The 72,089-nt window shown below is 42.9% G+C and overlaps 4 protein-coding genes across 4 annotated transcripts; 2 read left to right on the top strand and 2 right to left on the bottom strand.

Moving 5' to 3' along the window:
• The first annotated feature begins 24,167 nt into the window (after positions 1-24,167).
• LOC125525531 (uncharacterized) lies at positions 24,168-27,710 on the top strand. The gene is made up of 2 exons (XM_048690536.2): positions 24,168-27,030; positions 27,132-27,710. The coding sequence occupies exons 1-2, from the start codon at positions 24,339-24,341 to the stop codon at positions 27,545-27,547; spliced, it is 3,108 nt and encodes a 1,035-aa protein (XP_048546493.1). The 5' UTR covers positions 24,168-24,338; the 3' UTR covers positions 27,548-27,710.
• A 10,397-nt stretch (positions 27,711-38,107) lies between these two features.
• On the bottom strand, positions 38,108-41,924 carry LOC125519919 (putative phospholipid hydroperoxide glutathione peroxidase). The gene is made up of 6 exons (XM_048684696.2): positions 41,578-41,924; positions 40,392-40,468; positions 40,240-40,301; positions 39,552-39,670; positions 39,295-39,462; positions 38,108-38,305 (listed from the first exon to the last, which is right to left on the bottom strand). The coding sequence occupies exons 1-6, from the start codon at positions 41,809-41,811 to the stop codon at positions 38,276-38,278; spliced, it is 690 nt and encodes a 229-aa protein (XP_048540653.1). The 5' UTR covers positions 41,812-41,924; the 3' UTR covers positions 38,108-38,275.
• A 4,065-nt stretch (positions 41,925-45,989) lies between these two features.
• Positions 45,990-49,006, top strand: MEF29 (Pentatricopeptide repeat (PPR) superfamily protein). Its single transcript, XM_048686218.2, has 2 exons — positions 45,990-48,446; positions 48,562-49,006. The coding sequence occupies exon 1, from the start codon at positions 46,021-46,023 to the stop codon at positions 48,391-48,393; it is 2,373 nt and encodes a 790-aa protein (XP_048542175.2). The 5' UTR covers positions 45,990-46,020; the 3' UTR covers positions 48,394-48,446; positions 48,562-49,006.
• A 173-nt stretch (positions 49,007-49,179) lies between these two features.
• On the bottom strand, positions 49,180-51,847 carry LOC125521172 (Pentatricopeptide repeat (PPR) superfamily protein). The gene has a single exon (XM_048686219.2). The coding sequence runs from the start codon at positions 51,812-51,814 to the stop codon at positions 49,787-49,789; it is 2,028 nt and encodes a 675-aa protein (XP_048542176.1). The 5' UTR covers positions 51,815-51,847; the 3' UTR covers positions 49,180-49,786.
• Between the last annotated feature and the right edge of the window lie 20,242 nt (positions 51,848-72,089).

The raw sequence follows: 72,089 nt of genomic DNA, 5'->3' as shown, positions 1-72,089 counted from the left end.
TTAGATTATCTTGGGGGTGCCATGGGCATCCCCAAGCTAAGGCTCTTGCCACTCCTTGTTCCATAATCCATCAAATATTTACCCAACGCTTGAAAATTTCACAACACAAAACTTAAAGTAGAAAATCTCGTGAGCTCCGTTAGAGAAAAAAAACAAAAGACCACTTCAAGGTACTGTAATGAACTCATTATTTATTTATATTGGTGTTAAACCTACTGTATTCCAACTTCTCTATGGTTTATAAACTATTTTACTAGCCATAGATTCATCAAAATAAGCAAACAACACATGAAAAACAGAATCTGTCAAAAACAGAACAGTCTGTAGTAATCTGTAACTAGCACAAGATCTGGAACCCCAAAAATTCTAAAATAAATTTCTGGACGTGAGGAATTTATCTATTAATCATATTCAAAAATAATTAACTAAATAAAACTTTCCAAATAAAAATGGCAGCAGTTCTCGTAAGCGCTAAAGTTTCTGTTTTTTACAGCAAGATATCAAGACTTTCCCCCAAGTCTTCCCAACGGTTCTACTTGGCACAAATACTAATTAAACACAAAAAAACACAACCAAAACAGAGGCTAGGTAAATTATTTATTACTAAACAGGAGCAAAAAGCAAGGAATAAAAATAAAATTGGGTTGCCTCCCAACAAGCGCTATCGTTTAACGCCCCTAGCTAGGCATAAAAAGCAAGGATAGATGTAGGTATTGCCATCTTTGGTAGGCAATCCATAAGTGGCTCTCATAATAGATTCATAAGGTAATTTAATTTTCTTTCTAGGAAAGTGTTCCATGCCTTTCCTTAACGGAAATTGGAATCTAATATTTCCTTCCTTCATATCAATAATTGCACCAATCGTTCTAAGGAAAGGTCTACCAAGAATAATTGGACATGAAGGACTGCAATCTATGTCAAGAACAATAAAATCTACGGGTACATAATTACTATTTGCAAAAATAAGAACAATTAATTCTTCCCGTAGGTTTCTTAATAGTGTAATCCGCAAGATGCAAGTTTAAAGAGCAATCATCAAAATCACGGAAACCTAACAAATCACACAAAGTCTTTGGAATCGTGGAAACACTAGCACCCAAATCACATAAAGCATAGAACTCAGGATCTTTAATCTTAATTTTAATAGTTGGTTCCCACACATCATAAAGTTTTCTAGGGATAGAAACTTCCAACTCAATTTTTTCTTCATAAGATTGCATCAAGGCATCAATGATATGTTTAGTAAACGCTTTATTTTGACTATAAGCATGAGGAGAACTTAGCACGGATTGCAACAAGGAAATACAATCAATCAAAGAGAAATTTTCATAATTAAATTCCTTGAAATCCAAAATAGTGGGTTTAGCAACATCTAGGGTTTTAATTTCCTCAATCCCACTTTCATCAAATTTAGGATCAAGATCTAAAAACTCTGAATTTTTGGAACGCCTTCTAGGTAAAGGTGGATCATATTCAGTCCCATCATTATCAACATTCATATTGCAAAACAAAGATTTAATAGGGGACACATCAATAACTTTTAGATCTTCATCTTTATTTTCATAGGAACTAGAAGAACACGCTCTTATAAAGGCATATTTCTTAGCACGCATCCTAGCGGTTCTTTCTTTGCACTCATCAATGGAAATTCTCATGGCTTTGAGAGACTCATTGATATCATGCTTAGGAGGAATAGATCTAAGCTTTAAAGAATCAACATCAAGAGAAATTCTATCAACGTTCCTAGCCAAATCATCAATCTTATGCAATTTTTCTTCAATCAAAGCATTGAAATTCTTTTGCGAAGTAATAAATTCTTTAATATTATATTCAAAATCAGAGGGAATCTTATTATAATTTCCATAAGCATTGTTGTAGGAATTACCATAATTATTAGAGGGATTACTAGGATAAGGCCTAGGATTAAAATTTCCTCTATACGTGTTGTTACCAAAATTGTTCCTACCAACAAAATTCACATCCATAGATTCATTATTATTCTCAATCAAAGTAGACAAGGGCATATCATTAGGATCAGAAGAAACACTCTTACAAGCAAATAATTTCATAAGTTCATCCATCTTCTCACTCAAAACATTAATTTCTTCTATCGCATGCACCTTTTTATTAGTAGATCTTTCAGTATGCCATTGAGAATAATTAACCATAATATTATCTAGGAGTTTAGTAGCTTCTCCTAATGTGGTTTCCATAAAAGTGCCTCTCGCGGCCTAATCTAAAAGATTTCTAGAAGCAAAATTAAATCCGGCATAAAAAAATTGTATAATCATCCACAAATTCAAACCATGAGTAGGGCAATTACATATCATTAATTTCATCCTCTCCCAAGCTTGTGCAACATGTTCATGATCAAGTTACTTAAAATTCATAATATCGTTTCTAAGGGAGATGATCTTAGCGGGAGGAAAATACTTAGAGATAAAAGCATCTTTGCACTTGTTCAAAGAATCAATACTATTTTTAGGCAAAGACGAAAACCAAGCTTTAGCACGATCTCTAAGCGAAAAATGAAATAGTTTCAACTTAACAATATCGTTGTCCACATCTTTCTTCTTTTGCATATCACACAAATCAACGAAGCTATTTAGATGGGTAGCGGCATCTTCACTAGGAAGGCCGGAAAATGGATATTTCATGACAAGATTCAGCAAAGCAGCATTAATTTCACAAGATTCAGCATCGGTAAGAGGAGCAATCGGAGTGCTAATAAAATCATTGTTGTTGGTATTGGTAAAGTCACACAATTTAGTGTTATCTTGAGCCATCGTGACAAGCAAGCAATCCAACACACAAGCAAACAAAAAGCAAGTGGGCAAAAAGAGGCAAATAGAGAAAGAGGTGGAGGATAGAGAGAGAGGGCGAATAAAGCGGCAAGGGTGAAGTGAGGGAGAGGAAAACGAGAGGCAAATGGCAAATAATGTAATGTGGGAGATAAGGGTTGTGATGGGTACTTGGTATGTTGACTTTTGCGTAGACTCCCCGGCAACGGCGCCAGAAATGGCTCGTTGTCGGGAGTCAAATCTTGACTTGCGCGAACCTCCCTAGCAACAGCGCCAGAAATTCTTCTTGCTACCTCTTGAGCACTGCGTTGGATTTCCTTGAAGAGGAAAGGATGATGCAGCAAAGTAGCATAAGTATTTCCCTCAGTTTTTGAGAAGCAAGGTATCAATCCAGTAGGAGGCTACGCGTGAGTCCATCGTACCTGCACAAAACAAATAACTCCTCGCAACCAACGCGTTAAGGGGTTGTCAATCCCTTCACGGTCACTTACGAGAGTGAGATCTGATAGATATGATAAGATAATATTTTTGGTATTTTTGTGATAAAGATGCAAAGTAAAATAAAAGCAAAGTAAAAAGCAAAGGAAATAACGAAGTATTGGGAGATTAATATGATGAATATAGACCTGGGGGCCATAGGTTCACTAGTGGCTTCTCTCAAGAGCATAAGTATTTTACGCCGGGTGAACGAATTACTGTTGAGGAATTGACAGAATTGAGCATAGTTATGAGAATATCTAGGTATGATCATGTATATAGGCATCACGTCCGAGACAACTAGACCGACTCCTGCCTGCATCTACTACTATTACTCCACTCATCGACCGCTATCCAGCATGCATCTTGAGTATTAAGTTCATGAAAATAGAGTAACGCCTTAAGCAAGATGACATGATGTAGAGGGATAAATTCATGCAATATGATAAAAAAAAACCATCTTGTTATCCTCTATGGCAACAATAAAATACGTGCCTTGCTGCCCCTACTGTCATTGGGAAAGGACACCGCAAGATTGAACCCAAAGCTAAGCACTTCTCCCATTGCAAGAAAATCAATCTAGTAGGTCAAACCAAACTGATAATTCGAAGAGACTTGCAAAGATAACCAATCATACATAAAAGAATTCAGAGAAGATTCAAATATTTTTCATTGATAATCTTGATCATAAACCCACAATTCATCGGTCTCAACAAACACACCGCAAAAATAACATTACATCGAATAGATCTCCACAAGATAGGGGGAGAACATTGTATTGAGATCCAAAAAGAGAGAAGAAGCCATCTAGCTAATAACTATGGACCCGAAGGTTTGAGGTAAACTACTCACACTTCATCGGAGAGGCTATGGTGTTGATGTAGAAGCCTTCCGTGATGGATGCCCCCTATGGCGGAGCTCCGGAACAGGCCCCGAGATGGGATCTCGTGGTTACAGAATGTTACGGCGGTGAAATTAGGGTTTTGGCTCCGTATCTGATCGTTTGGGGCTACGTAGGTATATATAGGAGGAAGGAGTACGTCGGTGGAGCAATAGGGGGCCCACGAGGGTGGAGGGCGCGCCTGGGGGTAGGCGCGCCCCCCTACCTCGTGGCCTCCTCCTTTATTTCTTGACATAGGTTCCAAGTCCCCTGGATCATGTTCGGTGAGAAAATCACATTCCCGAAGGTTTCATTCCGTCTGGACTCCGTTTGATATTCCTTTTCTTCGGAACTATGAAATAGGCAAAAAATAGCAATTCTGGGCTGGGCCTCCGGTTAATAGGTTAGTCCCAAAAATAATATAAAAGTGGATAATAAAGCCCAATAATGTCCAAAACAGTAGATAATATAGCATGGAGCAATCAAAAATTATAGATACGTTGGAGACATATCAAGGTTTCATTTCGTTTGGACTCCGTTTGATATTCTTTTTCTGCGGAACTCTGAAATAGGCAAAAAACAGCAATTCTGGGTTGGGCCTCCGGTTAATAGGTTAGTCCCAAAAATAATATAAAAGTGTATAATAAAGCCCAATAATGTCCAAAATAGAATATAATATAGCATATAACAATCAAAATTTATAGATACGTTGGAGACATATCAAGCATCCCCAAGCTTAATTCCTGCTCGTCCTCGAGTAGGTAAATGATAAAAACAGAATTTTTGATGTGGAATGCTACTTGGCATAATTTCAATGTAATTCTCTTAATTGTGGCATGAATATTCAGATCCAAAAGATTCAAGACAAAAGTTTAATATTGACATAAAAATAATAATACTTCAAGCATACTAACTAAGCAATTATGTCTTCTCAAAATAACATGGCCAAAGAAAGTTATCCCTACAAAATCATATAGTCTGGCTATGCTCTATCTTCACCACACAAAGTATTTAAATCATGCACAACCCCGATGACAAGCCAAGCAATTGTTTCATACTATTGGTGTTCTCAAACTTTTTCAATTTTCACGCAATACATGAGCATGAGCCATGGACATAGCACTATATGTGGAATAGAATGGTGGTTGTGGAGAAGACAAAAAGGAGAAGATAGTCTCATATCAACTAGGCGTATCAACAGGCTATGGAGATGCCCATTAATAGATATCAATGTGAGTGAGTAGGGATTGCCATGCGACGGATTCACTAGAGCTATAAGTGTATGAAAGCTCAACAAAAGCAACTAAGTGGGTGTGCATCCAACTCGCTTGCTCACGAAGACCTAGGGCATTTTGAGGAAGCCCAGCATTGGAATATACAAGCCAAGTTCTATAATGAGAAATTCCCACTAGTATATGAAAGTGATATCATAGGAGACTCTATCATGAGGATCATGGTGCTACTTTGAAGCACAAGTGTGGTAAAAGGATAGTAACATTGTCCCTTCTCTCTTTTTCTCTCCTCATTTTTTATTTAATCCGGGGTCTCATCCCGACTTGTGGGGGAATCATAATCTCCATCATCCTTTACTCACTTGGAACAATGCTCTAGAAATGATGATCATCACACTTTTATTTACTTACAACTCAACAATTACAACTCAATACTTAGAACAAAATATGACTCTATGTGAATGCCTCCCGTGGTGTATCGGGATATGCAATGAATCAAGAGTGACATGTATGAAAGAATTATGAACGGTGGCTTTGCCACAAATACAATGTCAACTACATTATCATGCAAGCAATATGACAATGATGGAGCGTGTCATAATAAACGGAACAGTGGTAAGTTGCATGGCAATATATCTCGGAATGGCTATGTAAATGCCATGATAGGTAGGTATGGTGGCTGTTTTGAGGAAGGTATATGGTGGGTGTATGATACCGGCGAAAAGTGTGCGGTATTAGAGAGGCTAGCAATGGTGGGAGGAAGAAAGTGTGTATGATCCATGGACTCAACATTAGTCATAAAGAACTCATATACTTATTGCAAAAATCTACAAGTTATCAAAGCAAAGTATTGCGCTCATGCTCCTAGGGGGATAGATTGGTAGGAAAATACCATCGCTCGTCCCCGACCGCCACTCATAAGGAAGATAATCAATAAATAAATCATGCTCCGACTTCATCACATAACGGTTCACCATACGTGCATGCTACGGGAATCACAAACTTTAACACAAGTATTTCTCAAATTCAAAACTACTCAACTATCATGACTCTAATATCACCATCTTCATATCTCAAAACAATTATCTAGTATCAAACTTCTCATAGTATTCAACACACTCATAAGAAAAAAATTACTAATCTTGAATGCCTAACATAATTAAAGCAAATTACCATGCTGTTTTGTAGGACTCTCAAAATAATCTAAGTGAAGCATGAGAGAACAATAGTTTCTATAAAACAAATCCACCACTGTGCTCTAAAAGATATAAGTGAAGCACTAGAGCAAAAACTATATAACTCAAAAGATATAAGTGAAGCACATAGAGTATTCTAACAATTTCTGAATCATGTGTGTTTCTCTCAAAAGGTGTGCACAGCAAGGATGATTGTGGAAAACTAACAAATAAAGACTCAAATAATACAAGACGCTCCAAGCAAAACACATATCATGTGGTGAATAAAAATATAGCTCCAAGTAAAGTTACCGATGGAAGTAGACGAAAAGAGGGGATGCCTTCCGGGGCATCCCCAAGCTTTGGCTTTTAGGTGTCCTTAGATTATCTTGGGGTGTCATGGGCATCCCCAAGCTTAGTCTCTTGCCACTCCTTGTTCCATAATCCATCATATCTTTTACCCAAAACTTGAAAACTTCACAACACAAAACTTAACAGAAAATCTCGTGAGCTCCGTTAGCGAAAGAAAACAAAACACCACTTCAAGGTAATGTAATGAACTCATTATTTATTTATATTTGTGTTAAAACTATTGTATTCCAACTTCTCTATGGTTTATAAACTCTTTTACTAGCCATAGATTCATCAAAATAAGCAAACAACACACGGAAAACAGAATCTGTCAAAACAGAACAGTCTGTAGTAATATGTAGCTAACGCAATTTATGGAACCCCAAAAATTCTAAAATAAACTGATGGACGTGAGGAATTTATCTATTAATCATCTGTAAAAATAATTAACTAAATAGCACCTTCCAAATAAAAATGGCAGCGATTCTCGTGAGCACTAAAGTTTTTGTTTTCTACAGCAAGATCAAAAAGACTTTCCCCAAGTCTTCCCAATGGTTCTACTTAGCACAAACACTAATTGAGGAAAAAAAACACAACCAAAGCAGAGGCTAGATAAATTATTTATTGAATAACATCAAGGAAAAATATTGGGTTGTCTCCCAACGAGCACTTTTCTTTAAAACCTTATAGCTAGGCATAAGATTTCAACGATGCTCACATGAAAGACAAGAATTGAAGCACAAAGAGAGCATCATAAAACATGTGACAAACACATCTAAGTCTAACATACTTCCGATGCATAGGCATCTTATAGGCAAACAAATTATCAAGGCAAGCAAAAACTAGCATATGCAAGGAAGCGGAAAGAAACAATAGCAATCTTAACATAACGAGAGGTAATTTAGTAACATGAAAATTTCTATCACCATATTTTCCTATCTCATAATAATTACATGTAGGATCATAATCAAATTCAACAATATAGCTATCACAAAACATATTCTTAACACGATCCACATGTATGCAAAGTTGACACACTTCCAAAATAGTGGGATTAATATTAACTAAAGTCATGACCTCACCAAACCCACTTTTATCAAAAACTTCAAAAGATTGAACATTCTCCAACTATGTGGGATCTAAAGTTGACACTCTTCCAAACCCACTTTCAATATTATTGCAAAAATTATAATCAATCTGATATTCATCATGGGGCTTAACTAAATTTTCAAGATCATAAGAAGAATCACCCCAATCATGATCATTGCAACAAGTAGTAGACATAGCAAAACTAGCATCCCCAAGCTTAGAGTTTTGCATATTATAAGCACAATTGACATTAATATAATTTATACTATCATCATTGCAATCATGCTTTATATTCAAAGATCCATCGTGAATCACTCCATAAAGTACTTCATCACAATTTTCAGATTCACGAATTTCAAGCAAAACTTCATAAAGATAATCTAGTGCACAAAACTCGCTAGCAATTGGTTCATCATAATTGGATCTCTTAAAAAGATTAGCAAGCGGATGAGGATACATAGATCTTAGGTTCTCTGTTTAGCAATAAATAAACAACTATTCCAACCAAACAAGCCAAGTAAGACATCAAAGCAAATGGAAAGACGAACAGAAGAAGGGCGAATAAAACGGCAAGGGTGAAGTGGGGGAGAGGAAAACGAGAGGCAAATGGAAAATAATGTAATGCGGGAGATAAGGGTTTGTGATGGGTACTTGGTATGTTGACTTTTGCATAGACTCCCCGGCAGCGGCGCCAGAAATCCTTCTTGCTACCTCTTGAGCACTGCGTTGGTTTTCCCTTGAAGAGGAAAGGGTGATGCAGTAAAGCAGCGTAAGTATTTCCCTCAGTTTTTAAGAACCAATGTATCAATCCAGTAGGAGGCCACACACGAGTGCCTCGCACCTACACAAACAAATAAAATCCTCGCAACCAACGCAATAAAGGGGTTGTCAATCCCTTCACGGTCACTTACGAAAGTGAGATCTGATAGATATGATAAGATAATATTTTTGGTATTTTTATGGTAAAGATGCAAAGTAAAGAAAGCAAAATAAACAGTGCCAGAAATAGCTTGTTGACGAGAGATTAATATGATGGAAAATAGACCCGGGGCCATAGGTTTCACTAGTGGCTTCTCTCGAGAGCATAAGTATTATGGTGGGTAAACAACTTACTATTGAGCAATTGACCGAATTGAGCATAGTTATGAGAATATCTAGGTATGATCATGTGTATAGGCATCACGTCCACCACAAGTAGACTGACTCATGCCTTCATCTACTACTATTACTCCACACATCAACCGCTATCCCGCATGCATCTAGAGTATTAAGTTCAAAAGAATAGAGTAACGCTTTAAGTAAGATGACATGATGTAGAGGGATAAACTCATGCAATATGATATAAACCCCATCTTGTTATCCTCGATGGCAACAATACAATACGTGCCTTGCTGCCCCTACTGTCACTGGGAAAGGACACCGCAAGATCGAACCCAAAGCTAAGCACTTCTCCCATTGCAAGAAAGATCAATCTAGTAGGCCAAACCAAACTGATAATTCGAAGAGACTTGCAAAGATAACCAATCATACATAAAAGAATTCAGAGAAGATTCAAATATTGTTCATCGATAGACTTGATCATAAACCCACAATTCATCGGTCTCAACAAACACACCGCAAAAGAAGATTACATCGAATAGATCTCCACGGTAATCATGGAGAACTTTGTATTGAGATCCAAAGAGAGAGAAGAAGCCATCTAGCTAATAACTATGGACCCGAAGGTTTGAGGTAAACTACTCACACATCACCGGAGAGGCTATGGTGTTGAGGTAGAAGCCCTTCGTGATGGATGCCCCCTCCGGCGGAGCTCCGGAAAAGGCCCCAAGATGGGATCTCATGGGTACAGAAGGTTGCGTGAGTGGAATTAGGTTTTTGGCTCTGTATCTGGTAGTTTGGGGGTACGTAGGTATATATAGGAGGAAGAAGTACATCGGTGGAGCAACATGGGCCCCACGAGGGTGGAGGGCGCGCCTGGGGGGTAGGCACACCCCCTACCTCGTGCCTTCCTGGTAGCTTTCTTGACGTAGGGTCCAAGTCCTCTGGATCACGTTCGTTCCAAAAATCACATTCCCGAAGGTTTCATTCCGTTTGGACTCCGTTTGATATTCCTTTTCTGCGAGACTCTGAAATAGGCAAAAAACAGCAATTCTAGGCTGGGCCTCCAGTTAATAGGTTTGTCCCAAAAATAATATAAAAGTGTATAATAAAGCCCAATAATGTCCAAAACAGAATATAATATAGCATGGAACAATCAAAAATTATAGATACGTTGGAGACGTATCACTCCCCCAAGCTTGTGGGAGACTCTCTTCTTCAATTTGCACAAAATTATATATTTCTCTTAAAGCAACTTGTTTCTTATGAGCGGGGAAATATTTAGCAGAGAAGTAATAAATCATATCATGGGGACTACGCACAAAACCAGGATCAAGAGAATTAAACCATATCTTAGCATCACCCTTTAATGAGAACGGAAATATTTTAAGGATATAATAATAGCGAGTTTTCTCATCATTAGTGAACAGGGTGGCTATATCATTTAATTTAGTAAGATGTGCCACAATAGTTTCAGATTCATAACCATAGAAAGGATCAGAATCTACTAAAGTAATTATCTCAGGATCAACAGAGAAATCATAATCCTTATCAGTAACAAGGATAGGTGAAATAGCATAAGCAGGATCATATTTCATTCTAGCATTCAGAGTTTTTTTGTTTCAGCTTAGCTAATAATTTCTTAAGATCACTCCTATCATTGCAAGCAAGAAAATCTCTAGCAGTTTCTTCATCCATAACATGGCCCTCGGGCACAACACGTAATTCATATCTAGGGGGAGAGTCTTCATCATCACTTTCATCAATATTATCAGTTTCAATAACTTCATTCTCTCTAGCCCTAGCAAGTTGTTCATCAAGAAATTCACCAAGTGGCACAGTAGTGTCAAGCATAGAAGTAGTTTCATCATAAGTATCATGCATAGCAGAAGTGGCATCATCAATAACATGTGACATATCAGAATGAATAGAAGGTGTAGGTGTCGCAAGCTTACTCAAAACAGAAGGTGAATCAAGTGCGGAGCTAGATGGCAGTTCCTTACCTCCCCTCGTGGTTGAAGGATTAATTGTTGTTTTAGCGTCTTTCAAGTTCTTCATAATGATAAGCAGATATAAATCCCAAGTGACTCAAAGAATAGAGTTATGCTCCCCGGCAACGGCGCCAGAAAATAGTCTTGATAACCCACAAGTATAGGGGATCGCAACAGTTTTCAGGGTAGAGTATTCAACCCGAATTTATTGATTCGACACAAGGGGAGCCAAAGAATATTCTCAAGTATTAGCAGCTGAGTTGTCAATTCAACCACACCTGGATAACTTAATATCTGCAGCAAAGTGTTTAGTAGCAAAGTAATATGGTAGTAGTACTAACGATAGTAAAAGTAACGGTAGCAAAAGTAATGTTTTTGGTATTTTGTAGTGATGATAACAATACCAACGGAAAAGTAAATAAGCGAAGAACAATATATGGAAAGCTCGTAAGCAATGGATCGGTGATGGAGAATTATGCTAGATGCGGTTCATCATGCAACAGTCATAACCTAGGGTGACATAGAACTAGCTCCAGTTCATCAATGTAATGTACGCATGTATTCCGAATATAGTCATACGTGCTTATGGAAAAGAACTTGCATGACATCTTTTGTCCTACCCTCCCGTGGCAGCGGGGTCCTATTGGACACTAAGGGATATTAAGGCCTCCTTTTAATAGAGTACCGGAACAAAGCATTAACACATAGTGAATACATGAACTCCTCAAACTACGGTCATCACCGGTAAGTATCCCAATTATTGTCACTTCGGGGTTAACGGATCATAACACATAATAGGTGACTATAGACTTGCAAGATAGGATCAAGAACTCTCATATATTGATGAAAATATAATAGGTTCAGATCTGAAATCATGACACTCGGGCCCTAGTGACAAGCATTAAGCATAGCAAAGTCATAGCAACATTAATCTCAGAACATAGTGGATACTAGGGATCAAACCCTAACAAAACTAACTCGATTACATGATAAATCTCATCCAACCCACCACCGTCCAGCAAGCCTACGATGGAATTACTCACGCACGGTGGTGACCATCATGAAATTGGTGATGGAGGATGGTTGATGATGACGATGGCGACGGATTCCCCTCTCCAGAGCCCCGAACGGACTCCAAATCAGCCCTCCCGAGAGAGTTTAGGGCTTGGCGGCAGCTCTGTATCATAAAACGCGATGATTCCTTCTCCTCTGGTTTTTTCTCCCCGAAAGTGAATATATGGAGTCCAGGTTGAGGTCGGTGGAGTGTCAGGGGGCCCACGAGGCAGGGGGTGCGCCCCCACCCTCGTGGACAGGTGGGGCACCCCCTAACATGGATCTTCCTTCCAATATTCATTATATATATTCCAAAATAATGCTCTGTTGATTTTCATGTCATTCCGAGAACTTTTATTTCTACACAAAAATAACACCATGGCAATTCTGCTGAAAACAGCATCAGTCCGGGTTAGTTACATTCAAATCATGCAAGTTAGAGTCCAAAACAAGGCCAAAAGTGTTTGGAAAAGTAGATACGACGGAGACATATCAACTCATATGGAATAACTTTTGGGGTTATGGAGTTGGATGCACAAGCAGTATTCTCGCTTAGTAAAAGTGAAGGCTAGAAAGAGACTGTGAAGCGACCAGCTAGAGAGCGACAACAGTCATGAACATGCATTAAAATTAACCAACACTGAATGCAAGCATGAGTAGGATATAATTCACCATGAACATAAATATCATGGACGCTATGTTGATTTTGTTTCAACTACATGCGTGAACATGTGCCAAGTCAAGCCACTCGAATCGTTCAAAGGAGGATACCACCCTATCATACCACATCACAACCATTTTAATAGCATGTTGGCACACAAGGTAAACCATTATAAACTCCTAGCAAATTAAGCATGGCATGAGCAACTATAATCTCTAATTGTCATTGCAAACATGTTTCCTTCATAATAGACTGAATCAGGAATGATGAACTAATCATATTTACAAAAAAAAGAGAGGTCGAGTTCATACCAGCTTTTCTCATCTCAACCAGTTCATCATATATCGTCATAATTGCCTTTCACTTGCACGACCGAACGGTGTGGATAATAATAATAGTGCACGTGCATTGGACTAAGTTGGAATCTGCAAGCATTCAATACAAGGGAGAAGACAAGGTAATATGGGCTCTTTGTTAGATCAACAATAATGCATATGAGAGCCACTCAACATTTTCATCATGGTCTTCTCCTCTCGACCCCCAAAGAACAAGAAAAGAAATAAAGCTACTTACACGGGAAAGCTCCCAACAAGAAAAAGAAGGACGAGAAATCTTTTTGGGTTTTCTTTTTAATTAGTACTACAAGCATGGAAAGTAAACTAGCTAAAAGTTACAACTATTTTTTTTGTTTTTTCTAAATATTTTTCAAACACACAAGAAGAAAGCTTAAAAAGAAAATAAACTAGCATGGATATTACAATGAAAAAGTATGAGCACCGAAAACTAGAATGAGTGTGTGAACATGCATGTAATGTCGGTGAGAAATACATACTCCCCCAAGCTTAGGCTTTTGGCCTAAGTTGGTCTATGCCCATGGATCAAAGTGGTACCCTCCAGTGTACTGAGGAGGATCCTCAGGATGCCACTGGTTGGCGATCTCCTCCGGATCCCACTGATAAACAAACTGACGGTGAGGATCAAGTGGTGGCTCTGGCTCGGGCTCTGGAGCTGATGTCAGGCTTCGGTAGGCACGAGTGGCCTCTGGTAGAACAAGGTACATGCCTGAAAATATGTTGAACAAAGAAGGAGCAGGCAAGGTAATAGTCTCAAAGTAGTCTTTATCAAATATCAGTCTATAGTTAAACAGCTTCTTCTTATTCTTAACAATAAAATCATGTGCTACCATACTCTTATAATCTAGAAAAAAATATGAGGCAACAACTTTTCCTCTTTCTCATAATGCCTAATAGGTATGTTAAAGTATGCAGCAAGGCGTGAGGTGAAGATGTCTCCTAAGACGGGACCCTTTGTACGGTTCAGATTTAACCTTTTAGCAACAATAGCGCCTAAACTAAAAGTGGTATCACGAAACAAAGCATGGCGCAAACTAACAATATCAGGGGAACTAAGATTTCCACAGTTCCCGCGACCAATTAAGCATCTACTAGCAAATATTGCGAAGTAACGTAGGACAAAAAATGTATGCTAGTAATTCTTGCATTGGAAACCTTCCTCATTTCCCCTACAGCAATTATATCAATCAATCCTTCCACATCATTACGATGTGGTTCATCTATGCTGCCCTCAAAGGGTATCCTACAAACCCGACAAAAATCATAAAGTGACATCTCCTTATGCTCATCATATAAACAGAATTCCACCGAAGGTGGCGATCTCCTAGCATGGAAATGAAAATTTTGCACAAAAATATTGATGAGTAGGAGATACTGTTCACGCTGGTCGTGGAGGAAGTCGGTCAGGCCTGCATTCTCAGCCAAATAATAAAAATCTTCATAAATCCTGACTTCTCTCAAGAACTCATCACAAGGCCATTCACACGGCCAAACCTCCGTAGTACGAGGGAGATTATACTTGGGCTTCTTATTTTCTTCACTTTGCTTATCCTTCGAGCTTCGGCTCGATGAGTCCCTCAAAAATCTCTTCATCTTTTTCTGAAAATTTCTGATATTTTTAGTAACTTAAAATAAAAGTGAACCAAACTCAACAAAATTGATAGCAACTACTCCTACAAGTGTCTAGAGGCTATGTCATGCATTAAAACTACTTTTGACCACATAAATTTGACATGCAAGCTCAAGAACATGGTCACCTAAGTAGCAAAAAATTGCAATAAATAAAGCACTAGAACAAAAACTAATTGGACCATTGGAGGAGTCACATACCGAAGAACAATCCCCCAAAGCATTTTTGTGAATCGAGCTTTGAGCAAGGAGATCAAAAATGGCAGCAAGATGAGCTAAAACACGGGTTTGAGCTGGTGGATGATTTTTTCTGGAGGAAGACGAAGTGTGTGGGTGCAAGAATAAGTGGAGGGGACCCACGTGGGGTCCACGAGGCAGGGGGCGCGCCCTCCACCCTCGTGGGCAGGTAGTGGGTCCCCCTGGTGTGTTCTCGGTGCCAAAAAATCTAAAATATTCTAGAAAAAATCATATTAAATTTCCAGGACATTTGGAGAACTTCTATTTTCGGGGTATTTTTTATTGTAAGAATAATTCAGAAAACAGACAGAAAATACTATTTTTACTTTATTTAATAAAAATAATAGAAAGTAAAAAGAGGGTATAGAAGGTTGTGCTTTCTAACTTCATCCATCTCATGCTCATCAAAAGGAATCCACCAACAAGGTTGATCAAGCCTTGTTAACAAACTCATTCCGAATCGCATGAAACCGGAGAATTTTCGAATAACACTAGGTTACCTCAACGGGGATATGCACATCTCCAACAATAAGAATATCATATTTCTTCTTGACGGTAGGAAGAGGAAATTCAAAACCTCCTATAATAATCGTTGAAATTTTTCCAATAGAATTGATACTATGGACTTGAGGTTGTTTCCTCGGAAAGTGTACCGTATGCTCATTACCATGGTTCTCTTTCTTTATCGTGCTTCCTAGCAACAAAGTCTCTCTTATCATAACGTTAATTCTTTGATTGTGGGTTATCAAGATCAACAGCAGGTTCAATCTCTACATCATTATCATTGCTAGGTTGAGCATCAACATGAAAATCATCATTAACATTATCACTAGGTTCATGTTCATTACCAGATTGTGTTTCAGCATCAGAAACAGAAATATCATTGGGATTCTCAGGTGTGTCAACAACAGGTTCACTATAAGCACGCAAAGTTCTATCATTTTTCTTTTTCTTCTTCTTAGAAGAACTAGGTGCATCAACATTAATTCTCTGATAATCTTGCTCAATTCTCTTGGGGTGGCCCTCAGGATACAAAGGTTCCTGAGTCATTTTACCCCCTCGAGTCATAAGTCTAACAACATTATTATTTTTCTTATTATTTAATTCATTGAGCAAATCATTCTGAGCCTTAAGTACTTCTTCTACTTGAGTGGTAACCATAGAAGCATGTTTACTAATAAGTTTAAGTTCACCTTTAAATCTAGACATATAATCACTCAAGTGTTCAATCATATATGCATTGCGTTTCAATTGTCTACCAACATAAGCATTGAAGTTTTCTTGTTTAACAATAAAAGTATCAAACTCATCCAAGCATTGGCTAGCAGACTGATAACGAGGAATATCACCTTCATCAAATCTATAGAGAGAATTTACCTTTACTACATGTGTCGGGTTATCAAGACCATGTATCTCTTCAATAGGTGGTAAATTCTTAACATCTTCAGCTTTAATACATTTTTCTTTCATAGATTTCTTTTCCTCTTGCATATCTTCAGGACTGAGAAATTGAATACCCCTTTCTTCGGAGTTGGCTTAGGAGTTGGTTCAGGAAGTGTCCAATTATTTTCATTAGTCAACATATTATTCAATAGCAATTCATCTTGATCAACAGTTCTTTCCCTGAAAACACAACCAGCACAACTATCCAGGTAGTCTCTGGAAGCATCGGTTAGTCCATTATAAAAGATATCAAGTATTTCATTTTTCTTGAGAGGATGATCAGGCAAAGCATTAAGTAATTGGAGAAGCCTCCCCCAAGCTTGTGGGAGACTCTCCTCTTCAATTTGCACAAAATTATATATTTCCCTTAAGGCAGCTTGTTTCTTATGAGCAGGGAAATATTTAGCAGAGAAGTAATAAATCATATCCTGGGGACTACGCACACAACCAAGATCAAGAGAATTAAACCATGTTTTAGCATCACCCTTTAATGAGAAAGAAAACAACTTAAGGATAAAGTAATAGCGAGTTTTCTCATCATTAGTGAACAGGGTGGCTATATCATTTAATTTAGTAAGATGTGCCACAGCAGTTTCAGATTCATAGCCATAAAAAGGTTCAGATTCAACCAAAGTAATTAACTCAGGATCGACAGATAAATCATAATCCTTATCAGTAATAAAGATAGGTGAAGTAGCAAAAGCAGGGTCATGTTTCATTCTAGCATTCAAAGATTTTTTTTCCAGCTTAGCTAATAATTTCTTAAGATCATATCTATCATTGCAAGCAAGAACGTCTCTAGCAGTTTCTTCATCCATAACATAGCCCTCAGTCACAACAGGCAATTCATATCTAGGGGGATAATCTTCATCATCACTTTCATCAATATTGTTAGTTTCAATAATTTCATTCTCTCTAACCCTAGCAAGTTGTTCATCAAGAAATTCACCTAGTGGCACAGTATTATCAAGCATAGAAGTAGTTTCATCATAAGTATCATACAAAGCAGAAGTGGCATCATCAATAACATGTGACATCTCAGAATGAATAGCAGGAGTAGGTGTCGCAAGTTTACTCAAAACAGAAGGTGAATCAAGTGCAGAGCTAGATGGCAGTTCCTTACCTCCCCTCGTAGTTAAGGGAAAAATCTTGGTTCTTTTATCTTTCAAGTTCTTCATAGTGGTCAGCAGATATAAATCCCAAGTGACTCAAAGAATAGAGCTATGCTCCCCGGCAACAGCGCCAGAAAATAGTCTTGATAACCCACAAGTATAGGGGATCGCAACAGTTTTTGAGGGTAGAGTATTCAACCCAAATTGATTGATTCGACACAAGGGGAGCAAAAGAATATTCTCAAGTATTAGTAGCTGAGTTGTCAATTCAACCACACCTGGAAACTTAATATCTGCAGCAAAGTATTTAATAGCAAAGTAATATGATAGTAGCGGTAATGGTAGCAAAAGTAACAGTATTGGTTTTGTAGTGATTGTAACAGTGGCAATAGAAAAGTAAATAAGCGAAGATCAATATGTGAAAAGCTCGTAGGCAATGGATCAGTGATGGATAATTATGTTGGATGCGAGTCCTCATGCAGTAGTTATAACATAGGGTCATACAGAACTAGCTCCACTTCATCAATGTAATGTAGGCATGTATTCCGAATATAGTCATACGTGCTTATCGAAAAGAACTTGCATAACATCTTTTGTCCTACCCTCCCGTGGCAGCGGGGTCCTATTGGAAACTAAGGGATATTAAGGCCTCCTTTTAATAAAGTACCGGACCAAAGCATTAACACATAGTGAATACATGAACTCCTCAAACTACGGTCATCACCGGTAAGTATCCCGATTATTGTCACTTCGGGGTTAACGGATCATAACACATAATAGGTGACTATAGACTTGCAAGATAGGATCAAGAACTCACGTATATTCATGAAAACATAATAGGTTCAGATCTGAAATCATGGCACTCGGGCCCTAGTGACAAGCATTAAGCATAGCAAAGTCATAGCAACATTAATCTCAGAACATAGTGGATACTAGGGATCAAACCCTAACAAAACTAACTCGATTACATGATAAATCTCATCCAACCCATCACCGTCCAGCAAGCCTATGATGGAATTACTCAGGCATGGTGGTGAGCATCATGAAATTGGTGATGGAGGAAGGTTGGTGATGACGATGGCGACGGATTCCCCTCTCCGGAGCCCCGAACGGACTCCAAATCAGCCCTCCCGAGAGAGATTAGGGCTTGGCGGTGGCTCTGTACCGTAAATCGCGATGAATCCTTCTCTCCTATTTTTTTCTCCCCGACCGTGAATATATGGAGTTGGAGTTGAGGTCGGTGGAGCGTCAGGGGAGGCCACGAGGCAGGGGGGCACGCCCAGGGGGGTAGGCGCCCCCACCCTCGTGGAAAGGGTGTGGGGCCCCTGGCCTTGATTATTTCGCCGGTATTTTTTATATATTCCAAAAATATTCTCCGCTGAATTTCAGGTCATTCCGAGAACTTTTATTTATGCACAAAAATAAGACCATGGCAATTCTGTTGAAAACAGCGTCAGTCCGGGTTAGTTCCATTCAAATCATGCAAGTTAGAGTCCAAAACAAGGGCAAAAGTGTTTGGAAAAGTAGATACGATGGAGACGTATCAGTAAACTAAACGATCAAAGTGCTAAGCTAACGGATGGGTCAAGTCAATCACATCATTCTCTAATGATGTGATCCCGTTTATCAAATGACAACTCTTTGTCCATGGCTAGGAAACTTAACCATCTTTGATTAACGAGCTAGTCAAGTAGAGGCATACTAGTGACACTCTGTTTGTCTATGTATTCACACATGTACTAAGTTTCCGGTTAATACAATTCTAGCATGAATAATAAACATTTATCATGATATAAGGAAATATAAATAACAACTTTATTATTGCCTCTAGGGCATATTTCCATCATTTTTAGCCTGCCAAATTATACAGAAAGGGTCATCTACCTGTAAATGTGAGGGAAGTTTGGGGAAATATACCGGATGCCATAAAAAATTGGGCTTACCGGAGTTGTTGGAGGGCTATTTTGGGCTCAGCTTCCCTTAAATGGTACATTTTTATGAATATGGGGGGTATTGGGTGTACTCAAACTATTTTATGTTAATTAGATGTGTTCTTGTCAATTTTACTAACATTATTTTTATAATCGCACAACTGTAGGACAATAGTTCTACAATATTTTCGTATTGATAAAACAAAGTGCATATGTACATATAGAAAGAAAAGAATAAAAGAAAAGGAAGAAAATGTATCCAATGCTTGTTCTATCCAACATAATAACAAAGTGATCAAAAAGATATTGTTAGGCAACAACATCACAGATGTGTTCTGGTTCTATTTTATAGGTTGGTTGTGTATTTGCTCTTTACTCAATGCCCGAACATCATGAAATCTTACCCGAGGAGGAATTTCTAGGTATTAACACTTGGCAGTTCATTTCTGATTTTTTTCCCATTCCCAAGATTATTCCAAATATTTCAGCAGCCTAAAATGATTATGTCCATGGCAATTATTCCTTCAAGCGATCCAACAGAGCCGAGAATGATATCAGCATAGTTTGAGATGCCCCTCCTTTTATTCTGAACTATCTCAAATGAACGTGCTTGGGCAAAGGTACATGCCCAAAATGGGTGCAAAAAGGTTTCCTCAAAACAATCATTGTAGAAGACACAAACATAACACTCTAGGAAGAAAGTTTTGCTTTCTAATAAGTTTCTGGTATTGACCCTGTCATGTAGAGGAAGCCAAAAATGGTTTTATGTTTGAATCTGCTAGCGCTTTTCCAAAGCCATTTAAAGATGGTATGAGCCTCATGTTTCCCGTTCATCCAGTTATACATATTGATGGAGGAAAATCAAGAACTAGATCAAGTGTAAATCCATTTATCTATAGCTTATGGATTGCATTTTGCAGCACTAATTCGCTTAGCTCATTAAATTGATTAAATTTCCTCTCAAATGCTTCCTCTCAAGTAGGAAGGTGTTGGGGCCCCCAAGTGCAAGGGTTTGTAGCAAGCCACAATTTTCCCTCGAAATGGATGACCTTGAGGTTTATCGAACAAATAGGAGTTTGCTAAGCAGCCAATGATCAGCACTTGCACAGACAAATACAAAAACTGCATTGGCCACAATGAAACTAGCAATTAGTCAGTTTACTAGCCTTACTAGTTATAAGGATTAAACTCAAGTGTGTTTGAAAGATTAATTGCAAGTAAAAGTAAAAAATGTAAAGAAAATTTATTGAGGTTGGAAGAAATAAGAAGAAGATTGGACCAAGATTCATAGGTTCACTAGTGGTTTCTCTCCAAAAGATAGAATGGTGTGGTGAAAAAATTGCAATTGTGCATCGATTAAACTGCAATTTTATGAGTATGATTATACATGGCATAACTACATATGAGCATTACGTCCAAACATCTATAGGTTGTTACCCAACTACATCTATAGCTAATACTCCACCCAAGACCGCTATCCAGCATGCATCTTAAAGTATTAAGTAAAAAAAAGTATTGCATTTAGTATGATGGCATGAAGTGGATGATATATTGTTTTCGTCCTGCGTTTGAAGGACAACCATGCAATCATCTTTTTATCCATAGTGGCAATAAAACAATACATGCCTTTTCCACTTTTTTCACCATGGTATATTACTTGCAAGATTGATGTAGTTAGTGTTGTTAATGTTCAAGTAAACTAGTGCCTTTCTTTTATCTAAATACATAAGTTGACAACTCTGGTAGTTGCTTGATTAGCACGGTAATGTTGTAGAGGCCATAGTTGATAAGCTCAACAACTTCGGGTTGGCCGCGGCGACGTGCTGGTTAAATCCTGTCACCACCACGACCATCCTTCGGGGTACACACCTTCTGAGTCTTACGCAACATGCTGACATGATGGTCTTGTGTAGCTTGTGAGTTCTTTACAATATGTCTTCACAATCTCAACACAAGCTTCTATACTAGATCTCCATGTGTATTCTTTGACAAAAATAATTGTATTGGTACCAAATTTTCCATGACAACTACGATACCAATACAGTGGCAACTTCATCAATCATGGGGTGGAAACTTTGAGGCTGATTTTTTGGCTAAAACATCCCCAAATGGAATCTTATTTTGAAGCCCTCGTTGATACAAAATTGCTGGTGCGAAAAGGATATCAGCCGGATAAAGAGTTTAAGTTACAAATCGTATTAAATTGAAAATGGCATCTTCTAAATGCACTATTTTTTTTCTCATAGTATACATGTTTAGGTGTGGACTCAACAAATATTCTGGTTTGTATGCATATGCTTGCAACATGCAACAACAAGAGAATCCTACTTTGCATCCATGTTGTGAAGGACTTAGCCAAATTTATCTACAATCTGTAACAAGTCGTGGGAGAGAAATAGAGTACAAATGTTCGCTCTTTATAAACTCCGTTAGTTTATTGATGGTTGGGGATTGCCTACTACTAACAAGTAGTGCTAATTCTTTGTATTGTTAATTCTCTAATGAAGATGACACGACGATGATTAATCCATCCATGTACTGACAAACATGCATGTCTGAACTCCATTAATCGGCCACCTCGCGGCCACCTGATCATCATCAAGAAAAAAAGGATCACAGGTTAGGTCATTGTTCAGGTGCTTTCACGCCCAAGTTGACATAAGCAAGCTAATTAACATTTGTTACATGTATACAAAGTCAGTACTGTTCGTTGCATCTATCTATTCAATCAGTCGGTCGTGTGGCGGCCATTCACCGCTAGTGTTGTTTAATGTTGTTGTACTTCCTCCGTTCCGAATTACTTGTCTCGGATATGGATGTATCTAGAACTAAAATACGTCTAGATACATTCATTTCTGCGACAAGTAATTCCGAACGGAGGGAGTAGATTCAGTAGGAACTCCAAGAAAGATTTGTACCTCAAACATGCGATATATGATAAGAACTTCCACTACATACTCTTTGGCAGATTATTTAGGCGTATTCATCAACACGCATGTTGCTTTAATTAGTCGGATTCAGGGTATGTAGCAGAAAGCGATCGACGCACTACATACTTATTCTCAAGAAAGATTGTTTCCCCTAACTTTTTACTAATGTTATGAGGTTTTGACTTGAATATACTCCCTCCGTTTCGAATTACTTGTCTTGGATTTGTCTAGATACGAATGTATCTAGACTTATTTTAGTGCTAGATACTTCTGTATCTAGACAAATCTAAGACAAGTAATTCAGAACGGAGGGAGTATAAAGGTAAAGGGCCTTCGGGATATTAGTACAAGATGTACAAGTTTATCAGAACGTATCAAAGTATGATCTTTGTGGGTATGTGTACGTTCAGACTTAGTTTGTGACCCAAAGTCATTAACTGAAATGAAAAGTCAGTAGTATCTTATACAACATTGGAATGTTGACCATGCAATCACAACACATCATATTAAGATAATTTTGGGGTTCTTTTGCAGGCAAAGCAGCAATAAGCAAAGGCTGATGTGATGGTAAGTAACGTTAATCAAGTGGCTTCTTCGTTCAATTTGCATCTACATGTACCAGACTGTGCATATCTGACACGTTTGATATATGTGATGATGTTTTTGTCAAAAAGATGATTCCATCTTCATTTTTAAGAGAGGTAAAGGCAGTAGAGTGTGAACCATTCAAGTAATGCTCTAACAACCTCATCTTAATTATATTTGTTCAAGCCAATTTAGTTGTCGTTATGCAAAACAATATGGCTTATCATCTTTAGGTATCTCAGGAGTCCAACTCACCTCAATCATACATCTATAATGGGAAATCTGTCAAGCCGCAACATAACAAAAACATGATCCAAAGATTCCTCGCATCGCATCACAACATCGAGAACCGGGAAGCTCATCACCAACTCCAAGATGATATTGTTGAGCACTTGTGGCAACTTCCTAGCATTTGATTCTCTTGCTTTTATCATGTTTTATTTGGATATTACTTCAGTTGGACCCTGTGGTGTGTTTGAATTTGAATGTTTAAATTTGAAAACATTAAATGAAATGTTGTTGAATTGCATGCATTGGAATTACTATCAAGTTTTGAATTGGCACATTGTGTTAATATCGAGTTGAAATGGAGTATGTATGCAAAAGGATGGAAGGATCGGCAAAGAAGTTTGTTTGCCGAGTTATGAGTTACTCCTTCTGTAAGAATGATCTAAAAGTGTCCTATAAAAGTTTACAGAGGGAGGGGGGTTTGCTGAAAAATAAAGTTTTAGGGGAATGGGGAGGGGGTTTAGAGATGTCCCTATAATGGATTTAAGATCTTTTACAAAAAAGAAAAAGGATGTGCGCATGAACGGATAGGTGCAACCTAGCTCTTTTTCGAAGAACAAAAAGACCATATTCTCCAGAATAATGACAGTCGACACCACAAACACGAGGCTCGGGTAAAAGCCAGCAAAGTTTTTGGTCTCCCCCTACTCCTCCAAACCTTAATTAGCCTTTGAGACGCTAATTAGTCGCGTCCGATCGATCGTATCCAAACCGCGAGGCCCGGCCCCACGTTTCAGCCAGGCATGCACGCACCCACTGACGCCGCGCCGCGCGTCACGTACGTACGCCGAGTCAAAAGCCTTGCTTGCCGCCAGTGCAATGTGCGATTGACGGCCGCCGCTCGACGGCAGTTAGGCAGGACGCCGGCGATCCATCTTCCTCCCCGTCCTTTAAAACCCCGCGCTGTGCAGCAGACGTTGCTATCACCAAGCCATTCCATTCGCCTAGCTCGATGTGAGCTTGAGCTCCAGCTACGTGCCTAGCTATATCCCCAGCAGTGCCAGCGCCACGCACGAGCTCTCATGGCGGCCACGCCGACTACCAAGGTCCTCGTGTCCACGTTCCTCAGCTTCTTCCTCTTCCTCTTCCACGGGGCAAGCCCAGCTCCAGTGGCCAGCGTTCGCGGCTTGTCGGAGGAGGGCGACAGCTCCGCCCTTTTGGCCTTCAAGTCCGCCGTGTCCGACGACCCGAAGGGAGTGCTCGCCGGCTGGGGCGGCTCCCCGGACGCCTGCAACTGGACGGGCGTCGCCTGCGACCCGGTGACGCGGCGTGTCGTGCAGTTGGTGCTGAGAGAGCAGAAGCTCTCCGGCGAGCTCTCTTCCGCGCTCGGCAACCTCTCGCACCTCAGGGTGCTCAACCTCTCGGGCAACCTCTTCGCCGGCAGCGTGCCGCCGGAGCTCGGCAGCCTCTCCCGCCTCAAGTTCCTCGACGTTTCGTCGAACACGCTCGCCGGGACGGTCCCGCCGGAGCTCGGCAACCTCTCGAGGCTCAGCTCCCTCGATCTCTCCGGGAACGCCTTCGCCGGGCCGGTGCCGCGGGCGCTCGGGAAGCTCTCCCGGCTGAAGCAGCTCAGCCTCGCCGACAACCAGTTCCAGGGCTCGATTCCGCTGGAGCTCACGCGTGTCCGGAGCCTGGAATACCTCAACCTCGGCGCGAACAACCTCTCCGGGCCCATCCCGGCGGCCATCTTCTGCAACCTCTCCGCCCTGCAGTACATTGACATGTCGTCCAACAATCTCGACGGCGAGATCCCCATCCGGCCCGACTGCCTTCTCCCCAACCTGACGTTCCTCGTGCTGTGGTCCAACAACCTCGTCGGCGGCATCCCGCCAGCGCTGGCCAATTCGACGAAGCTCCGATGGCTGCTGCTGGAGTCGAACTTCCTCGGCGGCGAGCTGCCGTCCGACGGCATGTTCGGCGGCATGAGGAACCTCGAGCTTCTGTACCTGTCGTTCAACTACTTCAGGAGCCCGCGGAACAACACCGACCTCCAGCCGTTCTTCGCCTCGCTTACCAACTGCACCGGCCTGAGGGAGCTCGGCGTCGCCGGGAACGACCTCCCCGGCACGATCCCGCCGGTCGTCGGTCGCCTCTCCCCCGGCCTCAGGCAGCTCCACCTCGAGTTCAACAGCATCTTCGGCCCGATCCCGGCGAACCTCTCCGACCTCGCCAACCTCACCACCCTCAACCTCTCCCATAACCTCCTCAACGGCTCCATCCCGCCGGGCTTATCGCGCTTGCAGCGGCTCGAGCGGCTGCACCTCTCAAACAACCTGCTCTCCGGCGACATCCCGCCGTCCCTCGGCTCGTTCCAGCGGCTCGGGCTCCTCGATCTTTCGCAGAACCAGCTCGCCGGCGCCATTCCTCCGAGCATCGTGCAGTGCGTCAACCTGCTGAAGCTCGATCTCTCACACAACATGCTCCGAGGCGTGATCCCGGCAGGCTTGTCGGAGCTGAGCGCGTTGTTCTACCTCAACCTCTCTAGCAACCTGCTGTCCGGCGCGATCCCGTCGACCATCGGCGAGATGGATAAGCTGCAGGTGCTCAACCTGTCGTCTAACCGGCTCTCGGGCACGATGCCGCCGGAGCTCGGCGGCTGCGTCACGCTCGAGTACCTCGACGTCTCCGCCAACGCGCTCGGAGGCGGCTTGCCGGAGACCCTCGGCTCGCTCCAGCTCTTGCAGGTCCTCGACGTGTCCTGCAATGGCCTCACGGGGGACCTGCCTCGGTCCTTGGAGAATATGGCGTCGCTGCGGCTTGCTAACTTTTCCTACAACGGCTTCTCCGGCGAGGTGCCGAGCGGCGGGGCCTTCGCGGGGTTCCCGGCGGACGCGTTCCTCGACGACGCAGGGCTGTGCGCGCGAACGGCGTCGATGGCGTCTGTGTTGGCTAGGTGCGGCGGCGCGAAGCGCACAGTGCTCCACAACCGGCGGGTGGTGGTGCCCGTTGCCGTCACGGTCGCGAGCTTCACGGTGGCTATCATTGGGCTCGCCGCGTGCCGCGCGGTGGCGAGGACGACGGCGAGCGCGAGCGTGGGACGAGACGGGCGGCGATCCACGCTGCTTTCGTACGGCGGCGACGAGCCGATCGAGAGGGGCGACCACCCGAGGATCTCGCACCGCGAGCTCTCTGAGGCGACGGGCGGGTTCGAGCAGTCGAGCCTCATCGGCGCCGGGCGGTTCGGGCGCGTCCACGAAGGGACGCTCCGCGACGGCACGCGCGTCGCCGTCAAGGTGCTCGACCCGAAGACCGGAGGCGGCGAGGTCTCCCGGAGCTTCAAGCGCGAGTGCGACGTGCTGCGGCGGACGCGGCACCGGAACCTGGTGCGCGTGGTCACCACGTGCAGCCAGCCGGACTTCCACGCGCTGGTGCTCCCACTGATGAGCAACGGCAGCCTCGAGAGCCGGCTCTACCCGCGCGACGGCCGCCCCGGCCGCGGCATGGACCTCGCGCGGCTGGTCGCCATCGCCGGCAACGTCGCCGAGGGGCTCGCGTACCTGCACCACTACGCGCCCGTCCGCGTCGTGCACTGCGACCTCAAGCCCAGCAATGTGCTCCTCGACGACGACATGACGGCCGTCGTGGCCGACTTCGGCATCGCGCGGCTGGTCAAGGACGCCGACGGTGACGACCACGATGGCATCACCGGCTCCGCCGATCCGTGCAACTCCATCACCGGATTGTTGCAAGGCTCCGTGGGGTACATCGCACCAGGTAAATTCACAGTCAAATTAACAGAAACAAATGCATGTGTGATGTGGCCGGCGTTCTTCTCTAACATTTTCATGGCGTTCTTCTTGCTCGCGTGGTTGCAGAGTATGGACTGGGAGGCCACCCTTCGACGGAAGGCGACGTGTACAGCTTCGGGGTGCTGCTGCTGGAGCTGATCACCGGGAAGCGGCCGACTGACGTGCTCTTCCAGGAGGGGCTCACGCTGCACGAATGGGTCAGGCGGCAGCGGCACCACCAGCATGACATCGTCGCCGTCGTTGCGCAGCCATGGCTGGCAGACGCGATGTTCTCGACGGTGCAAGGGGACGACGTCGTGGTCCAGCTGATCGACCTCGGGGTCGCGTGCACCGAGCACTCGCCGCTGCTGCGACCCACCATGGTGGAGGTGTGCCACGAGATCGCCCTCCTCAAGGAGGACCTCGCTAAACACGGTGGCGCGGCCGCGTCGGTGGCGATGACTGCCAGCGAGGGGTCATGCACCACGGACTCATCGTTCTGACATGAGGTTATGGAAGATATAGTTCAGCGTCGCCTACACATTTTGATCCTCTATTCAACTTATAAGTCCAAAGTCCTTATCTGTTTGGTTCCCGAGACTTATAAGTTTCTATAAGACCATATTGCAACTATAAGTCCCTATAAATTTCTCCTTGAGAGTCTTATTTCATAAGTCCCAAATGCCCATTTTAAGTCTCTATAAGTCCCTCATGTTTGATTTAGATGAGACTTATAGGGACTTATTTAAGTCCCTAGACTAATAAGTCTCTGGAAACAAACACCCTTTTAGCTAGTTTGAACACGTCATCCTAGTTATAAAATATTTAGACTTGCATACTTTTTTGAGTTATTTGTGTCTTTCATTTTCTTTAGTTCAGTTACATTTTTCGAAAATGGACTTTTATAACTACCAAACGTTCGGATTTTAGCAATAGGCAAGAACGATCCTTACATCACTCTAATTATATACATGCATGTATTAAAATGATTAATTTTACTTTTACGTGCACTCCTCCCTCTAATTACATGCATATATGTACTAAAGGACGAAAAGCTGATGTCATCCTATATTCTTTCTTTTTTCAAACTTCAAAAATGTTTTGTAGCTCAAACCGTCGCTCCGATTGAAAAATCGTCTTCACAAAAAAAATTGTCTCGACGAGATCTTCGAAATTAGATCCCATGTTGATATGTTCTGATAACTTTTTTCGGACAAAAAGGTTACCACATCTGGTCTACGTAAGTTATCACGTATGTCATACATAAGTTACCGTGTCATTTACACAAAAGTTTTCGGGGTATTTTTTCAACAAACTTTTTTCTCAGGGTCAAAAAGTGATTATGATGTTTGCAGTGAGTTATCAGCTTTGTTGTGTATATTACCATGCTGCACAAAAGTTATCGCGGTATGTTTTTCAACAATTTTCATTTCCCTCGGTCAAAAAATTACTGCGATATTTGTATATGAGTTATCAGCTCTCATGTGCGTGTATTATCATGTTGTTTACACATGAGTTATTGGGAGGTATTTTTTAACAACATTTTTCCCTGGTCAAAAAGTTACCACGTCTTGATTAAGTAAGTTATCGACTCTGTTGTATGTATATTACCATGTTATTTACTCACAAGTTATCAGGGTATGTTTTCAACAAACTTTTATCCTGGGGCCAAAAGTTACCGTGGGGTTTGTAGTGAGTTGTCAACTTTATTGTGTGTATAATATCATGTTATTTGCACACAAAGTACCGGCAATATGTTTTTCAACAAATCCCCGCACCCCTCTTTCCCCAGACAAAAATTTATCGTGGTGTTTGTACCTAAACTATCACGCCTACAATGCATATAATGCACTGTTATTTGCCACAAATTTTTACCGGGGTTATGTTTCCAACAACATTGTTTCCCCGGGTCAAAGTTATCATGATGTTTGTATCTAAGTTATCAGGTATGTTGTGTGTATATTACCATGTTATTTATAAAGAAGTTATCACGGGTGCGTCTTCAACAACTTTTTTCCCAAGACGAAAAGTTATCGTGGTGTTTATACCTAAGTTATCAGGTCAGTGGTGCATATAATGCCCTGATATTTGTCACAAAATTTACCAGGGTTTCAACAACCTTGTTTCCCCGGGTCAAAGTTATCACGATGCTTGTACCTAAGTTATCAGGTATGTTGTGTGTATATTACCATACTATTTATACAGAAATTATCACGGGTGCGTCTTCAACAACAATTTTCCCAGACAAATAGTTACGCGGTGTTTGTATCTAAGTTATGATATCTGCAGTATGTATATTACCATGCTATTTTACACACAAGATATATGCGGTATGTTTTCCAAGAAGTCTCCCTCATCAAAGTTATTGTGATATTTGTATCTAAGTTATCAGGTCTGTGGTACATATATTACCATCTTGTTTATATATAAGTTACCAAGAGCGTTTTCAATAAAAAGAATCCCCGTATCAAAGTTATCGTGATGTTTGTGAGTAAATTATCACGTCCATGGTGTGTGTCATGCTATTTACACAAAAACTTAACGACTAGCCATCACTTCTGTTGTCACAAACACCGGCATATCATCAAAAAAACTGATCTCTCTTTATGAAACGCAAGATTGAAGCCAGTATACACCAATTGGAATGGCACGCGGACAAAAATTGAGACACTAACTCGTGAGTACAATTTCTTGTTAGGCATCGTACAATTTGGAAGTTAGGCATGATATCATTTGTTTTTCTAAAAAAATCATTGAACTTTAGGCATGGTAGATAGATAGATAGATACAAAACAATGACAAAGAGAGCTCAGGCAAACGCTTAGCTGCTCTTAAAGTATACTCCCTCCGTTCCAAATTACTCGTCGCAGAAATGGATGTATCTAAAATTAAAATACATCTAGATAGATCCATACTTGTGACAAGTAATTTGGAATGGAGGGAGTAGAATTTAGTCTTGCGGTCAAAAAGCATTTTATCCTAAGTTATTGACAACTAAAGCATGCTCGTGGATTGGCTAATGAACAGGTATTCATCTCCATTAATGGCCTAGGGACCTGGGATCGAATCCCAGTTCTTGCACATTTTTTCGCTTTGCTATTTACCTCTATAATCGCACGTTGCCCCGAATCGCACGCACAAGCCCCTCGAAAAAAAGGAAATCGCATGCACAACGAACCAGCGATAATCGTGGCCACGAAATCAGGATCGAACGACATCCACACTCGTTCGGATCTGTTAACAAAAATCGAACGTTCGCTCGTTACATTTCTCGAAAACTATATAGTTTTACTATGTAAATATGGAGAAAATTAGGGCAACTCCAACACACCGACACATTTAGTCCCCGCGCGTCTGTTTGGATCGAAACGGGCAAAAACTGTGTCCCAATGCGCCGACACAAACGGACGCGCGTCTATTTTTTGTCCGTCGGCGACCCATTTCCGGCCCAAATTTGGGCTGGGTTTGCATCGGCGCGGACGTGCGCGGCGCTTGCCCTTGTCCTCCTCTGACCCGTCCGTCGGTGGCACATCGGCCATTCTCCCCCCCCCCTCATCCACAGACGCGACACCCAGGCACCCCACCCTCCCAGCCACGGATCACTTCCGGCCGGTTGGACGTTGCCCAAGCCGCCGCCCGCATCCACACACTACCCCAACTCCACGCCGCACCCGATGGCCGCTCTTGCCGGCATTGGTGGCCTCTTTTCGCCGCCGTCGTAGCACCTCCGTGGCCACACCACCCCTTCGCCTCCGCCACTGCCGGCCTCGCTCCACGACCACCTCCACTTCGACATGCCTGCTACCTATACAGGGAGAGGTGCGAGGCTCTTCACCAATCAGCTTCTCCACCATGCATGTAAGGTGTCCAGCGTTTCGCCCACAAGGTACAATGGATAGTGGGGATGAGTTCTTTTTCAACAACTTCACGTGTTCATGGGACGATGAGGATTTTGTGGTTGCGACTATAGTTGTCAATGACCACATTGCTAGGCGGTGGCTGAGGTTTAGGGGATCGATCCGGGGCCATTTTACGACGTTGAATCGCAACAGAGAGAGCGGCCATTGCCTACTCTTCACCGATTACTTTCAGTGCACGTCCCCACTCTTCAATCTCGGGCTATTTTGGCGCCACTTCCGGATGGCTAGACATGTGTTCAACCATATTCGGGAGGGAGTGATGGCGTCTGATGATTATTTCGTATGCAAGGAGGGTGCTCTTGGAAAGGTTGGCTTCTCCTCTTATCATAGATGCACTGATGATATTCGGATGCTTGCATACGGAATTCCCGGTGACCTTGTTGATGAGTATGTCCGCATGAGTGACTCCACATGCCTTGCATCAATGCACAAGTTTTGCAAGGATGTGGTAGCAGTGTTTGGCCCGGAGTACCTCGAGAGAGCCAAATGTTGTGGATACAACCCGGTTGTCGCCGACCAATGCAGTTAGGGGCTTTTCAAGGATGCTTGGTAGCATAGATTGTATGCACTGAAAGTGGAAGAATTTTCCATCTACTTGGTAGGGGCAGTATGGGGGGCATGTCAAAGATTGCACTGTCATACTTGAGGTTGTGGCTTTTTCACAAGATCTCTGGATTTGGCACTTTTTTGGCATGGCTGGTTCTCACAATGACATCAACGTGCTTCAACGCTCTCTGGTGTTCGGGAGGCTTGTAGAAGGCAACTGCCCATAAGTCAACTTTAAGATCAATGGCAACCACTACAACAAGGGATACCACCTAGCTGATGGTATCTACCCTGAGTGGACAACTCTTGTGAAGACAATCTCCAATCCAGTAAGCGATAAGAGGGCTAGGTTTGCTCAAGCACATGAGAGTGCTAGGAAGGATGTGGAGCATGCATTTGGTATGCTTTAATCGCTAAGGGCCATCATTCGGTGTCATGCTAGAACTTGGAGCACCAAGAAGTTGTTGGAGGTGATGAGTGTTTGTGTGATCATGCACAATATGATCGAGTAGGATGAGCGTGAGGACCAAATCTTCGACCAAGGGTTTAAATTTCAGGATAAATATTGTGCGTGATCATGGAGGACCGACAATGTTTGCACAGTTCATCCAATTTCATCATAAAATGTGTGATTGGGCAACTCACATTCAACTCCAAAATTATTTTGTTGAGCATATGTGGACTCACCTTGGCAACCAATAGATGTATCAACTCTTTTCTTTTCAAAGTATTTATGAGAATTTAAATTTCATTGGTTTGTAAACTATGAGATTTTTATTTCATTGTAAACTATGTGATTTAAACTTTGGGAAATGTATAGATCTGTATGCAAAAATTGTGGAACCGTATTTTGTTGGTCAGTGCTCCCAACCGGCCGACGCATACCGGCCGAGCGAACAAAATGCGTCGGCCGGTTGGGAGCACTTACCAGTAAAACGCGGATGGGGCCGAACGTCGCCCCTACAACCCAAATGGAAAAAAAGTGGATCAAATCCATGTTCATTTGCGTTGGCGCGTTGGAGTTGCCCTTAGTTGTTGATCCTTACCTCATGGAATTTCACTTGCATGTTTTCTGATGGATCGATCATCACCCCATGGAGTTTCCACTTGCATATTCTCCGATGGATCATGTCCTCCATTGCCATTGGGGGTGCCCAGGAGGGATTTGGTAGTCACATGCCAACAGCCTCCTCTAGAGGATCGCCAGCATAGTTTGGCTCCCGCAAGATCCGCCTATACAGTGGCCATCGAAAGGTCTTCATGAGGGTTCCTCTCTCCAGATCCGATGGTTGACTTTGATGGTGAGATGCAAATGATGACTTGACGCAGTGGAATGGTTGTGTTGTGGCGGTGGTCGCATCTGATGTAGCTGTTGAGATCATGGAAAAGTGGCAGCGACAACACATGATTGACTTAGGGGGTGGTGCTACTCGAGTACTTAGTCTCGAGCTATGGGTCCTAGGTCTGATCCTTTTGGTTATACATGTCAATGGTGATGTTTTTACGTCGTTACCTTCTTGAAGGCATTTCTCGGATATATGCTCGGACTGGTTCTTCGGAGTGAAAATCTAAATTCTAGCCTTGGGTGGTGGGATTCGGTGACGGCGACGCTAGACTGATGCTCCCTTTCTGAAGGCTTTGTTGTTGAAGAATATTGTCGTTCAGCTGGTGTCATGATATGGTTGGTGTAGATATGATCATTGATATAGTTTACCATTGCGGATCTGATTGCTTTTTTTTCTCGCTCACACATAGTTTAGGTCTTATATGATTTTGCTATTTGTGGGCATGATTTTTCTCGCTCACACATAGTTCTGATCTGTGTGCATCTTATCTATGCAGAGGTCGGGTGTGTGCTTATTGTGTTTATATCCTCTTGCTACTTCATTTTAAGTCAATAAAATCCACTTTGTCAAAAAATATCAAATTTTTAAGGATTTCACTTCAAGTCGAATGTTGGATTTTTGAGCATGGAAAATCGATCGTTTTTATGGGAAATTTAATTGCCACTAGGATGCAAATTTTCTTTAGCAAGCATGACAAATCCTTGCCATGTTCAATTTCTTGCCCGGATTTGCCATGCTTGGTAAAAGAAATTATCATCCACATGACAACTAAATTGGCTATAAAAAAACATTTGATTTTCCATGGTTAAAAATCTGACCTTAGATTTTTAACATTACCGAATTCTAAAGGACCAATAACTAAAATGACACAAATTCTTGAGTATACTTCATCTGTTCCAAAATGTAGTGCATATTTTGTTTTTCAAAAATCAAACAAGTATATATTTGATCATATTTATAGAATAAATTATTAAATAAATAAAATAGCACACTTCATGAGGCAGCTAATGATGCTAAATATGTATTGTGAATGTTGATTTTTTTTATAAACTTGCTCAAACATGGGCATGTTTGACTTTCAGAAAACAAAATATGCCCTGCATTTTGGAACAGAGAGAGTAATCCGGAAGTGATGGTTCACACCGACAAACAACCCAAATGGAAGGCATGCTGGTTGGTGTGATATGTTGTGTCAAAAGTATTAGCATCGCCAAGCTGTCTGTATTGGTATCGACTCTTGCCATTTGTCCACATCAGTGCAACTTATCTTGCTACCATTGTCCACCAAAGCACTGTTGTCAAGCATTGGCTCTTTTTTCTTCAGTTTTGAGAAGAGCTCCACTGTTTTCTTCACATCTTCGTCTGACTACTCTTTGTTCATTCATTTGCATAGATAACAGAGTGACCTCTTGTTGAATGGTACATTCGCCGTTGAGCCAAAGAAGCTTGTGATAACACAAAAAACCTTACTTAGCCAATATTATTGCTCCTCATATGCTTCACAATGTCTTTGATGTGTGTGTGTGTGTTGATATTCCTGTGTGATGGCCAATGCAACTTCTCACCGCATGATGCGGATAGTTGGTGTCTAAATTCATGTATACACCAAACATGGTCTGATATGCAATGTAGTTTGATTATAGTTGTGCAATTGCAACATGATGGTTTTGTGTTTCTTTTTCGGTTTCCCCTAAGAAAACAAAATAAATCTTTATCGGCGTGGATAATAGGATTAAATCAATTACGTAGATAATGATGCTCTTATATTAGAAGAATATAGAAACCCATATATTTATACTCATCATGCAACCGCAAACTAATTCTTGGACGGCTTTACATTTATGTGCATTCCTCCTACATTGGTCGTATCTAATTCCAAAACTGAACTCACAAGAATACAAGTTGCAAAACTCAAAGGCTTCTGCAAGCGAGTCAAACTTTGTCCTAATTTTAGGTGTTGCAACATATCCTGTTTTGATTTCATCGAAGCTTCGGATTGGCTTCTCGAGTGCGTTGACCCTTCCCTATGAGATCATTAAAACTAACCAACTTAAAACCAACTTAAAATTATTCTTAATATTATGTTAATATAGGCAAACGAAAGTCCATTATGATATGATGTTATACAAATATTGTTAATATTTGACTCATCGAATAGATACCAAAATTACTTATAATTTTTTAAGCATTATGATTTTAATTAAATCTGAATTATCTCAAACAAAGCTCGTCATTGTTTCAGAAAGATGAAATATGTGCTATTAAATGTGTGTCTGTGTCCATTGATATAGTTTTGACCATATATACTTAGTGGTATGTTATATAACACCTAGCAAAGTTAATCACATATCATTAGTACTACAAAAGTCACATAGTTTTCTTTTATATTAGGATTCGAATTTGTTTGTTGTCCTCAAATTTTATTATAAATTACACTTACGTGAACTGGAATTTTTTCATTATATAGATTTTTTGCTTATAGATTTTTCTCGGGACTTAGGAAACATTTATATATCCTCGATTATGTGAAGCACAAATGGACAAAGCTGACTTCTTGTGTGTATTATTATGTGTAAATGTTCAGATATATGTAGGATGACTTTCATATTCTCTTTTATATCTCATAAGTATCTTGGTAGATAATTCTAGAGCATAAGATTTCAACATACATCTCAATCAAGATTACAAGTAACCGGAGTGCAAACGATTTCGGGGTTCTATTCGCTTTAGCTCTGGACCGTTGTTTTTGTGTGCATGCCAAACAACTGAATTGAAATTTCGGGGGTACCAAATCCAATTCAGGCCTCATTATGGATGTCCAGACTCAGCGTTAGGATAATTATTATCAAAAAGTCATAACTTTTGAACCGAGCATTAGAATTTCGACCAATTTTCACTGTTAGGTTTCTCAGGTCGAGCTCTTTGAAATCCCATATGGGTATGTTCTGACTTTTTTTAAAAAGCAACTTTTATGCCACATGAGACAAATTTAGTGCTACATAAAAGCAACTTCGCTGCACTATGTGTACCCGTAAATTTGGCTAACATTCTCCCAACTTGCCTACCATTGCTGCTTTGTTGCCTACAGTACAATGAAGTTGCCTATCACTGATGCTCAGTTCCCTGCTATTTGTAATTAGTTGTCTACTCTTGATGCTCAATTTTCTAACTTTGCTAATTAGTTGCCTACAATATTTGTGAAGCTGCATGTCAATGTTTTCTTATGCTGCCTACGAACACTATGGAGCTACCTACCATTTGCTAACGAGTTGGCTGCAATACTGTGAAAGTTGCCTATCGTTGTTCGTAAGTTGCGTACCTCAAAACTTGCCTACCAATGGTGCTTAGTTGCCTGTCAATACTATTTTAGTTGCCTATGGTACATTGAAAGTAGTCCATTGGTGTTGCTAAGTTTGCCTATCTTTGAAACTAAGTTGTTTACCGTACCAAAAGGTATTGTAAGCAAATAAGCATGATGTTAGGCTACTCGCTGGTCATTGTAGGCAACTTACAGTAAACATTATCACTTGGCAATCATTGTGGCCAACTTGGAAGAGCATTAGAAAAACTAGTGTCATGGGACGCAAACCTAACATGGAGTTGCTTCCCATAGCACTGAAGTTGCTTGCCGTAGTACTAAAGTTGCTTTTGAAAGAAACTTCATCAAACCATATGCAAATAAGATCCAATTTTGAAAAGTTCGTCGCGGGGGCTCCAATGGTGAAAATGAATCTCAATTTCGACGGTTCAGTCAAAATTATACTTTCTCTGATCCAAAACAAATGTCGCAGTTTGAACAGGGTTAGTTCAAAAATGCAACACTTATTATGGATCGGAGGTAGTAGCATTTAAAAATATATAGAATTAAACGCAAACATATCATCAAACTCGCATTGTCGATTTTATCCTATTTGAAATTGAATGTGTCATTTATATTCTCGACGGAACAGGCGCTCATGTGGCTGCTCCGGATCGCTCCAAGATTCAATCTAATAGTGCGAAAGACTATGAGCTCATGGAGCCCAAATAATGCAGCCGTACTAATTACTCCCTCAGTTCATAAATATTTGTCTTTCTAGAGATTTCAACAAATGACTACATATAAAGCAAAATAAGTGAATCTACATTCTATATACATCCATATGTGATAGTCCATTTAAAATCTCTAAAAAGACAAATATTTAGGAACGAGGAGAGTAGCATTTAGAGAAAAATAATGTTAGCTGCATCCTCGTCAACACGTGTACGTCATCCACGATCCCACGAATGGCTAGGTGATCGTCATTCTTTTGCAAGATGTGCATGTGCCTGTAACTCTATACAAATACCACTGAGATCAATACGATTTATGTGTTGCATTTTTTTTCCGAATAATTTATGTGTTGCATCTATTCCCCTTTCACAGATAAACCAAACTTTGTGAGGCTGTGAGCTTTGTAATTGAAATTTCTAAGCTCATGAATGAAATTATAAGAAGAGAAAGCTAATGATATCTCCTTAATCTCCTTGATGATACACCATAGCTTTCAAGGGACCCTCCATTGAATGTGCTCTTGCTACTCAGCGCGGCCTTCGGCTTTGCTGCATTTTGGTTAAGTTAAAGGCATCACTCATACATCAATTTGTCCCCGATGCTCACTTTGGTACATCTTCGCACAAATACTACAATATCTCCCTAAACTTGCTCAACACGCACGAAATGAGCCAAATGAGGATAGTGCGATCTGTGGATCTAGATGTAATAATTATTATTATCGGTGATGTAATTATTATTTTTATTATTGGTATTCGTTGTGCTGTCGTAATTGATGATGAATAGATCAAAAAAAATTCTGACAAAGAAAAAGGTGACAACAAATGGCATGCTTAGTCAGCAAATTTAAAAAATTGGCTTGTGTAGTTTCCACGCGTGTGGATGTGCTCTGTTTTGTAAAAAAAAAAAAAAGGACCTCATATTCAGTTTTCTCAAAAAGGGCCTAATTTTTCTATGACAGACTAAAAATAAGCACAATATAGCACAGTTCAACAACAACAAACTGAGTCTTCGACCAAAGAAAACAGATGCAATGGCCATTTGTTCTCTTCTCACAAGACATGTGTAGATTTTTCTGGAACGCTGAAACAAAAAATATGCATGCGTAGACAACTGCGTCATGTAGCATTTCGCTCTTTCCACGTCATTGCCAAGAGGCCGTCAGAAAGTAAACGCCAGTATTGTTGCTCGTGCTTACCCAATCCCCCAACCCAACAATGAGTACCGAAGTTCGGAAATGTCTATACATATCAGTGAATTACTTTACAGGAATGGAAAACATTATATCGCACAAGAGTCATAATCACAAGTAAAACTCTAGTTTCCGGAAGAAAAAAAAAGGCAATATATACAGGAGTGCTTAACTGAAGCCGGACTCAAAAGCACTTATGCCGCAGTGAGTTTCTGGATGTCCTTCTGCAAGAAAATAATACATGCCAACAATGACTGAGGAGTGGCAAATATTAAAAGATGCTAAGGAGGATAACATGCAGGGGATTTGTAAGGTGTTCTCTGCAATGTTGTGAACTACGAGAGGATTAAGGAATGTGCCCCTCAATGAGATACAGAAGTTTGGCATTCCTAAATCAAGCAATTTGAAAAGTAATGAGTGTAGTAAGCAAAACCATCTTATGAACGAAGCAATCCAGTGGCAAAATGGGCCGAAAGCAAAATAGCGAATGAATTAGATATTATGACAAATTGACTTCTGACTGATGGACTATGGCTTTCCAGTCTGTAGTGATGAGTTGGTGACACGAAATCAACTGCAGATTATATAACCCCATCCACCACTGCAATTAAGTCACCACAAGTCCTTTTGACTAAGTGGGCATTACCGCATTAGTTCAGGACTCGAATCTTCAATTTCGTCTAAACTTCTGAATTACATAATCCTACGGAAGGCAGAAAAAAATTGACACGCTTTCCGAACCCATGCTGCTTGCTTCTGGCTGTGGCCTGTGGGTGCCCCATCAACCATTGTGAGCAACTGTCATCAGAGACTTAGCATAATTCCATCATTTAAGCTTATGTAAATTCCAACACTGCCAAGGCTGTACGCTATGACCTATTATAACAACTTGGAGAATGTGCCATCTGAACCACTCGTGTAGATCTAAGGTTCACCAAGAACACCAATACCGCTCTAGACACATTGGAGTTAGTACTCTGTTGGTCAAGGCTAGTTTTAGCTGGATGCCCACACCCACAAGACCGCAGCCCATAAGGTACTGTTTTTTACATATGGACAAATGAACATATGTTCATTGTCCGTTTAGCGCCACATGCCAACATATGCTGGGGAATCTTAGAACTAGAGATCCAAATTCACTAAAATTAGATTAAAATAGGAATTAATGATAAGAGGGATATACACTATAGAGCCACAGAGAAACTTAACACACCTCAATTTGGAATGGTGAAGTTGTTGGTGGATATCTCTCCACAACTTTGCCATTTTTGTCCACTAGGAACTTCTCAAAGTTCCACTTCACTATATCACCCAAAAATCCTCCAGCACTCGACTTGAGAAACTTATAAATAGGGGCTGTAAATGGTCCATTGACATCAACCTGCCATTGTATGCATATCCAATTAATTGTGGCAAGTAGCTGGAAATACTGAATACAATGCATTGCTTCTTAAGCTGGAGTTCCCATACCTTATCAAAAATAGGAAATTCAGCTTTAAACCTTGTACAAGCAAATTGCTTTATCTGTGTATTTGATCCAGGTTCTTGAAAACCAAATTGATTGCATGGAAATGCCAGAATCTCAAACCCTGCAATTTTAAAAAGATGAAAGAAAATGATACATCCTACTATGACCTTCAAATTCATGCTCATGCCACTCCAGTAGCTGTTGGTCAGTTTCTTATGCTCTTAGAATAGTAAATTAATCCAATCAGAAAAGGCAGTTTTTACTTTTACTCAAACAAATAGAGAATGTGTCATTGTGTCCTCAAGAAAATAGAAAAAAACATCTGTCATCTTGAACAAATGTTGTTGAGGCCGAAGTCACCATAAGAATCTTTCTTTTATTGGTAAGCATGGCACAGTGTCTGATCATTCTTTGTTAGTCATGTGGATTGAAACAGAAATTTTTATTGAAACCAGATAGTTTAAAACTGGACCGGCCTGGGATAGTACCACCAACCCTGAAAAGTACCTGCTTGTTGATAGATAATTAACATAGACTGCTTCCACGGGTAAGGATTTAAAATTTTGCATGGCACTAGGGTGATTATCTAGAGCAAGACACCAACTAAAATCATAAATGAGAAGAGGTCTCTCATGCCATAAGCAATGTCTAATCCAGTGAAAAGAAGGTCTAACCAGAAATACATATTACCTTGAGTCTTGTACTTCTCGTAAAGGTGAGATAGCTCAGTGTAATTTGCTGTTGTAAGCCCGCTGGGTTTTGCAGAAAAAAGTGAGGGTTCATGCACAACAAAGAATAACTTAATGTTGGGCTTAGGAAAAAACGTATATCAAGAAAATTACCATTGAGAAGCAACATTAACAATCAACAGTGCTTTTCCCTTGAACTTGCTAAGAGAAACATTTTTTCCATCAATATCCTGAATAACAGAGAAATGTTTCTTCAGGCACGAAAGTTAAAAATGGACACATTTAATCTCCTCACAAAAGTATGCTCATTCGTTCATAAATCATGTATCAATAATTAAACATATAAAATGATGCTATATTACAGTCAAGGGAAAATCACTAGGGAAATAGAAGTATCATAATATTAAAAAAATCTAAATTCCCAAACTACATGTTGCTTAGGAAAAAAAGACGAACACACTACAACACAGGTCAAAATGGGCCACAGCCAATTTCATGAAAGTTCAAATTTACCCTTAAACCAAATTTTAACCCTCATAATTTCCCGTAATCTCTTATCATTTTACTTGGTCAGTGAATCTGCTTGAATATGTCCTCCATGTGCAGTTTAAGTCTGCAAACCAAATACGCCAATATATCTATATATTTATCCAATGTACCGACACATAGATGGTAATAGATCTACAACGAGTAGGAATGCATATATTTCCTAAATCCGAATAAAACATTTCAGAGATACATTTATTTAAGGTAATTTTTTTTTTTGAAATATGTTACTAGCTCACACTCCATAACTGAAGTAAAACCATGACAAGTACTATGGAATGGAGGGAGTAATATATAAATCTCCAAATGCATTGGCCTGACGCAGCCAATTTCAAGCATGCCCAACAACGCCATGGAGCATTTCAAATAAAATACTTCTTCCGTTCCTAAATATAAGTCTTTCTAGAGATTTCAATATGGATTACATATGGAGCAAAATGAGTGAATCTAAACTCTAAACTACGTCTATATGCATTCGTATGTAGTTCATATTGAAATCTTTAGAAAGACTTATATTTAGAAACGGAGGAAGTATAAGTATTACCGATGGATACAGCACATCCCACCTACCTAACGACACTGCATCAAACATCTAACACAGCTGTCCTGTCGCTTGTCGCTGTGTACAATCTCACCTATATGCATCCGAATTCACACAAATCACATCGATCCATTCCACCGAACCCGCACGTACAATCTCACCCACGGCGCAAGCTCGCGCCTCACGCGCAACCCAAGTACGATGCCACGCCACTATCGCGAAAATTACGAGGCCAGAGAGCTGGTCACCTACCTTCACGGTGAAGTCGTAGATGCTCTTCTCCGTGGTGGCGGCGGCGTAGACGACGCCGGGCGCCCGCCTGCGCCGCCGCGGCGCCGCGACGGAGACCGCCGCCCTGCCCCAGGCCCCCGACTTCGAGTGGGCCGCCGGGAGGCGCGCGAAGGCGGTGGCCGCCGGAGGGAGCCGCGAGACCTGCGCGGCGGGGTGGAGGCAGGTGAGCGCCGCGGCCGCGGTGGACGAGGCCATGATGCAGGCGGGGTGTGGCTGCCGCGCGTCGGCGGGCGGGCGCGTGGGAACAGAGTGGGGGCGGTGGTGGGCGGGCGCGTGGTGGGGGTTTAGCGCGGTAGCGGCGCCGGATTGGTTCGCGCCGATTCTGGTTAAGGACGGAGCGCTTTTGCAGATAGACCCCTGCGTTGATCTATATTTGGCCATAACTTTCTTCATTGCCCTTTCTTCAGAAAATTGATGGAGGTATCCTACTTCCTCGATTTAGAAAAATATTACAAGCGATCAATTATAAAAAAATCAATAGTAAAAAAATAATAACCATCGTCTTCATCAATTCTGGCATGGTTGAGCTTTCGTTGCCCCATTTAAGAAGAATATTTTTGCTGCACCCCACCATTAAGACATCTGGAATGAACAATTTGGCCTATGGTTTGTTCGGGACATTACCAACCACCGTCTTTAGACGATGGTATAATCACATGCATGTTGTTAATAATTATGTAATGCCTCGGCCTTGATCATCCCAATCCATAAAATGCAGGGACAAAATTTGGATGTGTCTGAAAACATGAATGCAAATTTGCAGTAAGCTTCCTTTTGTGTATATCACATACCTTGTTGTTACTTCAGCTGCCATCACCATTGTTGAGAAGAGTTGCGGTGCCAAAGGGGTAGAAATTGAAGCACCAGAGAAGCGCCGCCGTCGCGGTTGTCAATTTCTCATCTAGCAAAGCTATTTGTGTACATATTTTCTTAGATTATCTGAAAATGTTATGTTTAGGCATATGCAACAGCCCCACTCACCTGAAAATGGTGTATGTGAATGTTCTTTTTATTCATCACGTGATTTTTCAAAAACTAATATAACATCCAATTCACCTGAAAATGTGTATAAATTTTACGTGAATGTTCTTTTTATGCAATGCCGCAAATTTTCAAAACACCAAGGGGGCGTGCGGAAAAGAGCCTAAGTTGTGGCTGGTGGCACTTTTTTTTTAGGGGGAGCCTGGCTGGTGGCACTGGTGGGGCAGCGGACACGTGAAGCGCTGTGCGCCGGGCGGGTGTTGGTCTTTTTCAGCTGGCGCACGGCACAAGCTGGACCAGCCAAATTGCAAGAAACCAACCTTTATCCACTTCGTCGCGGACATGCAACTCCCAGAATCCATTTATTGAGGCACTGGACGATGCACACCGCCGGCGACGGGGATGCCGCTGGAGCAGTCGTTTCCAAGCATTATCTCCGGTCCTTGTCGCGTGAGTCTCCCTGTTCCATCTGCCATGTCTTTCGCGCGCGGGAATGAATTAGCGCGATAGGTTTTTGCTGGGGTCAATTCATTTACGAGGTTTGTAATAAATTGGAAAAAGGTCTATTTCTGGTGAATCGACTGTTGTGAACGATGTTCTAGAAAGAGGAAAAAGACTATTGTCAGTATTGTGAACGTAAAGGTTTCATCACTCAACTCTAGGTAGAGCTTAGAGCTTCTTCTTTTTTTGAAAATGGTCAGATCTATTATAAAGATTTACCGGAAGTACAAAGCACCTCAAACATAATAAAAATTACGTCGAGGTCCACCGAACGACCATTGCCGCCACCAGAACGAGCCTCCGGCGCGCCACTGTCATCGCTTCCATACTAAAGCCGGGCTGACCTTGCCGCAGTTGGGAAGTCTTCGTGCACGTACCCCTAAGGACCAGCGCCCTGGAGGCGCAGTCGTCGTCATTGAATTCTTGAATCGATCTGAAGAACTTAACACCAAATATCGCCATTGCGTACGCACGGCGAGAAACCCTAACCTCCCCGCCCCAAGGAGTTGGCTGGAATCTACGTCGGAGCTCCGTCTAATCCATCCAACAGACAAACTTGAGAAAGATCGGAGCCCAGAAGACTGACTCTAAAAAGGAGTGCCACCAACCGTCCAAACGCCGCCTCTGCGAAGACTAAAACCCTACCTATCTATATCTATATACTAGTGAAAGTCGAGATACCAGGATTCTCCTCCCCGCCACCGGCAGCCGGAGCGGTAGGCGGAGGGGAGGTGAATCCACGGGCTCGCCGACGGAGATTGAGGGGAGGAAGGCTTTCCCAAGTCGCCTTGGGAGAATGAAAGAAAAGCCAATGGTTTGTCAGATCCCAATAGCTTAGAGCATCTTCAACCATGGTAGGCTAACCAGACGCTAGGCTTGGTAAAGAACCTTGTATTTGAAAGGGCACATCTCTAAACGTGCCCTAGTTATTGCACATTCAAGTTATTCAATTAAATATAAAAAGTAAAGGAGAAAAAAAAACATGAATCTCTAGATAAGATTGATGACATAGAACTTAAATGTGCAATAATTTTGGCGCATCCAGATATGATTTAGCAAATCTATTCAAATTAAGTAATGATGATTAAGGTTGTGCCCCCCCCCCTCCCCCCACCAATTTGTCTGTTCGGGGAGTCATAATCCTTGTATCCAAAATCTCAATTCGATACAAAGTCATGCAATGTCGATTTCATAAGTTCATCATATAAGAAAGAGCTGCATTTGAAAGAAAATTGCAAACTACGTGGTACCCTACTCCCAGTCCTCGTCGGAGGAGAGTTTGGTGACCCCTTTACGGAAGCAGTTGTTCTCATGATCATTGGCGGTGGCTCGAATCAAGGGTATCTCCTCGTCGCCGATGTCGTCTGCGAAGAGCTCCTCCTGCTCAACGTCACGAAGGAGGATTTGGCGTATGTTCATCGCCACCGCCCGCTCAGACTCGAGGAACTCCATAATGGTGCGGTTCATTGCGACGAGGATGCTGTCATTGATGAGCTCAACGAAGGCGGAAGCACCTGTGTGTTCGACCTCGAACCGCGCCTCCACCGCAATGTGCTCCGCCTCCTCGGCTTGGGTGAAGCACAACTACCCCTCCGCCTCCTCCATCGAGAGGAGGCAAATGACATCACCTCCGCCGGCCGTAGCGTTCGCCACCTCAAACCTGACGGTGGGGTCAGCCTCCATATCCTCCTAGAGAGCTCGGGGATTGGTTGATTGCAATGCAGTCTACGCACCATGCCTCGATGGTGGGCACCTCGTCGTGAGCTCCGCCCAATGCCCCGACATCAACATCTTGTAATACGTGGCCTTCTCGCGGACCATGGCGGAGGGCATATGGTGAGGTCTGAGAAGATAGGAACGCCCTTTGTGGCGCGGACGGGAAGGGGAAAGGGAGGGAAAAGGGAGGGAAATTGCTCGTCTTCAATAGCCGGGGTTTGGCCCCTCGGGAGCCGCACCGATGAGGAACCATGAATACAAACACCAAACCAGTGACCTCCCAGGCAGACTGATGGGTTTTCCCATGGGTCTCACTGGTTAGTCCGATGTGGAAGCACATTCGAGCAACCCCAAATCTACCGCACATATGGCTAGGGAGGGGTGCCGCATGGAGGGTTTATCGGAGCCAAGATGTTTATTTTTAAGAAAGGCTTAATCTAGCAGTGGCCATGCACTACGACACAAGAAAACAACTCAAAACATGAGACGTGAAAAAATCATGCAGCTCTCATGAGTTGTCTTGAAAATTTAACAATCCATTACATAAAAAGGAACATAACAAGCACCACAATAATTTGTCAAGAAGATAAGTGTGAAGATCATTTTCTAATTGATTGAAAGTATAACCTTGTGGTTCTTTTCATTGGGAATGGTTATTTTTGTGCCGACCATATGTTGTTTGTCATGGTATGGCAGGGCGGTGATAGATAACAAAACCCTAAGCCCCCGCTTGGATTACTGTGTTTCATTCAGATACACCTGTAAAAAATACACGCAACTGCATGTGTGTATCCTTCCCGGTCGAAAATCACTCTAATCCAGTAATATACACTCGTAAAGTTGATACACCTATATTAAATTACACTCAATCCAAGCCCGGCCTAAGGTATGATATGATTTGTTCAAACACCACGGTCCATGCTAAGCATGATGACTTATGCTCGCAGTGTATTCTTTCCTTATTAGTCATGTTTTGATTATGTCTTTTATGTATTGGCACTCTTTTCGACACCGTGTTTGCATAGACGTGGTGGTATCATTCGATCATTAACATAATTATCATGCCCATTCTAAGACAAATATGCCATTTCGTTAGCAAATTGAAACGTTTGCATGTCGACCGTCTATCAGCGATCGAACGGCTACATTTCTAACATCAAAAACCACATAACAAGCCCCGGCCACCCGCACCGCCCGACGGCACCGATGCCTTCTCCCGGCCTGCCGCCCCCCGCCGCCGCACTCCTCGCCGACGTCGGCGCCCTCCGCCGTTCGTACGCACGCCTCATCGCCCTCTCCTCCACGCTCCGCCACCTCGATCAGGTCCTCGCCGTCTGCCTCGCCTCCGGCCACTACACCCTCGACCCCGCCCCGGCCACCTCACTCCTCGTCCGCTACGCCGCCCTCCGCGCACCTCCCCGCCAGCTCCTCCGCCTCTTCCGCGCCGTCCCCAACCCCGACCGCTTCATTCGCAACGCCCTACTCCGCTCCCTCCCGTCCCTCCGCCCCGACCTCCTCTTCCCCTGCCCCGACTCCTTCTCCTTCGCCTTCGCCGCCACCTCGCTCAACTCTTCCAGCTCCCGCGGCGGCATCGCTTCTGGTTCCGCCTCCGCGCGCGCGCTGCACGGGCTCGCCGTCGCCGCGGGGTACGCGGGGGACACGTTCGTGGCGTCGGCCTTCACCAAGCTCTACTCCACGCTGTCGAGAGGCGATGACGCACGCAGGGTGTTCGACGCTGTGCCGTCTCCGGACACGGTCCTCTGGAACACGCTGCTCGCCGCGCTGTCCGGCTCGGAGGCCATGGAGATGTTCGTGCGGATGGTCAGGGCAGGATCGGCGCAGCCTGACTCGACGACGCTGTCATCCGTCCTGCCGGCAGCAGCGGAGGTTGCGGATGTGACGATGGGAAGGTGCGTTCATGCCTTTGGGGAGAAATGCGGATTGGCACAAGACGAGCATGTTGTGACGGCGCTCATATCACTGTATGCCAAGTGCGGAGACATGGAGTGTGCACGGCATCTCTTTGACAGGATGGTGGCGCCGGATTTGGTTGCATACAATGCCTTGATCTCAGGCTACTCGGTTAATGGCATGGTTGGATCGTCGGTGGAGCTGTTTAAGGATCTGGTGACCTTGGGCTTGAGGCCAACCTCGAGCACGTTGGTGGCGCTGATCCCGGTGCACAGTCCGTTCGGGCATGAACAGCTTACTCGGTGCTTACATGCGTATGTTGTCAAGGCTGGATTTGATGCCAATGCTCCTGTATCGACATCACTTACCACTCTGTACTGTAGGTTAAACGACATGGACTCTGCAAGGAAAGCCTTTGATGCAATGCCTGAAAAGACCATGGAATCATGGAATGCCATGATATCGGGGTATGCCCAGAATGGTTTGACGGAGAAGGCCGTTGCACTCTTCCAGAAAATGCAGGCGCTCAATGTGCCACCAAATCCGCTCACCATCTCGAGCGCTCTGTCGGCCTGTGCACAGCTTGGAGCTTTGTCATTGGGAAAGTGGGTACACAAGATCATCTCCAAGGAGAACCTCGAGCTCAATGTTTATGTCATGACAGCGCTCATTGACATGTATGTGAAGTGCGGAAGCATTGCTGAAGCTCGCCGCATCTTCGACAGAATGGACAATAAGAATGTGGTCTCCTGGAATGTGATGATCTCTGGATATGGCCTCCATGGTCAAGGTGCTGAAGCTTTGAAGCTCTACAAGGACATGCTGGATGCAAACCTTCTTCCAACAAGCTCCACCTTCCTGTCAGTACTCTATGCGTGCAGCCATGGAGGATTGGTTGAGGAAGGACGGACAGCCTTCCGGTCAATGACTAGCGATTACGGGTTCACTCCAGGTATCGAGCACTGCACTTGCATGGTGGATCTACTCGGCCGAGCTGGCCGGCTCAAGGAGGCTTATGAGCTCATCTCAGAGTTCCCCAAGAACGCCATTGGACCTGGCGTATGGGGGGCTTTACTTGCTGCTTGCATGGTTCATAAGGATGCTGACCTTGCAAAATTGGCCTCCCAGAAGTTGTTTGAACTAGAACCCGAGAACACCGGCTACTATGTGCTGCTCTCCAATCTGTACACGTCAAAGAAGCAGTACTCTGAAGCAGCTGGGGTGAGGCAGGAGGCCAAGAGCAAGAAGCTGGTGAAAACACCAGGGTGTACTCTAATCGAGCTAGGTGACAAACCGCATGTCTTCATGGCTGGTGATCGTGCCCACCCACAGTCAGACGCCATCTACTCGTACTTGGAGAAGCTAACTACAAAGATGATTGAGGCTGGGTACCGACCCGACACGGAGGCGGCATTGTACGACGTCGAGGAGGAAGAGAAGGAGCATATGGTGAAAGTGCACAGCGAGAAGCTGGCCATCGCCTTTGGATTGCTCAATACGGAACCTGGGACCGAGATCAGGATCATCAAGAACCTTAGGGTGTGCCTGGACTGCCATAACGCCACCAAGATTATTTCCAAGGTGACGCAGAGGCTGATTGTGGTTAGGGACGCGTCGAGGTTTCACCATTTCAGAGATGGAATTTGCTCCTGTGGTGATTACTGGTGATTCACTGGAATTTGCTCTGATCTCTTAACAGATGATTGGTTGATTCTTTCGAGGTAATCCTATCTGGAGAGCATTTGCTGAGCTAAAATAATTTGTAACCTCGGGCGGCAGTTTTGTGTGGCTGGGAGAAAGTCAGAACTGACTCATAACCAACATATTCCATTTCAGTTCCAAGCAAGACCCAAGGTTTTAACCCAAGGCACAGACTCTCTCGCCAGTATACAATAATTTTACCAGCTCATGGGGAAGCACAACTGCTTCAGCAGAAAGTTAAAGTCGTTGACAAAAACATCATGCTGAAAATAGAACCCTTGTAATGGATTGTAAATTGTAATATTTGATTGCCAATTGGCACAACATGCGAGCTACATAATAATTCGTGCTTTGCTACAAGTATGGTTAAAAGTGTTAACCAACATTCCTAAAAGCCAGAACATTGCTAAAAGCTTCCTCAAAAAAAACATTGCTAAAAGCCAGAACACACAAGCTTTGTTAGTACTTGCTTTCCTGGTAACAAATCATTACTTCACAATAGATTCTCCAACGAAAGTTATCGACAGCAGCTCTTTTGCCTAAGATGCTGAATGAGCTGTGTCGTCTTGGTCAGGGCAGAACCTTCTTCAGCCAATGAGTTGTATTAGTAGGCTTAAACCATGTTTTGAAAGCAATATGAAGGGCTGTCAAGTAACTTGAGTGATTAAGAAATAAAATGCATCACAAACATGAACTATGTCAAGCTTTTGAGACAAGATGATCAACTTATGAACTGCGTGAGAATTTAGTCCATTTGTTCCTACCTAGCACCTCAGTCCTTGGCTGCTTGCAGTCAGGATCCAGATGCCATTCAGTACATAACAGGGCATTTTAGCATGCGCTGGAGGCAAACAAGGTTCTTCATGAATCATGAGCTCAGATGAGCCTAGCCTAAAAAACATTGTTAGTGTTGATATTGCTATAGCCTTGTGAAGTTGTGATGCCAGGCCAGCAGCATTTTACATCAACAGTGTGTTTTACCATGCGGCGCAGTCTGAAAATCTGAATATCTCATATCACCATGCAGCTTCAACATGAACAACCTTGTGATGTAAAGAGTATGTTGTGCAAACACTTGCCAGATATCTCATCATGTCAGGCATCATTTTAAAAATTGGCCTTCTCAGTTTTCTGCATCGTCTCAGGGTTTGTTCCAAAATTTGAGCTATATCCCAAACAACACCACAGTGTACACAACACTCCATACTTCATCTGGACCTATTCCCCTGCCATAAGATCTGACTGTACACAGGAGATACGAAGAGAAATTCTCCTGAATAATCAATAACTCGATATGAACGGATCAGGTGCAACAAATACAACTCTGTGGCCTTTGTTAGACAATTAGAAAACATTCAATTCATCCATTTTCATGTCCCACAGAGCTGCAGCCGGGTAGCTTGACTAGTCCTCTTTCCTGCATCGATCTCCTGATAGCAAGAGACTTATCCCACCTCCCGTAGGAGGTATACAAGTTGGACATGAGCACATAAAAATCTGGCGTGCGAGGATGAAGAACCATCATCCTATTGATAGCTTCTTCTCCAAACTCTAACCTGGAATGGAGCTTGCATCCATGGAGAAAAGCTCCCCAGACACTAATGTCTGCTTGCATTGGCATCTTCTGTATGAACTCCAATGCCTCCTCCAGATTTCCGGCACGGGACAGCACATCAACCATACATGCATAATGCTTCATTGAAGGAGTGATGTTGAAATACTGTGCCATGCTCTCAAAACACTTCTTTCCTACAGAAACCATCCCAGTGTGGCTGCAGGTGGAAAGGATACTTGTGAACACTACATCATTTGGTTGGATATTGTCCTTCAACATTTCATTAAAAAGGTCGATCGAGCCAGCAGAATCGCCCTGCATACCATAACCTCCAATCATAGCACCCCAAGTGACAGAATTGCGATCATTCATCTCTCTGAACACCCTCTGAGCAGATGGGAGATCAGCACACTTGTTGTACAGGTTCAGCAGAGCAGTGTTGACGTAAATGTTCGACAGAAATGCGTGTTTGACAGCATAAGTATGGAAACATTTACCGATAAGTAGATCACCCAAACAAACACAGGCTGACAAGGCGTTCACTACGGAGATGGCATCAGGAGAAGAACCCTGCACCCTCATCTGACTAAATAGCATTAGAGCTTCATTGCCCATGTCATTCTCAACATAGCCAGCGATCAATGAATTCCATGTGACAACATCCTTGTTCGAAATTCTTTCAAATATCCCATTGGCCTCTGACACTGCTTTACACTTTGCATACATATCAACGAGCGCGTTCATCACCACATCCTTCTGAACCACACCTAACTTAACTGACATCCCATGAATCAACCTTCCCAGAGACAAGTTGCGCAACTGAGCGGAAGCTGAAAGAACAGTTGCTATGGTTACCGAATTAGGAACAATGCGCACAAATTTCTTGTCAGCGAACAGAAGTAATGCATCAAGAGGACTCCCATTCTGTGTGTAGCCCACGATCATCGTCGTCCAGAGAACAAGGTCAACAAAACCGAGCTCATCAAACAACCGCCGAGCATCCTCTAGCTGTCCGCACTTGACATACATATCCAGCATCGCTGCGGTAACGAAAGGGTTAAATACCATGCCAAGTTTGACCACTGACCCATGAACCCATCTCCCTTGGTGTAAACTGCCGAGCATGGTGCAAGCCGTGAGCACGCTCGCCATCGTGTGCTCGCTCGGCAGCACGCGCTCTTCCCTCATCTCGTTGAACAGCGCCAGTCCTTGTTCGGCGAGACCGTTCTGCAGGCAGCCGCTGAGCATGGACGTCCACGACACCACGTTACGGCCAAGGATCCTGTCGAACACCTTGCGTGCGTTCTCCAGGTCGCCGGCTTTGGCGTACATGTCGACCAGGCAGTTCATCACGAACCCGTCCGCGCCGCCGGCCTTGACGGCGTCGCAGTGCAGCCGCCTGCCGTAGCGGAAGTCGGCCGACCTGACGGAGGCCTTGAGCGCGAGGGAGAGCAGGACGACGTCGCCCTGCGCCGCGGGGCACCGCCGCCGCATGCCCCGGTGGAGCGCCACGGCCTCCACGTGCCGCCCCGCGGCGGCGTGCCACCCGACCGCGACCCTGTAGGTGTAGGGGTCAGGGCGGGGGGTTTCATCGAGCACCCTGCGCGCGGAGGCGAGGTCGCCCAGCGCCGCGTAGCAGCTGAGCAGCTTGGTGCGGGCGCGGAGGGGGTGGAGGAGGCCGTGCGCGAGGAGGCGCGCATGGAGGGCGCGGAGGGAGGGGACGGTGGCGCACGCCGGGAGGAGGCGGTGGAGGAGGGGGCCGCCGTGCCCGTGGGGCAGGTGCTCGACGGAGTGCGCGTCCGGGGGAGCGCCGCGTGGGGACGGCGCGTGCATTGGGCGTTCCGGGCTTCCGGTTCGGAAGGGTGTGCAAGGAGCCCACGAGGTAATAAAGTGCTAAGGCCCAGTTTGCCTCATTTTTCTTCCGTATCACTGCATTGGCGAAATCAAGTACTTTTTGCAAATGCCGCTCCCGTGACAAGTGTCACACTGGATGTGCATCACCTATCGCAAATTGAGAGTTTTTTTTTCTAGTTCCTTTATTCAAAACGTTTTATCTCTCAAACCTCTCGAACCGGTTTCATTATTGGATTCTTGGCACTGAGATCTTCAAAACTAGCTCCTACGTCGATAAGTTTTGACGAACATTTTTTCACGAAAAAACAAATTGAGAGCATCATTTTTTTTTCATTTACAAGAGGCATGACCGTACCTCTCGTGGTATCATATATGTGCCTCCACGAGAACTAAAGCTGTGCCTTGCACGAATGAAGAAAAAAAAGAAAACGCTTCTTTCTCTTTATGAAGGCATGATCGTGCCTCTCACGGAAGCAAATTCGTGTCTCTATGAGAAGTAAATTTGTGCCTCTCACGAAAGAAAGAAATACACGTTTTTTTTATTTTTTTAAGAGGCATGACCATGCCTCTCGCAGAAGAAAATCCTTGCCTTCATGAGAAGTAAAAATGTGTCTCTCGTGGAAAAAAAAAGAACGTGTTTTCCCCCTTTTTGAGAGAAATGACCTGCCTCTTGCGAAACGAAAAAAAGTGTCATTCCCTTTTCTGAGTCCTCTCGCGAAAACCAATCCGTGCCTTCATGAAAAGTAAATTTGTGCCTCTCACAGAATGAAAAGAAACATGTTTTTCTCTTTTCTGAGTGAAACGGCCGTGCCTCTGCCGGAAGCAAATTTGTGCCTCTCGTGAAAGAAGAAAAAGAAAATGCGTTTTTTCCTGTTCGAGAGGCAGTCCATGCCTCTCGCAGAAACAAATTCATGCATCCACGAGAAGTAAATTTATGCCTCTTGCGGAGCTAAAAAAACATGTTTTCCCTTTCTTAGAGGCACAACTGTGCCCCTCATGAAAGTAAATTCATGCCTACGTGAGAAGTAATCTGTGCCTCTCGCAGAAGGATAAAAAACATATTTTCCCCTTTTTTGAGAGGCACGGCTGCGCCGCTCGCGGAAGCAAATATGTGCATCTCATGCAAGCAAAAAAAACACATTTTTTTCCTTTCCGAGAGACATGACCGTGCCTCTCACAAAAACAAATTCATGCCTCGACGAGAAGTAAATATATGCTTCTCGTGGAAGAAAAAAAAACACATTTTGTCGCGTTTTTTTTTTGAAATTCTTTTCCAAATCCTAAGAAAAATCAGGAAAACCCCGAAAAGCCAAAAAAATAAAAACAATCATCTAAAAGTTGAAAACTCGTACAAAAAAAATAATTCAGAGGAAGCGAGATACATGGCGGCAGCTGACAGCGCGCCAAGTGGGCGCGCTCCCAACCCACACGAAGTGTTCCCTGCCGGGGCTCCCGAAGGAGTACTCATCGATTAATTGCTCCCATCCTTTTTTCTGGGAACGCTTTTTCTAGGGGGGGGGGGGGGGGGGTTGTGTTTTCCTGGGGCGCGAGACGTAGGGCAGCCTCCCATGAGGGAGCGCGAGGCTGGGCCGGCCCAGCTCGTGGGAGCCCCCAACCTTGTGTTTTTTCCCACTTTTTTGTTTGTCTTTTACTTTCTCTACTTTACTTTTGTTTATACTTCCAAATATTATAAACATATATATTACAAAAAATACACTTCATAAAACATTTGAAAAATGTTAAGCTACCATTTGTAAAATGTGTATAGAAAAATGTTTCTAATATATATGAAAATGTATAAAAAATACAATGCGCATGAAAAAAAGCTGATTATGTATTTAAAAAATGTTAATCATGTATTTAAAAAATATCAAACGTGTATACAAAATTTTCATGGTCTACACAAAAAAAGTAGAACGTGTATTAAAATGTAATCATCAAACACAAATATTTGAAAAAATGTTACTCATTTGTTTCATATATGTTAAACGTGTACAAAAAAAGTACATCTAGATTTATAGACCAGCTAGCGACGACTACAATCACTGAAGCGCGCCGCCGTCATCGTCCGCCCCTCCCTCACCGAAGCCAAGCAAAACTTATTGTAATAGACAGTCGGGAAGTCGTCGTCCTAAGGCCCCATAGGACCAGCGCGCCAGAACAGCAACCGCCGCCAATGAAGAGTAGCGTACATCGAAAGGATTCAACCTAAAGATATACGAACGTAGACGAAAGACGAACAGATCCGAACAAATCCACCAAAGGCTAAGAGTTGCTTCTGTTTCCGGGATTGTGCATGCCACCCTCCTAGTCATGGAAACCCTGCTTATATTTTGATTTTGAAGACTACTTAGAAAATATTCCCAATAACCAATTTCTAGTAATTGACTGTCGGGAGCTTCTAATTGGAATTAAGGGAGGTGCCACTCTAGCGGATTCCAAATACCACAATTCTGATAATTCTTACGGGAATGGCAAATGTAAACCACACAACATTGATTATTTCAACCCCCCTCTGCTCAATCTTTCTGTGAGAAGGCTAGCACAAGAGAGGGGGAGGTGTGACGGAAAGAGGCATGGCAAGCTCACGGAGGGACGATAGAAGCTTGAACATGTCGCGGTTGCTGCATGCACGGTGAAACTCGGGGCTCAGGGGAGAGCGGTGCTTCGCGGCAAGTCGAAGGCCGCGTCGGAGTCTTATGGCATGTTTGGTTTGTTTGCTAAAGCTTGTCATCATTTGTCACACTTTTTTTTGCCCCACATGTCTGAGGTTAGGCAAGTAAAATTGGAGCCACCCTCTGCCACACTTGAGGTAATCCTATCGCACTTTTACAAGTTAGTGACATGTAGAGTCTAGTTTGCATGAAAGTAATCTTGCCACAAGTCTGGCTGCAAACTAAACAAGGACTAACTCAGTCAAACTTGTCTAATTTGTGGGATGACAAAATGTGACAAATTTAGAATGACAACCAAACACGTCCTTAAACATTGATGAAACAAAACAATAATGTCGGCCCGTGATCGGTCCCATATGAATTGTGCTGAAACGGATATATCTATCCGCTCTCCTTCTCTCACTGTAATGTACTGTAATGATCAATCATTGTAGCAGTTGACAGCTTATCCGATACAAACCAACCTTGCTAACGAAATATTATGAAATAAACATCGTGTGCCTAAACAACATATTTTGCCATGATTCGATCCACATGTCCCTTCATCGCGTCGTAGGGACAGCCAGACAGGTAGTATCTCAACAACCCCCACGTACTAACTACTTACTTAAGTAGTAGATCTTTCTTAAACTACAGTTCATTAGAAGAAAACCAGATCTTAAACCGTGCACGCACCATATTGCTTTTCCTCTATGGCCGCGCAAGGGAATCGTCCTGTGTTCTGGTGGGATGCGAGTCCATCGTCTCTCATTGTCACTCCTATATCTCTGCAGTTTGACCGGGGGAAACGAGAGGCACGTGGGAAACCATATGACGCAGCAGGGACATCGGAGAAACAATCATGTCTGTCGTCGGGCGTGCAATGGCGTGCAATTTGTGTAGTGTGGTGTACTGGTGTGTACATAGCTGCCGTCCAGTCAAAGAATGGATGAAAGCAGAGGCGGGCAATAGCACCACCAAACGTCGTGAGCCGGCAGTTTGCTACCGGAAAATTCCTTTCGCTTCGGACGCATGGTATCGTGCGTGTTTTACTCCTTGGCTGAAAGCACTTACACACTTTTTTTACACCAGAATTTACAGCGACATAGGAGTACTTCCTTCCAAATAAATTTAAGCCGTAAAAATATTTTTCTTTTGAAAAGGAGGATCACCTTGACCTATGCAATGGTGCCCACAACCATATATTATTACATACTCCCTCCGTTTTTATTTAGTCCGCGTATTAGCTTTGATCAAAGTCAAGCTCCGTGAACTTTGGCAAAGTTTATCAACAGAAATATTAACATATACAATAACAAATTAATAGCATTAGATTCATTATTGAATGTACTTTCTCATCATATAGATTTGTTATGGTAAATGTTTATATTTTTTTCTATAAACTTGGCCAAACTTTATGAAGTTTGAATTCAGCCAAACCTAATATGCAGAGTAAATAAAAACGGAGAGAGTATTAGTGACCACATTCACGTAACAAAATGGTCTGAAATAACCCCTTAAAATGAAAGGCGGGAATTGATTGGTACCCACATTGTGAATGGCCCAAATTGGTGTTCCGTGGCAAGGCCTCCCTACCCATGAGAGTGGTGGCAACGATTAGAGATGAGGTGAAAATATGGATAGTTGCCGGGGGTAGATTTTTGGGAAACTTAGTATCGGGAGAGCGATCCCTTCTATTCGGACCCGCGTGGTCCTGTAACCTTCAAACCATTGTTTTGCTCCTTCTTAATTAATGAGATAAGACAAAGCTTTTACATCCGTTTCATAAAAAAACATTACTAAATAGGGGTATCAGGTTACTTGAAAAAACCCTCAAGTTCTATAAGCAATTTGGACCGTTCCTTTTCATCATTGCTAGTTTAATCTACTGAAAGTACGAACATATTATTTGTATGTCACTTCCGTTTAACAGTTCCTTCTTGTTTCTAGTAGTGAACTGCATGCGCATAATCAGGAAGGAAGAAGCGCCAAGAAGTCAATTACAATGCTCAAATTAGGCCAAGCTAACCACTTCATCGGAAAGAAACGACCAAAATGCACCCCCCCCCCCCCCCCACCCCCATTAGCAGCTAACTTGATTGTGCCTTCAGTTTGATATACTTACATGGGCGTCCATACTTTTCAAATTTCATCTTCAATGAAAAAGTTGTTCGAAAATACATGAATTTTATGATAAGAAATTATTGCCGTAAAAAAGGAACAAAGTCGATCGATACATGATAAGTAGCTCTCGATCAGGAAGTAGGAGTGCATGTCAATGATAAGTAGGTCTATACCGGATTTTTGTTCAAATGAAGGACCAATCTCAGTGATCGAAGATATGCACACATCGAGAAAGGGATCGAGACAGACGATGAGATATCAAATGCACAAGATCGACATTATAGAGGTGGAATTACTTGATACATCAGCAACGCTACGAGCGAAGTGGAGAAACCATCGGCGGTGTGGCGGTCGAGCATCAGGAAGATAGTTAGCCCTGCGAAGAGGATGATTGGTGCGCTGAAGGGAGGGCGGGTCAGCAGTTGAGACGGATACGGGGAAGATCACTTGACGGCGTTCCAAGGGGAGAGCTGCGTGATTGCAACGCTAGCGGCGATGACAGATTGGATCAAAGGATTTTTTTTTCATCATCAATGAAATAGACTGGAAGATTTATTAATAAAAGGAATTTTTGGGAAAATTTTATAGCAACACAAAAGGTCCATAATACCCCTTAGAATCGACGGTTGGATTTAATTGGTACTCCCTGTTCTATTTTGGAGTATCAGGGTACCGTAAAAGAGCTCAAGATTAGATGTGTCAACCTTAAGCTGCAAACCAAAAGACCCTATATTTCATAATAACTCTAGGAGTAGTGCTATTGTATAAACTTTATCAAACAAATCTATTACAACATTGACTATTGGCCTCAAAGATACAGAAGCTTGAACGCGGACATTATGCATGCTATGCAGCAAAGGAACATGCATGCATCATCATGAGTCATAAGGACGTATGAACACCATCACACTACCATGAGTGCACAAATACTGATAGCCTAACGTATAAAATAGGTGTACTGTCCCCCATCAAATGCCGACAATATTGACGCCTTCGAAGGGAGTCGCGCCCTCTGATGTACACTGCTAGTATCTTTAAGCAAAGAAGCTACCAGTAAATTAAGACAGAGCTGTCCAATACTCGCATTTTTCTCACCTATCTTTGGCAGGATCCGGCTTGCCTGCTCCCTTCCCATGCTCCCATCTGTGCTCCCACTTCATCCTACGGCTGTCTTTTTCCCTTTTTTCTTTCTAATCTAATCATCCCCCCCCTGATTTTAAGGGGGTGGGGCCGGACGTTATTTTGTTCCAATCAAATCAAGCCACGTATGCGGGAGCACGGATGGGCACACGGGAAGGGAGCAGGCAAGTCTCGTCCCCTTTGACATACATGAGGAAGACTTGCATGTAGTATCGATAGCCGGCTTACCCAAAAATATATAACACTGTCAAAGTTAGTTGCAAATACACAACGCGTAAATGACAGCCAATGAAACAAGCTAATGCTCAGATGCACAGTGATTTTGATCACTCAAGTCACTAATTATAGGTGATGCGAGTGGTGACTGAGTCTGACCATGAAACTTTCACCATATGGGATATTCTTCTTTTAGAATCTTCAAATTTATTTCACGTACTTGGTGCGTAGTTTACGTGAGTGTGAGGTTCATGGCGTATAGGGGTGCTCCAAACACATACTCCAACGACGACTGTATCACTACTTGCTCCGTACGTACGTACCACTACTATAGTCCAGCACACTGCACGTACGTCGCCATCGTGGAAAGAGCGATCCGGTCGGAGCCCGGCCAGATTTAATAATAACCAACTAATTACACAGCGTATTTGCCATGATTCGGTCCATGGCTCATCACAGCGACAGGTAGTATCCCACCAACCCCATCTACGGGACGGGATATTCACTTGGATCCATACATGGTGGTTACTTACTTCTACGGAAGTTAGAAAGTTTTTAGTGAAGAGATGATCTGTCTCCTTTTTTTTAATGAAGAAGGACAGGCGTTGGTTTTTTGTATAGGATTATTCTATCTTTTCAGTCCTATAATGTTGATGTTTACGCGGCTTGTAACCGAATCTTTATTTTATTAATGAGACACGTATTATCATGCAAAAATAAAAACTTTTGGTTACTGAGTCTATCAGATAGAAGATGATAGCTTGGGATATCCACAATCAATTTAAACAGCAGTCCAATAATACGCTAGGGAGGTGTTTGTTTCATAAAAAAATTGCTCGTTACAGTGCAAATGGATACCGCTACACGCATTTGCTGACAGACCTATGTAATCATTTTCCTCCGTAATCAGGTCCGGGTCAACTATCGGTCGATACCCCACAGACCCCACCGGTAAAGATTTCCTTACCACCCCTCACCTTGAGCCCTCCTCCTAGCGATCCCTTCCTTCCCTCGATCTGTTTGCGCCGCCGCCTCCCTTCGAGTCCAGCATCGCCGCCTCCCCACACTACACCATGACACTACTTTCCCAACAAACAGATTGGTTGGGAAAACAACTTCCGCTGACAAACAGTCGGTCAGGAAAGACTTTTGCTGACCAACACAGTCTGTTGGGGAAAGTCCAGACGGGAAAGACTTTTCCCGACCGACATATCTTTCCCGACCGACTATCGGATGGCTATACGAAACATTACCGACCGACTTTCTGTTGGCCCTGCCAAGAACCTTTCCCGACCGATTTTCTCTTACAAACCTTTCCCGACCGACTGTTTGACGGCAATATCTTTGCCGACCAACTTTCCATTGGCCCTGCCATGAACCTTTCCCGACCAACGGTAGGACGGTGATTCCTTTTGCCGACCGACAGTTCATCTGCACTTTGCCAATGGTGTTTGGCATATTACATTATCAAAACAATATCAATCAGATTACATATCTCATCATTATCTATCAAGTTACAATAACTTGCATGTACTCTCAAATATTAAACCAGAACCAAACAAAAATAACACTTATAATTCTCATAATAGAGGTAACTAAATAAGAGGAAACATTTTCCTGGGTGACCGAAACACCCGATATGTTTATAAAATGATAGATGCATGTCCCACGGTTCAATGCTTGCTACGTTACAAGATATCCGTTACAAAATGGTAGCTACAAGATGCATTGATTTTGCTCCATTACAAAAGATATCTAGTTGACGCAAACTGACAACTTCATGGTTCCTTCTTGTTCCTCTTGTCTTCCGTACACAACCTGACAGCAACCTGGAAAGACAAAAAAGCGTACAATTAATATACATGCAAGCGGATGAAATTTCCTTTTCAATGAGTACTACTGTACTACCTGTTCAACTTGAGAGTAAAGAGCATCAGGCATGGGACATAGAAACCGAATTAATATACAACCAGCTAACTTTGAGGTGAATAAGTTTGATTTGCAGGCCTGTAAACTTCGGATCCTTACAGAAGTGTCAAACTAAGAATAACCAAAGTTGACAAGGAGACGCGACCCTAAGTTTTGAGAAATAATTGGATGATTAAACCATTTCATGACTATCTTCACATGATTTATATCACAGGGTTAAAAAAATGTTGTGCACTGACGATTTATGTTATGTTGTGAAACTGAAAATAATTCATGTCAAGCTGCATAACAGGGAACATAAACAAATGTTGTAGCTGTAGCTATGTTGACTGCTACACTCGTCTAGTTATAACTACAGGAAGCTAAGTACTAGCACCTTTCGACAATGATGATGAAGAAAAGATATATTCTCACGTTTTCTTATCGACAATGAAATAAACAAATGTTGTCTTTCCACCACCATCAGAGATCTACAAGAGAGAAAGAATATGAGACATAAAAAGCGAAGGGAAGTCCAGACTACAAGTTTCACATGCATCTGTCATCTGTTGATGTTTGACTTGACTTTCTGTAAGAGAATACCTCAGACAAGATTAACACGGAGGGTGGTTTAAGAGGCGTAATTGAAATGTAATTTTTATTTCTTAAACGCAAGAAAGAGCTAGAGCTATGTGGGCATATAACTTGTTTTCTAGGGAACTGGTACCATATAGCTAAGTATTAGAGATACACCTTACTGGTGTTTTCTATCCATGTGAGAAGTACAGTATTTCAGTTATCTTTGTTTACTCTTCAGTAGTGGCCATAAAATTGAATGGTACTGAAAGGGATGTTGCTATCTTCCTGGTGGCAGCAATAGATGCATGGACACAAAAAACATAATGCTATGTTCCTGCTGGCAGCAATAGATACATTGGGGATATTACAATTTGTAGAACCATGGTATATACTTGGACCAAACATATCAAAGTATTTTCAGAAGTGCATTTTTTTTTACAGAAACTGTGCTATTAAAAAAACTTTGCATCCAAACTGGGCCTAAATGAACACAGGGAAGCAACTATTACTACATAACTAGCAGCAAGGATTCCACGATAAACTTATGTCCAGATTAACTTATGGAATCTGGTCATCATGGAACCTTCATTCACTTTGAGCTAGGATTCCATGATAAATTCCATGATGACCAGATTACATGATGCACTCTTCATGCACTTTGAGCTAGCTAGGGAGCACCAAGAAGAAGCTCTTGTACAGTACCAAGTGGTCATGATAACAGCATGATCACATAAATAGTGAATCACATAAATACCTTAGTGGTGGGATGAGGAAGATGCCCCTGGCTTGTAGGGTTTCATCTACCAAAGTGATCATGAATCAGTATGACACGTCAAACAATTTGAGCCAAGTAGACAAAACACATATTGTTGGTGATTACCTTGCTAGATGGCCATGCAATGGACCTTGTGACAGCATCGGCGACAAATCGTAAACCATCATATTCATAAGGCAGTGTTGCATCCCTTGTGATCACAACATTGACAACAACCTCACAAGAAGATCTAGGAGGCTACATGAAAATTATCATATATATATATATATATATATATATATATATATATATATATATATATTTGTGTGACTCTTGCTCCCGGATGTATGAGGCACTTCATTGGAGCGATTCTTTTTGGTGATAGCACTGCGAGACTATAAGAAAAAAGGTAAGGAGATTTATGATGACTAGACATGTTGACAACATCACTGCCTACTGTTTTGTTATCATATATATTGTTTGTGTTTTGATAATGAATACGTGCATATGTGTTTATTTATGCCCATAACGAGTGTGCTGCAGGGATATACTACAGTTAGGATATGTGGATGGATATACTATAGTTTTGATTCAGCAGGATGACTTGCTTCATTTTGTTCTCTGGTCCTACTTTTCTGTATTTATACTCAAACGCTTTCAGTTGTTCCTCCGTGACCCCACCATCTTTAGCTTTTCCGCTTGCGCTTGCCATTTTTCCTCCTGCAAAAGACACACTATATGAGTATATCGCTGAAAATAGAAAATATTAGTGGATCAAACTCAAGACTTATGAGGCACTACATCAAGAAAATCATATACTAAAAGCAAAAATAAACACTGGACACTCCACACACCTTATGCACTAAGGTGGCGTCGAATATTCTGCTACTTCTCTTCATCGGCTCAATGTTACAAACAGTTGTCCTCTGTTTAACTGCAGAAAAAATGAGAGAGATGAATGTCAGGTCATATGTATAGAGAGAACCGAGAGGCTTGTGCTACATCCTATTGCGATCCATTGTTTGGCCCGTATGCCCATTGTTTGCCCCTTAGTTGTAAAAGTAAGTTTGTGCCACCAGTTATATTACCCCACCCCATGGAGAACATCTTGGCACTGTATAGTCCGGTCAGATGCAACGTTTCAGTAGCAGAAGTGATTATTGCATCATAAATGTTTCCACACAATATTTGACCTTGGCATTGAAGGAAATTTGACAATCATGGTGACTGCTCTGGTCCTTTGGAATTTTTATAGGAAAAATATTTATAACAACAAATGGAAAAATATGTATAACCAGAAATGCATATACTAATTCACAGTATCTTTTGTATGCAGCATAATCAGTCTGCATAGTGTTAGTTTCTAGGTTAATTTTGGTTGTAGTTGCTTGCAGGGAAACATGACAATAATAAACCTATCTATATGTCTATATGATACCAAGATTCAAGATGAGCTTGATTCAGGCCATTGTGGGCCAGGTCCTTTTCTTTGAGAGGCAGGAAGCAAGAACTATGCAGCGGGAGTTCTGCATTGTGATTCCATGGTTCTTTCCTCCGGCTGGATGTGGTTCTCCAGCAAAGTGGTGTACACTAAAATGAAGTGAAACAAGGAAAGCAAGACAACCATGTCACAAGGCTGTCTATGTTTGGCTTGAGCCATCTTTCAAGGAAGTAAGAACTATTGTTCTGTTGTTTTTCTTGTTGGAAATATGCCCTAGAGGCAATAATAAATTGATTATTATTATATTTCCTTGTTCATGATAATCGTTTATTATCCATGCTAGAATTGTATTGATAGGAAACTCAGATACATCTGTGGATACATAGACAACACCATGTCCCTAGTAAGCCTCTAGTTGACTAGCTCGTTGATCAATAGATGGTTACGGTTTCCTGACCATGGACATTGGATGTCATTGATAACGGGATCACATCATTAGGAGAATGATGTGATGGACAAGACCCAATCCTAAGCATAGCACTAGATCGTGTAGTTCGTATGCTAAAGCTTTTCTAATGTCAAGTATCATTTCCTTAGACCATGAGATTGTGCAACTTCCGGATACCGTAGGAGTGCTTTGGGTGTGCCAAACGTCACAACGTAACTGGGTGGCTATAAAGGTACACTACAGGTATCTCCGAAAGTGTCTGTTGGGTTGGCACGAATCAAGACTGGGATTTGTCACTCCGTGTAAACGGAGAGGTATCTCTGGGCCCACTCGGTAGGACATCATCATAATGTGCACAATGTGACCAAGGAGTTGATCACGGGATGATGTGTTACGGAACGAGTAAAGAGACTTGCCGGTAACGAGATTGAACAAGGTATCGGGATACCGACGATCGAATCTCGGGCAAGTGTCGTACCGATAGACAAAGGAAATTGTATACGGGATTGATTAAGTCCTTGACATCGTGGTTCATCCGATGAGATCATCGTGGAACATGTGGGAGCCAACATGGGTATCCAGATCCCGCTGTTGGTTATTGACCGGAGAGTCATCTCGGTCATGTCTGCATGTCTCCCGAACCCGTAGGGTCTACACACTTAAGGTTCGGCGACGCTAGGGTTATAGAGATATTAGTATGCAGTAACCCGAAAGTTGTTCGGAGTCCCGGATGAGATCCCGGACGTCACGAGGAGTTCCGGAATGGTCCGGAGGTAAAGAATTATATATAGGAAGTGCTATTTCGGCCATTGGGACAAGTTTCGGGGTCACCGGTATTGTACCGGGGCCACCGGAAGGGTCCCGGGGGTCCACCGGGTGGGGCCACCTGCCCCGGGGGCCACATGGGCTGTAGGGGGTGCGCCTTGGCCTATATGGGCCAAGGGCACCAGCCCCAAGAGGCCCATGCGCCAAGAATCAAGGGAAAGGAAGAGTCCTAAAGGGGGAAGGCACCTCCGAGGTGCCTTGGGGAGGAGGGACTCCTCCCTGGCCGCACCCTTCCTTGGAGGAAGGGCCAAGGCTGCGCCTCCCCCCTCTCCCTTGGCCCTATATATAGTGGGGGGAAGGAAGGGCAGCCCAACCTAAGCCCTGGCGCCTCCCTCCCATGACACATCTCCCTTCTCCCGCAGCGCTTGGCGAAGCCCTGTTGGAATCCCGCTACTTCCACCACCACGCCGTCGTGCTGCTGGATCTCCATCAACCTCTCCTCCCCCCTTGCTGGATCAAGAAGGAGGAGACGTCGCTGCTCCGTACGTGTGTTGAACGCGGAGGTGCCGTCCGTTCGGCGCTAGGATCATCGGTGATTTGGATCACGACGAGTACGACTCCATCAACCCCGTTCTCTTGAACGCTTCCGCGCGCGATCTACAAGGGTATGTAGATCCACTCCTCCCTCGTTGCTAGATGACTCCATAGATTGATCTTGGTGACACGTAGGAAAATTTTGAATTTCTGCTACGTTCCCCAACAGTGGCATCATGAGCTAGGTCTATGCGTAGTTTCTATGCACGAGTAGAACACAAAGTAGTTGTGGGCGTTGATTTTGTTCAATATGCTTACCGTTACTAGTCCAATCTTGATTCGGCGGCATTGTGGGATGAAGCGGCCCGGACCAACCTTACACGTACGCTTACGTGAGACCGGTTCCACCGACTGACATGCACTAGTTGCATTAGGTGGCTGGCGGGTGTCTGTCTCTCCCACTTTAGTCGGATCGGATTCGATGAAAAGGGTCCTTATGAAGGGTAAATAGCAATTGGCATATCACGTTGTGGTTTTTGCGTAGGTAAGAAACGTTCTTACTAGAAACCCATAGCAGCCACGTAAAACATGCAAACAACAATTAGAGGACGTCTAACTTGTTTTTGCAGGGTATGCTATGTGATGTGATATGGCCAAAGGATGTGATGAATGATATATGTGATGTATGAGATTGATCATGTTCTTGTAATAGGAATCACGACTTGCATGTCGATGAGTATGACAACCGGCAGGAGCCATAGGAGTTGTCTTAATTTATTTATGACCTGCGTGTCAACATAAATGTCATGTAATTACTTTACTTTATTGCTAACCGTTAGCTGTAGTAGTAGAAGTAATAGATGACGTGACAACTTCATGGAGACACGATGATGGAGATCATGGTGTCATGCCAGTGACGATGATGATCATGGAGCCCCAAGATGGAGATCAAAGGAGCTATATGATATTGGCCATATCATGTCACTATTATTTGATTGCATGTGATGTTTATCATGTTTATACATCTTGTTTGCTTAGAATGACGGTAGTAAATAAGATGATCCCTCATTAAAATTTCAAGAAGGTGTTCCCCCTAACTGTGCACCGTTGCGAAAGTTCGTCGTTTCGAAGCACCACGTGATGATCGGGTGTGATAGATTCTTACGTTCACATACAACGGGTGTAAGACAGATTTACACACGCAAAACACTTAGGTTGACTTGACGAGCCTAGCATGTGTACAGACATGGCCTCGGAACACAGAAGACCGAAAGGTCGAGCATGAGTCGTATAGTAGATACGATCAACATGAAGATGTTCACCGATGATGACTAGTCCGTCTCACGTGATGATCGGACACGGCCTAGTTGACTCGGATCATGTAATCACTTAGATGACTAGAGGGATGTCTATCTGAGTGGGAGTTCATAAGATGAACTTGTTTATCCTGAACATAGTCAAAAGGTCTTCGCAAATTATGTCGTAGCTCGCGCTTCAGTTCTACTGTTTAGATATGTTCCTAGAGAAAATTTAGTTGAAAGTTGATAGTAGCAATTATGCGGACTAGGTCCGTAAACTGAGGATTGTCCTTATTGCTTCATAGAAGGCTTATGTCCTTAATGCACCGCTCAGTATGCTAAACCTCGAACGTCGTCTGTGGATGTTGCGAACATCTGACATACACGTTTTGATAACTACGTGATAGTTCAGTTAAACGGCTTAGAGTTGAGGCACCGAAGACGTTTTGAAACGTCGCGAAACATATGAGATGTTTCGAGGGCTGAAATTGGGATTTCAGGCTCGTGCCCACGTCAAGAGGTATAAGACCTCCGACGATTTTCTTAGCCTGCAAACTAAGGGAGAAAAGCTCAAATTGTTGAACTTGTGCTCAGATTGTCTGAGTACAACAATCGCTTGAATCGAATGGGAGTTGATCTTCCAGATGAAATAGTGATGGTTCTCCGAAGCCATTACCACCAAGCTGCTTGAGCTTCATGATGAACTATAATATATCAGGGACATATATGATGATCCTTGAGATATTCGTGATGTTTGACACCACAAAAGTAGAGATCAAGAAGGAGCATCAATTGTTGATGGTTGGTGAAACCACTAGTTTCAAGAAGGGCAAGGGCAAAAAAGGGATGCTTCATGAAACGGCAAATCAGCTGCTGCTCTAGTGAAGAAACCCAAGGTTGAACCCAAACCCGAGACTAAGTGCTTCTGTAATAAGGGGAACAGCCACTGGAGCAGAATTACCCTAGATACTTGGTAGATGAGAAGGCTGGCAAGGTCGATAGAAGTATATTGGATATACATTGTGTTGATGTGTACTTTACTAGTACTCCTAGTAGCACCAGGGTATTAGATACCGGTTCGGTTGCTAAGTGTTAGTAACTCGAAATAAAAGCTACGGAATAAACGGAGACTAGCTAAAGGTGAGCTGACGATATGTGTTGGAAGTGTTTCCAATGTTGATATGATCAAGCATCGCACGCTCCCTCTACCATCGAGATTGGTGTTTGCGTTGAGCATAGACATGATTGGATTATGTCTATCGCAATACGGTTATTCATTTAAGGAGAATAACGGTTACTCTGTTTATTTGAATAATACCTTCAATGGTCTTGCACCTAAAATGAATGGTTCATTGAATCTCGATCATAGTGATACACATGTTCATGCCAAAAGATATAAGATAGTAATGATAGTACCACCTACTTGTGGCACTGCCACTTAAGTCATATCGGTATAAAACGCATGAAGAAGCTCCATGTTGATGGATCTTTGGGCTCACTCGTTTTTTGAAAAGTTTGAGGCATGCGAACCATGTCTATTGGTGTATATGCATGAAGAAACTCCATGCAAATGGACCGTTTGGACTCACTTGATTTTGAATCACTTGAGACATGCAAATCATACCACATGGGCAAGATGACTGAAAGCCTCGTTTTTCAGTAAAATGGAACTAGAAAGCAACTTGTTGGAAGTAATACATTTTGATGTGTGCAGTCCAATGGGTGCTGAGGCATGTAGTGGATATCGTTATGTTCTTACTTCACAGATGATTTGAGTAGATGTTGAGTATATTTACTTGATGAATCACGAGTCTGAATTATTGAAAGGTTCAAGTAATTTCAGGGTGAAGTTGAAAGATCGTCGTGACAAGAGGATAAAATATCTATGATATGATCATAGAGATGAATATCTGATTTACGAGTTTGGCACAGAATTAAGACATTGTGGAAATTGTTTCACAACTAATACAGCCTGGAACACCATAGTGTGATGGTGTGTCCGAACATCATAACTGCACCCTATTGGATATGATGCATACCATGATGTCTCTGATCGAATTACCACGATAGTTTATGGGTTAGGCATTAGAGACAACCGCATTCAGTTTAAACAGGGCACCACGTAATTCCGATGAGATGACACCGTATGAACTATGGTTTAGAGAAACCTAAGCTGTCATTTCTTAAAAGTTTGGGGCTGCGACGCTTATGTGAAAAAGTTTCAGGCTGATAAGCTCGAACCCAAAGCGGATAAATGCATCTTCATAGGACACCCAAAACAGTTGGGTATACCTCCTGTCTCAGAACCGAAAGCAATAAGGGATTGTTTCTAGAATCGGGTCCTTTCTCGAGGAAAAGTTTCTCTCGAAAGAATTGAGTGGGAGGATGGTGGAGACTTGATGAGGTTGTTGAACTGTCTCTTCAACTAGTGTGTGGCAGGGCACAGGAAGTTGTTCCTGTGGCACCTACACCAATTGAAGTGGAAGCTTATGATAGTGATCATGAAACTTCAGATCAAGTCACTACCAAACCTCGTGGGATGACAAGGATGCGTACTACTTCAGAGTGGTACGTAATCCTGTCTTGGAAGTCATGTTGCTAGACAACAATGAACCTACGAGCTATGGAGAAGCGATGGTGGGCCCGGATTCCGATAAATGGCTCGAGGCCATAAAATCCGAGATAGGATCCATGTATGAAAACAAAGTGTAGACTTTGGAAGAACTACTTGATGGTCGTAAGGCTGTTGAGTACAGATGGATTTTAGAAGGAAGACGGACAATGATGGTAAGTATCACCATCAAGAAAGCTCGACTTGTCGTTAAGATGTTTTCCAACAAGTTCAAGGAGTTGACTACGGTGAGACTTTCTCACTCGTAGCGATGCTAAGAGTCTGTTGGAATTATATTAGCGATTACTGCATTATTTATGAAATATTGCAGATAGGATGTCAAAACATTGTTTCCTCGACGTTTTTGAGGAAAGGTTGTATGTGATACAAACCGGAAGGTTTTGTTAATCCTGAAAGATGCTAATAAGTATGCAAAGCTCCAGCAATCCTTCTAGGGACTGGAGTAAGCATCTCGGAGTTGGAATGTACGCTTTGATGAGATGATCAAAGATTTTGGGTGAATACAAAGTTTATGAGAAACTTGTATTTCCAAAGAAGTGAGTGGGAGCACTATAGAATTTCTGATGAATATATGTTGTTGACATATTGTTGATCAGAAATGACGTAGAATTTCTGGAAAGCATATAGGGTTATTTGGAAAGTGTTTTTCAATGGAAAGCCTGGATCAAGCTACTTGAACATTGAGCATCAAGATCTATAAGGATAGATCAAAACGCTTAATGGTACTTTCAAATGAGCACATACCTTGACATGATCTTGAAGGTGTTCAAGATGGATCAGTCAAAGAAGGAGTTCTTGCCTGAGTTGTAAGGTATGAAGTTAAGACTTAAAGCTCGACCACGGTAGAAGAAAGAGGAAGGACGAAGGTCGTCCCCTATGCTTTTGTCATAGGCTCTACAGTATGCTATGCTGTGTACCGCACCTGAAATGTGCCTTGCCATGAGTCAGTCAAGGGGTACAAGAGTGATCTAAGAATGGATCACAAGACAGCGGTCAAAATTATCCTTAGTAACTAGTGGACTAAGGAATTTTCTCGATTATGGAGGTGGTAAAAGAGTTCGTCGTAAAGGGTTACGCCGATGCAAACTTTGACACTAATCCAGATTATTCTGAGTAGTAAACTGGATTCGTATAGTAGAACAGTTATTTGGAATAGCTCCAAATGTAGCGTAGTAGTTGCATCTACAAGATGACATAAGAAATTTGCGAAGTACATACGGATCTGAAAGGTTCAGACCCGTTGACTATAACATCTCTCACAAGCATAACATGATCAAACCCAGAACTCATCGAGTGTTAATCACATGGTAATGTGAACTAGATTATTGACTCTAGTAAACTCTTTGGGTGTTAGTCACATGGGGATGTGACCTTGAGTGTTAATCACATATCGATGTGAACTGGATTATTGACTCTAGTGCAAGTGGGAGACTGTTGGAAATATGCCCTAGAGGCAATAATAAATTGATTATTATTATATTTCCTTGTTCATGATAATCGTTTATTATCCATGCTAGAATTGTATTGATAGGAAACTCAGATACATGTGTGGATACATAGACAACGCCATGTCCCTAGTAAGCCTCTAGTTGACTAGCTCGTTGATCAATAGATGGTTACGGTTTCCTGACCATGGACATTGGATGTCATTGATAACGGGATCACATCATTAGGAGAATGATGTGATGGACAAGACCCAATCCTAAGCATAGCACTAGATCGTGTAGTTCGTATGCTAAAGCTTTTCTAATGTCAAGTATCATTTCCTTAGACCATGAGATTGTGCAACTCCCGGATACCGTAGGAGTGCTTTGGGTGTGCCAAACGTCACAACGTAACTGGGTGGTTATAAAGGTACACTACAGGTATCTCCGAAAGTGTCTGTTGGGTTGGCACGAATCGAGACTGGGATTTGTCACTCCGTGTAAACGGAGAGGTATCTCTGGGCCCACTCGGTAGGACATCATCATAATGTGCACAATGTGACCAAGGAGTTGATCACGGGATGATGTGTTACGGAACGAGTAAAGAGACTTGCCGGTAACGAGATTGAACAAGGTATCGGGATACCGACGATCGAATCTCGGGCAAGTGTCATACCGATAGACAAAGGGAATTGTATACGGGATTGATTAAGTCCTTGACATCGTGGTTCATCCGATGAGATCATCGTGGAACATGTGGGAGCCAACATGGGTATCCAGATCCAGCTATTGGTTATTGACCGGAGAGTCATCTCGGTCATGTCTGCATGTCTCCCGAACCCGTAGGGTCTACACACTTAAGGTTCGGCGACGCTAGGGTTATAGAGATATTAGTATGCGGTAACCCGAAAGTTGTTCGGAGTCCCGAATGAGATCCCGGACGTCACGAGGAGTTCCGGACCAGGAGGTAAAGAATTATATATAGGAAGTGCTATTTCGGCCATCGGGACAAGTTTCGGGGTCACCGGTATTGTACCGGGACCACCGGAAGGGTCCCGGGGGTCCACCGGGTGGGGCCACCTGCCCCGGGGGTCACATGGGCTGTAGGGGGTGCGCCTTGGCCTATATGGGCCAAGGGCACTAGCCCCAAGAGGCCCATGCGCCAAGAATCAAGGGAAAGGAAGAGTCCTAAAGGGGGAAGGCACCTCCGAGGTGCCTTGGGGAGGAGGGACTCCTCCCTGGCCGCACCCTTCCTTGGAGGAAGGGCCAAGGCTGCGCCTCCCCCCTCTCCCTTGGCCCTATATATAGTGGGGGGAAGGGAGGGCAGCCCAACCTAAGCCCTGGCGCCTCCCTCCCATGACACATCTCCCTCCTCCCGCAGCGCTTGGCGAAGCCCTGTTGGAGTCCCGCTACTTCCACCACCACGCCGTCGTGCTGCTGGATCTCCATCAACCTCTCCTCCCCCCTTGCTGGATCAAGAAGGAGGAGACGTCGCTGCTCCGTACGTGTGTTGAACGCGGAGGTGCCGTCCGTTCGGCGCTAGGATCATCGGTGATTTGGATCACGACGAGTACGACTCCATCAACCTCGTTCTCTTGAACGCTTCCGCGCGCGATCTACAAGGGTATGTAGATCCACTCCTCCCTCGTTGCTAGATGACTCCATAGATTGATCTTGGTGACACGTAGGAAAATTTTGAATTTCTGCTACGTTCCCCAACATTTCTTGGGCGGCATGAAGAAAAATTCAGTAAGAAAGTAAAGCATGAAGAAGATTTCTGTAAGAAAAAGTTGAGTATTTGGGTAGTTGGATGGCGGTATGCTGACGCGCCATTGTCGTGAACTCATCCCAGAAATGTGATTAGCTGGAGCAGCACAAACACTAGAAACACATCCATTGGTGCTGCAAAGAAGCTTCACTTTCGAGAGAACCCAGTTATTTTCACATTTTTTGACAAAGAAGCTGCAGGCTGCCAACAGAACTTAGTACTGTAATAAAAATTAAATCTAACATAACTCGGTACTATAAAAAATATTAAATCTACATAAACAGCGTCAACCAACAGAGTACTGAAGGGGCAAATAACGGAGTCATCCACAACAAACTCCTTCACTCCCAGTTCATCTCTTAACAAACTTTGTAATACAAAATTGATGCGGCAAAATAACTGGACCAAAGACAGAGGAATGTATGGAGGGAGGAGCTTGTACCTCAGCCGCTTCTGTGCCCCTGCCCAGCCGAAGACAGAGAGAGATGCCCTTGCCCAGGCGCACGCTGCCCCCATCCAAATCTGCCGCTGCGTGTGTCTTCGTGAGCTGGACGGTGGAGATGGGGAGG

The sequence above is a fragment of the Triticum urartu genome, chromosome 7A, assembly GCF_056163025.1.
Source record: "Triticum urartu cultivar PI428250 chromosome 7A, HENAU_Tu73, whole genome shotgun sequence".
Lineage (NCBI taxonomy): Eukaryota > Viridiplantae > Streptophyta > Magnoliopsida > Poales > Poaceae > Triticum > Triticum urartu.
The sequence above is the reverse complement of the archived record's forward strand: the minus strand, read 5'-3'. Positions and strand labels throughout refer to the sequence as shown.

What these genes read in the sequence shown, in the direction of transcription:
- MEF29 (XM_048686218.2), top strand. Translation starts at nt 46,021, where the DNA reads ATGCCTTCTCCCGGCCTGCCGCCCCCCGCCGCCGCACTCCTCGCCGAC.
- LOC125525531 (XM_048690536.2), top strand. Translation starts at nt 24,339, where the DNA reads ATGGCGGCCACGCCGACTACCAAGGTCCTCGTGTCCACGTTCCTCAGC. An exon ending in CGTGGGGTACATCGCACCAG is followed by an intron (nt 27,031 to 27,131) that starts GTAAATTCACAG and finishes GCGTGGTTGCAG; the next exon opens with AGTATGGACTGGGAGGCCAC.
- LOC125521172 (XM_048686219.2), bottom strand. Translation starts at nt 51,814, where the DNA reads ATGCACGCGCCGTCCCCACGCGGCGCTCCCCCGGACGCGCACTCCGTC.
- LOC125519919 (XM_048684696.2), bottom strand. Translation starts at nt 41,811, where the DNA reads ATGGCCTCGTCCACCGCGGCCGCGGCGCTCACCTGCCTCCACCCCGCC. An exon ending in TCTACGACTTCACCGTGAAG is followed by an intron (nt 40,469 to 41,577) that starts GTAGGTGACCAG and finishes TCTGTTATTCAG; the next exon opens with GATATTGATGGAAAAAATGT. An exon ending in CTTCACCATTCCAAATTGAG is followed by an intron (nt 38,306 to 39,294) that starts GTGTGTTAAGTT and finishes ATTTTCTTGCAG; the next exon opens with AAGGACATCCAGAAACTCAC.